This window comes from Brassica rapa, unplaced genomic scaffold (genome assembly GCF_000309985.2).
Source record: "Brassica rapa cultivar Chiifu-401-42 unplaced genomic scaffold, CAAS_Brap_v3.01 Scaffold0476, whole genome shotgun sequence".
Lineage (NCBI taxonomy): Eukaryota > Viridiplantae > Streptophyta > Magnoliopsida > Brassicales > Brassicaceae > Brassica > Brassica rapa.
Window position 1 is genome coordinate 1 of NW_022610417.1, and position 72,089 is coordinate 72,089.

The following is a 72,089-nucleotide window of genomic DNA, read 5'->3' on the forward strand; positions in this document are numbered from 1 at the left end:
TTGTACAAGTCTCCCCACTTGATAAGGATTTAACCACAAAAATCCTATCAAGTGGGTCCTTTCTGGTTTCGCTGATGAGCACCCTTACTTGTCTACTTTAGACCACAGTCGAGGGTCCATCAAGCACCCATTCAAGTGATACTTGAAAATCAATCCAAAGACATTCCTTGTGGTCACTGGCCGAACTCCTCCAGGTTGCGGTCCTAGTATCCAACAAGTCTATGTCTTTCCTTTGAATGCATCTTCTTCAGATTTTATCTTTCTCTGATCATAGTCCAAGACTAGATCATAATCAGTCCTTAGGAACATGCTGCATACTCGAGCCTTAGTAGATTTGGCCAATCCCCACACCACTCGATGTACCAGTCAAGTCCTCACGAACTTGTTCCAATCTTTAGGCTGCTCGTCCTACAACGACGTCCTAACAGGTTGTTATGGTTTCTTTTGTCCTTCATGTACAATAAGGTTCATGACCTCAGCCACAACGTACTGAATCATCCCCTTAACGGCCACAACCTTTTCAGGCTTGGCCACATTGCGATCTTAGTCCCTCCAGACTAAAAACGCCTCAGACTTGACTTATGTCCTTCACTGGGACTTTGTCATAGTTCGATCCTGGTCCTTCCTTGGACTCGATCGTACTCTGGTCCTGTCCACTAAGGGACTCGACCGTTTCACCCCGACCATAGGTCATCTCCGAATAGGTCGTGGCCTGATCCTCGTCCTTTACTGGACTTGATCATTCTCAACCTTAGGTCAAACTCCGACTTGGTTGTACTGGGACCATGGTCTCTCTCTCGGACGTGGTCAACTTCGGTTCTGCCATCTCGGCCAGAGCCAACAGAAACGGACTCTCTAGGACAGTGGTGCTGTCCCTGGTTCCAATTCAATCATAAATATATCCGACCTACCAGAGGGGACACTCTGTAGCGAACGGAACACATCTGGGAACTCGGACACCAATGGGTCCTCCGAAAGATCTTTCAGATCAACAGAATTTGCCGCACTCCATAGTGGTAATTGTGGTCAAAAGTACTTCACAATCCTGTCTAAGCATCCGATCCACACGGAATGCTGACGCCACTACTTTCCTTAAAGCCGGACTCAAACATTGGATCTCGATACCAACGAGATCCCAGACAGATCAACAGAATTGATGTGCTCCATAGTGGTAGTTGTGGTCAAAAATACTTCACAACCCTGTCTAAGGATCCGATTCACTTGGACTGCTTACACCCCTACTTTCCTTAGAGCCGGACTCAAACTCAGACTTTGTTACTGGATCGGGTGAGGTCCAGTCTCCAATTGCACACGAACTTTGTGGCAATCGAGAGTGGCCCGATACTTTCCCAAACAGATTCATACCTAGGATCATCTCGTGATTCTGTAGGCGCGTGGATATTTTTTCTCGATCAGATCTACAGGCAGATTTCTCTCCTGGACCGGGATATTTTTCATGAGCCCTAGTGAATGCATTATTTGCCCACCGGCTGCCCTTACTAGTCTCAAATCATCCCCAGAACTCAGACATAACTCTTTCCGACCAGTCCCGGACTCACAAAACTATGTGTAGCCTCTGTGTCGAAAAGTACGTGTGTTTCCACACCACAAATCCACTTGTGGAAAATATCTCAGTGCATGACCACACCACAAAGAACGTCCCATAACATCCCTCATGGCATTGCCAATAACTTCAATACTTCCACTTCCAGTGGGTACCTAGATGAGTAAGATCTCGGTTTGACCACACACTTGGAAAACGTCCTATAACATTCTCCAAGGCGTCTTACTTTTGCGAATGCTCACACCATTCACAAGAGCAATTTTAATATACCTCAATCCCCATCATACTACGGTACTTAAGATCAAGTTCTTCCATTGATTGGAACGAACATCATGAGTTTCCTTATTCTTTCCTTGGCCGGATTCAGATTGGAATTGATTACTTCCATCTGACTCGATCAATGGAAACATACCTTGACTTATACCGAGTCCTAACTGATCCATCTGATCAGAAGTCCACTCGTGTACTGGTCATGTAGTGTCTCCCTTGAGTCAGATTTTAATATTGCATATGCTTTACTTATTATGAACGGCCATCAAGGTATAACACTTAACTTCAGTAGAATGCTGCACGTTTATTTCAACCTAAGCCACTCTCTGGTCCATGTTACTTCCCTTGTTCAGGTCATCCATAAACAAGTCTTGCATTTCTTCCATCCCTTCAAACCCGTCTATTACTTCTAAATACTAGATCGACCAACCTTTCTGTTTTTAGGTTCTTGCCTTTGGAAAATGTATCTTGGCTAAGCCGGTTCATCTTAGAATTCCCACATTCACAAGCATGATACCTAGCCTACCTCAACTCTTTCTTGGCTCACCCCAACTAAGGTTTCATAGTCATCATAGTCTTGGAAATAACTTCGGTATGGAACACAACATCTTAGAGTGTTGTCCTAAACAGGATCAAGCATGCTCTGATACCAACTTGCAACACCCCGATCCGGCCGACTAGGCCGTGGTCGAAGCCTTATGTCGCTCGGTCCACTTCCTGGCCGAACCTCCTAATTTTGCCCCTTATTTATAATATCGCCTAAATGCGAGGGCTAACTTAGATCTTAGCTAAAGACTTCCCTAGTCATTAATAGCCTAGATCCTTTCAACAGATACGCAACGGATTATTCTCTAGTTAACCATTGGTCTAAAACCAATCTAACACTTGTCTGGTTGAATCACCTTAGCCTTGGCCAGTTTACTCAACTACCAATTAGCTTAAAGGTCAATCCTAAACCGTTCTCCTTGCCGGAGATACTAAACCACCACGACCGGCCCTTTTTTGGCCGATTGGCCGGGACTCTCTCTCTCTCTCTACATTTTTCTCTGAGCATTTTACTCTGGAATTGGATAATGAAATCGACCAGAGAGGCCCCATATTTATAGAAAACAAGGGGGTAAGTCTTGCCCCACGAACAGGCACGACTTGCTAGCGAACGGGCACCATCAGCCAAGGGTTGTGCCCTCTCGGCCACTTGCATCCCATCGCCCTTTCTGATTGGGTTTGGGGTCGGTCATAAGCCCAACCCACGACCCAAGCCTCCTGGACTTAGCCCACGGCCTTGTCCAAAGACCCAACAGCCCATGGCCTCATGGCCGGACCTCACAGCCCGCCACTGACCCGGACCCGGACCATCGGCCTAAACCCGAACAGTCCGTCTAGCTGAGGTGAGCTGACTCTCAGCTGCCTCAGCTGAGTGAGCTAGTAGTCCAGCTAGTGGAGCTGACTTATTAGGGACTGAGCTGAAGTGAACTAAACCAAGCTTCGTTGAGCTGGTCCAGCTACTCGTCTACTTCGTCCAGTTACCGTCTTACTCGTCCTAGCTGTCTCTTAGCTTATATAAGGTTAAGTCTAAGTTTCCTTATGTTCTTAACCTTCTTTCTCGACCATGGAACACTTGCCTTGATGTCCTAAGACTGGCTGGTACGTTTCCTCGAACCATGGCCGTCCCAACAATCCTTTCCAGGATTGGGGCGTGACACCACGTCGGCCAAAATCACCCGAACAGTCCACGGGAAAGGCCAGCGTGCTGATATGTGTACTGATGGACAGCCACAGACGTCCTGTGTGTGCTGACGGACACACACGAACAGCCTTAGACGTCCTGTGTATGCTGACGGACACCCACAGACGTCCTGTGTGTACTTAACAGACACCCCACGTGGGCCAAAATCACCAGAACAGTCCACTGGAAGGGCCAGCGTGCTGAGACCAAGGACCAGCGTACTGATATGTGTACTGATGGATAGCCACGGATGTCCTGTGTGTGCTGACGGACTCACACAGACACACACGGACGTCCTATGTGTGCTGACGGACACACACAGACGTCCTGTGTGTGCTGACAGACACCCACGGACAGCCACAGACGTCTTGTGTATGCTGGCGGACACCCCCAGACATATACGGACACACGCGGACAGCCACAGACGTCCTGTGTGTGCTGACGGACAGCCACAGACGTCTTTGTGTGCTTGCGGACACCCACGGACGTCCTGTGTGTACTGAACAGACAGCCCACGTGGGCCAAAATCACCCAAACAGTCCACGGGAACGGCCAGCGTGCTGAGTCCAAGGACCAACGTGCTGATATGTGTACTGATGGACAGCCACAGACGTCCTCTGTGTGCTGACGGACACAGAGGGACACACACGGACACACATGGACGTCCTGTGTGTGCTGACGGACACACACGGACACACACGGACACACACGGGCACAGTAACGAACATCCTGTGTGTGCTGACAGACAGCCACGGACGACCTGTGTGTGCTGGTAGACACCCACGGATGTCCTGTGTGTACTGAACAGACAGCCCACGTGGGCCAAAATCACCCAAATAGTCCACGGGAAGGGCCAGCGTGCTGAGTCCAAGGACCAACGTGCTGATATGTTTACTGATGGACAGCCACGGACGTCCTCTGTGTGCTGACGGACACAGACGGACACACACGGACACACACAGACATCCACGGACGTCCTGTTTGTGCTGGCGGACACCCATGGACGTCCTGCGTGTACTAAACAGACAGCCCATGAGGGCCAAAATCGCCCGAACAGTCCACGAGAAGGGTCAGCATGCTGAGTCCAAGGACCAACGTGCTGATATGTGTACTGATGGACAGCCACGGACATCCTGTGTGTGCTGACGGACACACACGGACAGCCACGAATGTCCTGTGTGTGCTGACGGACACCCATGGACGTCCTGTGTGTGCTGACGGACACCCACGGACGTCCTGTGTGTACTGAACAGACAGCCCACGTGTAACACCCCGATCCGGCCGACTAGGCCATGGTCGAAGCCTTATGTCGCTCGGTCCACTTCCTGGCCGAACCTCCTAATTTTTGCCCTTATTTATAATATCGCCTAAATGTGAGGGCTAACTTAGATCTTAGCTAAAGACTTCCCTAGTCATTAATAGCCTAGATCCTTTCAACAGATACGCAGCGGATTATTCTCTAGTTAACCATTGGTCTAAAACCAATCTAACAATTGTCTGGTTGAATCACCTTAGCCTTGGCCAGTTTACTCAACTACCAATTAGCTTAAAGGTCAATCCTAAACCGTTCTCCTTGCCGGAGATACTAAACCACCACGACCGGCCCTTTTTCGGCCGATTGGCCGGGACTCTCTCTCTCTCTCTCTCTCTACGTTTTTCTCTGAGCATTTTACTCTGGAATTGGATAATGAAATTGACCAGAGAGGCCCCATATTTATAGAAAACGAGGGGGTAAGTCTTGCCCCACGAACAGGCACGACTTGCTAGCGAACGGGCACCATCCGCCAAGGGTTGTGCCCTCTCGGCCACTTGCATCCCATCGCCCTTTCTGATTGGGTTTGGGGTCGGTCATAAGCCCAACCCACGACCCAAGCCTCCTGGACTTAGCCCACGGCCTTGTCCAAAGACCCAACAGCCCATGGCCTCATGGCCGGACCTCACAGCCCGCCACTGACCCGGACCCGGACCATCGGCCTAAAACCCGAACAGTCCGTCTAGCTGAGGTGAGCTGACTCTCAGCTGCCTCAGCTGAGTGAGCTAGTAGTCCAGCTAGTGGAGCTGACTTATTAGGGACTGAGCTGTAGTGAACTAAACCTAGCTTCGTTGAGCTGGTCCAGCTACTCGTCTACTTCGTCCAGTTACCGTCTTACTCGTCCTAGTTGTCTCTTAGCTTATATAAGGTTAAGTCTAAGTTTCCTTATGTTAACCTTCTTTCTCGACCATGGAACACTTGCCTTGATGCCTAAGACTGGCTGGTACGTTTCCTCGAACCATGGCCGTCCCGACAATCCTTTCCAGGATTGGGGGCGTGACAAGTCTCCCCCACTTGTAATGGATTCGTCCTCGAATCCGGTGATGATTATACCTTGTCCCAAGACAAAATATTCCAACCAAACTTATTCTAGTCTTGATCAAAGAATAGAACAAGCTTGATTCAAAACCACCAAATGACCACTTCGATGATCAAATTCCTTTGACCATCATTGTACAAGTCTCCCCCACTTGATAAGGATTTAACCACAAAAATCCTATCAAGTGGTCCTTTCTGGTTTCGCTGATGGCACCCTTACTTGTCTACTTTGACCACAGTCGAGGGTCCATCAAGCACCCATTCAAGTGATACTTGAAAATCAATCCAAAGACATTCCTTGTGTCACTGGCCGAACTCTCCAGGTTGCGGTCCTAGTATCCAACAAGTCTATGTCTTTCCTTTGAATAGCATCTTCTTCAGATTTTATTCTTTCTCTGATCATAGTCCAAGACTAGATCATAATCAGTCCTTAGGAACATGCTGCATACTCGAGCCTTAGTAGATTTGGCCAATCCCCACACCACTCGATGTACCAGTCAAGTCCTCACGAACTTGTTCCAATCTTTAGGCTGCTCGTCCTACAACGAGTCCTAACAGGTTGTTATGGTTCTTTTGTCCTTCATGTACAATAAGGTTCATGACCTCAGCCACAACGTACTGAATCATCCCCTTAACCGGCCACAACCTTTTCAGGCTTGGCCACATTGCGATCTTAGTCCCTCCAGACTAAAAACGCCTCAGACTTGACTTATGTCCTTCACTGGACTTTGTCATAGTTCGATCCTGGTCCTTCCTTGGACTCGATCGTACTCTGGTCCTGGTCCACTAAGGGACTCCACCGTTTCACCCCGACCATAGGTCCATCTCCGAATAGGTCGTGGCCTGATCCTCGTCCTTTACTGGACTTGATCATTCTCAACCTTAGGTCAAACTCCGACTTGGTTGTACTGGGACCATGGTCCTCTCTCGGACGTGGTCAACTTCGGTTCTGCCATCTCGGCCGGAGCCAACAGAAACGGACTCTAGGACAGTGGTGCTGTCCCTGGTTCCAATTCAATCATAAATATATCCGACCTACCAGAGGAGACACTCTGTAGCGAACGGAACACATCTGGGAACTCGGACACCAATGGGTCCTCCGAAAGATCTTTCAGATCAACAGAATTTGCCGCACTCCATAGTGGTAATTGTGGTCAAAAGTACTTCACAATCCTGTCTAAGCATCCGATCCACACGGAATGCTGACGCCACTACTTTCCTTAAAGCCGGACTCAAACATTGGATCTCGATACCAACGAGATCCCAGACAGATCAACAGAATTGATGTGCTCCATAGTGGTAGTTGTGGTCAAAAATACTTCACAACCATGTCTAAGGATCCGATTCACTTGGACTGCTTACACCCCTACTTTCCTTAGAGCCGGACTCAAACTCAGACTTTGTTACTGGATCGGGTGAGGTCCAGTCTCCAATTGCACACGAACTTTGTGGCAATCGAGAGTGGCCCGATACTTTCCCAAACAGATTCATACCTAGGATCATCTCGTGATTCTGTAGGCGCGTGGATATTTTTCTCGATCAGATCTACAGGCAGATTTCTCTCCTGGACCGATATTTTTCATGAGCCCTAGTGAATGCATTATTTGCCCACCGGCTGCCCTTACTAGTCTCAAATCATCCCCAGAACTCAGACATAACTCTTTCCGACCAGTCCCGGACTCACAAAACTATGTGTAGCCTCTGTGTCGAAAAGTACGTGTGTTTCCACACCACAAATCCACTTGTGGAAAATATCTCAGTGCATGACCACACCACAAAGAACGTCCCATAACATCCCTCATGGCATTGCCAATAACTTCAATACTTCCACTTCCAGTGGGTACCTAGATGAGTAAGATCTCGGTTTGACCACACACTTGGAAAACGTCCTATAACATTCTCCAAGGCGTCTTACTTTTGCGAATGCTCACACCATTCACAAGAGCAATTTTAATATACCTCAATCCCCATCATACTACGGTACTTAAGATCAAGTTCTTCCATTGATTGGAACGAACATCATGAGTTTCCTTATTCTTTCCTTGGACGGATTCAGATTGGAATTGATTACTTCCATCTGACTCGATCAATGGAAACATACCTTGACTTATACCGAGTCCTAACTGATCCATCTGATCAGAAGTCCACTCGTGTACTGGTCATGTAGTGTCTCCCTTGAGTCAGATTTTAATATTGCATATGCTTTACTTATTATGAACGGCCATCAAGGTATAACACTTAACTTCAGTAGAATGCTGCACGTTTATTTCAACCTAAGCCACTCTCTGGTCCATGTTACTTCCCTTGTTCAGGTCATCCATAAACAAGTCTTGCATTTCTTCCATCCCTTCAAACCCGTCTATTACTTCTAAATACTAGATCGACCAACCTTTCTGTTTTTAGGTTCTTGCCTTTGGAAAATGTATCTTGGCTAAGCCGGTTCATCTTAGAATTCCCACATTCACAAGCATGATACCCTAGCCTACCTCAACTCTTTCTTGGCTCACCCCAACTAAGGTTTCATAGTCATCATAGTCTTGGAAATAACTTCGGTATGGAACGCAACATCTTAGAGTGTTGTCCTAAACAGGATCAAGCATGCTCTGATACCAACTTGCAACACCCCGATCCGGCCGACTAGGCCGTGGTCGAAGCCTTATGTCGCTCGGTCCACTTCCTGGCCGAACCTCCTAATTTTTGCCCCTTATTTATAATATCGCCTAAATGCGAGGGCTAACTTAGATCTTAGCTAAAGACTTCCCTAGTCATTAATAGCCTAGATCCTTTCAACAGATACGCAACGGATTATTCTCTAGTTAACCATTGGTCTAAAACCAATCTAACACTTGTCTGGTTGAATCACCTTAGCCTTGGCCAGTTTACTCAACTACCAATTAGCTTAAAGGTCAATCCTAAACCGTTCTCCTTGCCGGAGATACTAAACCACCACGACCGGCCCTTTTTTGGCCGATTGGCCGGGACTCTCTCTCTCTCTCTACATTTTTCTCTGAGCATTTTACTCTGGAATTGGATAATGAAATCGACCAGAGAGGCCCCATATTTATAGAAAACAAGGGGGTAAGTCTTGCCCCACGAACAGGCACGACTTGCTAGCGAACGGGCACCATCAGCCAAGGGTTGTGCCCTCTCGGCCACTTGCATCCCATCGCCCTTTCTGATTGGGTTTGGGGTCGGTCATAAGCCCAACCCACGACCCAAGCCTCCTGGACTTAGCCCACGGCCTTGTCCAAAGACCCAACAGCCCATGGCCTCATGGCCGGACCTCACAGCCCGCCACTGACCCGGACCCGGACCATCGGCCTAAACCCGAACAGTCCGTCTAGCTGAGGTGAGCTGACTCTCAGCTGCCTCAGCTGAGTGAGCTAGTAGTCCAGCTAGTGGAGCTGACTTATTAGGGACTGAGCTGAAGTGAACTAAACCAAGCTTCGTTGAGCTGGTCCAGCTACTCGTCTACTTCGTCCAGTTACCGTCTTACTCGTCCTAGCTGTCTCTTAGCTTATATAAGGTTAAGTCTAAGTTTCCTTATGTTCTTAACCTTCTTTCTCGACCATGGAACACTTGCCTTGATGTCCTAAGACTGGCTGGTACGTTTCCTCGAACCATGGCCGACCCAACAATCCTTTCCAGGATTGGGGGCGTGACACCACGTCGGCCAAAATCACCCGAACAGTCCACGGGAAAGGCCAGCGTGCTGATATGTGTACTGATGGACAGCCACAGACGTCCTGTGTGTGCTGACGGACACACACGGACAGCCTTAGACGTCCTGTGTATGCTGACGGACACCCACAGACGTCCTGTGTGTACTTAACAGACACCCCACGTGGGCCAAAATCACCAGAACAGTCCACTGGAAGGGCCAGCGTGCTGAGACCAAGGACCAGCGTACTGATATGTGTACTGATGGATAGCCACGGATGTCCTGTGTGTGCTGACGGACTCACACAGACACACACGGACGTCCTATGTGTGCTGACGGACACACACAGACGTCCTGTGTGTGCTGACAGACACCCACGGACAGCCACAGACGTCTTGTGTATGCTGGCGGACACCCCCAGACATATACGGACACACGCGGACAGCCACAGACGTCCTGTGTGTGCTGACGGACAGCCACAGACGTCTTGTGTGTGCTGGCGGACACCCACGGACGTCCTGTGTGTACTGAACAGACAGCCCACGTGGGCCAAAATCACTCAAACAGTCCACGGGAACGGCCAGCGTGCTGAGTCCAAGGACCAACGTGCTGATATGTGTACTGATGGACAGCCACAGACGTCCTCTGTGTGCTGACGGACACAGAGGGACACACACGGACACACATGGACAGCCACAAACATCCTGTGTCACTGTGTGTGCTGGCGGACACCCACGGACGTCTTGTGTGTACTGACCAGACAGCCCACGTGGGCCAAAATCACCCGAACAGTACGTGGGAAGGTTCAACGTGCGGAGTCCAAGGACCAACGTGCTGATACGTGTACTGATGGACAGCCACGGACGTCCTGTGTGTGCTGACGGACACACACGGATACACACGGACATCCCCGGATGTCCTGTGTATGCTGACTGATACACACGGACGTCCTGTGTGTGCTGACGGACACCCACGGACGTCCTGTGTGTACTGAACAGACAGCCCACGTGGGCCTAAATCACCCGAACTGTCCAGGGGAAGGGTAAGCGTGCTGAGTCCAAGGACCAACGTGCTGATATGTGTACTGATGGACAGCCACGGACGTCCTGTGTGTGCTAATGGACACACACGGACACACACGGACAGCCACGGACGTCCTGTGTGTGCTGGCGGACACCCACAGACGTCCTGTGTGTACTGAACAGATAGCCCACGTGGGCCAAAATCACCCAAACAGTCCACGGGAAGGCCAGCGTGCAGGGTCCAAGGACCAACGTGCCGATATGTGTACTGATGGACAGCCACGAACGTCCTGTGTGTGCAGACGGACACACACGAACAGCCACGGATGTCTTGTGTATGCTGACGGACACACACAGACGTCCTGTGTGTGCTGACGGACACCCACAGACATCCTGTGTGTGCTGACAGACACACACAGACACACACGGATGTCCTGTGTGTGCTGACAGACAGCCACAAACAGCCACGGACGTCCTTTGTGTGCTGGCGGACACCCACGGACGTCCTGTGTGTACTGAACAGACAGCTCACGTGGGACAAAATCACCCAAATAGTCCACGGGAAGGGCCAGCGTGTTGAGTCCAAGGACCAACGTTCTAATATGTGTACTGAGGGACAGCCACGGACGTCCCGTGTGTGCGGACGGACACACACGGACAGCCACAGACGTCCTGTGTGTGCTGGCGGAGACCCAGGGACGTCCTGTGTGTACTGAATAGACAGCCCACGTGATAGAACCCAGGACCTGGACCAGGACGTGGAGCAGACTCAGCATGGTGACCAGGACGATCAGATCAGTCCAACTGAGGCTCAGCCATTCAACCGTACCAGATCAACGGACAGAGCCGTGTACCGGATCGACCCGCGTGCACCCGGACGTGACCTAAGGATGGATCCACGACCTGATGATCGAATCAGCTAAACCACAGGCGTTCTTCCCCGACCCATTCGCCATTCTAGAGCCAACAGTCAAGCCAGAACCCATGATCATCGAGAAGAATCAGATTTCGGACTTAGCCTATCTTTCCTGGCCCGTTTGGGACGTACCGCACGCCCAGATCAGGCTGATCACAACCTTTCCAACCACTTTGATGATTTCATGATGATCGATGCTTCCAACTACTGCAAAGGAAGGATACTTAAGTTCTCTGAAGATTTGGGTCGAGCTATCTCTTCATCTGTTCATGGATCATCGACGATCAACCATGCGGGCATCCTTACATCCGTCCTACTCCTTACCGTGGACGACCTGATCACCACAGAATGAACCTGGACATCTTTGTGAATCTAGACCAGACAACACAAGAATCCGCACCTTGACCAGTCTTTAGTCAAAGTCTTCATTTCTAGTTTCTATGTCTTGTTTTCATTCATTTATATCTTCTATGTTGTCTTTTCCCACAAATGTCTTTATGTTTCTTTGACTCACAAACCTTATAAGTATGTGATGATCCCCCTTAATAAAATCACATCGATTTTCCTTTGCTTCTTTTGAGTCTTCTCTCATTGTTCTTTGCTTAGAACATTCATACTTCTCTTGGTGAGGTCATCTCCAAGCGAACCACTTCGTTGTGTGTGACCGGTGCGTCAGATCCGGCAACCTTCGAATCTCTGGTAGTATCTTTGGGCTATTCCGCAACCCTTAGTGTCACCCCTCGATCCATCAGTTCTCAATCCTCTCGGATCTGAGTTCATATCAACCTTACCGAAAGAGTGATCCTTATTTTGGTTCTATCAAGTGGTATCAGAGCCACTCTCTCGGTAACTCTTTTTCAGTCCATTTCATTTCATCTTCCATATTCTTCATCTAAATTTCTTAACTATCTATCTTGAACCCGGGCCCCTCATTACCCCCATATATAAAAAAAAAAAGAGAAAGATCTATATAAAAAAGAGAAAATTACTAGAATGTTACACATTTTATGGTTTATTACTAGAATGTTGTATATCTTTGTTTTATTACTAGAATGTTTTCTCTTTCCTAGTAATTTACAATAAGGGGCTTTTGTTATGTTTTATTTTCTGAAACTAATTTTAAAGATCAAAGCCACATCAGTTATTTAAAATCCACATCACATCAGTTATTTTTTGAAACCAAACCGTCTCTATCACTATCACTATCACTATCATACATACGGTTTTGTCAAAAAAAAAAAAGAAAAGAACACGAAGAACTGTGTTGTGTCGAAGAAGGAACCGCAAACCAAAATCCTCTCACCCTTCGAAACCCTCGTCGACATTGTTCTTTACTTCTTCGAACTCTCTCTAACTCTCTGTCGTTGAACTCTCTATAACTCTCTGTCGTTGAACTCTGTCTCGTCGGAGTTTTTAGAAACCGTCGTCTGTACGAAATCGCCTTCACCGCATTCTCATCAACGAGTTCATCTTTTCCGGTAAGATGTCGCGACGTTATATATTGTATTTTGGTTGAGTTTGTGGGTCAGTTATATATTGAGGCTGTGATATGGGTGTGTCGAGGTTTTTGTTGCGACTGAGTTAGGGTTATGTTGACTGTGCTATGGGTTTGTCGAGGATTTTGTTGTGTCTGAGTTAGGGTTATGTTGCGGCTGAGATATGTGATTGTCTAGGCTTTTGTTGTGTCTGAATTAGGGCTTTTTGTTGTGGCTGAGTTATGGTTATGTTATAACTGAGTAATTATTATGTTATGGCTGAGTTATGGTTATGTTATAACTGAGTAATTATTATGTTATGGCTGAGTTATATATATGACCTAATATATTTTAATATTATGATATGGCTGTGTTATTTTTATGTTGTGGCTGATTTATTGTTGTGTTATATGATCAGATGGATGTTAGTCAAGTCGAACCACGTGATTACCCTCCAAGACTTTACCCTTCTAACCTAGAAGGTAAAGATATCAATCATAATTTCCGTGCAGGACATTTCCCCCACATTAAAGAAACAATAGGACTCGATGTGTGGGAAGAACTGGTGAACTCTCCCATTGGAGTAGTTGCTAGGCTACTTTCACGCGAAAGCATTTGGTCTGGTAGGACCGTACACTATCTGCTATGTAGACAGCTGCGAGTGCATAAAAAGGAGATATGGTCTGTTGTGGCTGATGATGTTATCAGGTTTAGCTTGCTCGAGTTTGGTGAGATCACTGGGTTAAACACAGGTCCATTGCCAACAGAAAGTTTTGAACCTGATCAATACAAAGAGTTTTGGGAGGAGTTGAAGGTGCCGCTTGGGATGGGACCCAAGTATGATGAGCTGAAGGCAGCATTAGAGTTCTGTCCTGGTTGGAGTTTTGAAAAGCGTAAGTGGTTGGGGATGTTATTTCTTCAAGCCATGGGACTGTACTGTTTGCATCACAATTCAAGGATACCCTTTCAAAGTGCAATAAGGGTATTCGACGATGAAGCCATGAGGTCGTATCCATGGGGTCGGACTGCATTCGAAGTTCTTGTTGACTCTCTGAAAACACTGTCTCCAGATGGAAAGTCATACACAGTAAGCGGCATGAAGGACGTTTTATTGGTTTGGGCGTATGAGTCCATCGTCTGTTTCGGTGAGAAGTTTGGGAGAGTGGTCAACAATGAAGACGTTCCTCTTTTGCGATGGGGTGGAAGGCGTACACGTTCAAGTTTTGATACTGTCTTGTCTGACGAAATCAAAGATCATGGCGAGGTAATGTTTAACTGCTACTTATACGACTGAGTTAACAGCTACTTAATGGTTGAGTTTATTTTATATTGTTGCCGAGCATGTCTATTTGATGGCTGAGTTTATTTTATATTGTGACCGAATTAATTTATTTGATGGCTTGGTTTTGTGTTATTTGATGGCTGAGTTTATGATAAACTGGTGTTGCAGGTCCGTTTGAGGAGAATGGTTATGAAGGAGTCAATTGAAGAGATGTTTCCTGTATGGTCGGATGAACCTGACGACCCACAACTCGTTAGGTTGGTAGAAGACATACACGCAGGTAGATACGTGAAAGGTTTCTGGGAAGTACAGAGGGATGAGCAGGGGAAGGGGAATGAGAAGAAGAAGAAGAAAACGAAGGGAGTTTCATCAGAAGCTGAGCCATCAACAAAGAAGCAGAAGAAAGAAGCTGCTGAAACGAGAAAGGGTTCTAGCGAGGAGGAAGCTGTATTGGACAAAGCGACTCTGACGAATCTTGTGAGTGCTCTGCAGAATATTTCAGCAAAATTTGACGCTTACGATTTTGACCGGAACCGGCCAGTGATGGACGAGAAGACCCTAGATAACGTGGTGAAAGCTGTAGTGCAGCAGAGTCTGAAAGTTTTGGGGGAAAGGAAAATTCCCGACAACGATGCTAAACTCTCCTCCGCCGGCGTAGAAAAATCTTTATCGGTGACATCATCACCTCGTAGGAGGTCGCCACCGGAAAAGTCGGACAAAAGTCCAGTGGTAGAACCGCAGGCCCAGGAGGAGAAGTCTGTAAAAACTCCAGTGACAGAACCGCGGCAGCAGAAAAAGCCTGTCAAAAGTCCAGAGCCGCCGCAGCAGAAAGAGAAGGCTGTCAAAAGTCCGGTGCCGCCGCAGCGGAAGGAGAAGGCTGTCAAAAGTCCGGTGCCGGCGCAGCAGAAACAGCAGAAGTCAGTCAAAAGTCCAGCGTTAGCTGAGACCCCTGCAAAGAAGAATGCGGAGCTTGAGAAGGATACAGTGGTGAGAAGGATTTTGGGTGATGATTTTAATGAAACTGATTTCATCAGTGTTTCTCCTGCAAAGATTACTAAGGATGCTAAGGATGGTAAGGATGCCAACGTTCCAGCCTATGGACGCGGCTTACGGGGCAAGGCCAAGCGTACTGTTACTGTAAAGGATGAGGCTATCGAGGATAAGAAAAAAGCACAGCGGGCAGAGGCTGCGTTGAAGAGGAAGGAGAAGCAAGAGGCTAAGAAAAAAGAGAACGAGGAGAAGAAACAGAAGAGAAAAGCGGCTGAGTTACAAAAGAAACAAGAGGCTGGGTTACAGAAGAAAAAGAAGGAAGACGAGGCTGAGTTACAGAAAAAAAAGAAGGAAAAAGAGGCTGAGTTACCGAAGAAGAAGAAAGAAGAAGAGGAATGTGTTGTGACGAACGACGAAGTTATTGCGGAAGATAACGCATTGGCGCCGGAGTCTGATGTCGAGCCAGCTGAATTGATTAGATCTTCCGTGGTAAAGGAACTTCGGGAGAAATCAGTTAAGTTATCTCCACAAGGGTTTTCATTGACGAACCTTGATTCAGCACCAGTTTTTCCGTACATTGGAGACAATGGACAGACGACTTGCATGAGGAAGAACATTACGCCTTCATCAGAAATATACGACCCTTGCGCACCTGTTGATCCGGCGCGACTGGAAAAACTGAAGCAACACATTAAGGCAATTCCACCCAAACCACCAGCACCTAAAGATAAACCAGAAGAACCCTCAGCTGATCATGAGAGTGACTTCTACAGCATACTCATGCATGAAAGACCGTGGCCTGACAAAGAATATGGATGGGTGTTTGATAATGTAAGTCTTTATTAAGGCTGAATTATATATTCTATAAAGGCTGACTTATATATTTAATTCATTATATTACGGCTGACTTATTATTTTTCTTTGTCTAGCATATCGCTGCGTATATGAACGTCCTCATACAAAGGTCCATGCGAAATCCCACTCCATTCTGGTCCAAGCGGATTGGTTTCGTAGACCCTTGGTTGTTAGGTTTTTGGGCTTTCAATTACACGCAGTTTAGGATGAACCCTGCTTCGTTCAAGTTCAAAGGCAGTGGTTATGAAAAGTTGGTAAACGGGAGATTACCCGAAGAATTTACAACAAACTTGAAGTGGTATGCAGATGTGGATCACGTGTACGGATGTCTTCAAACCGGCGGTAATCACTGGGTGGCGTTTCACGTGGATCTGATCAAGGAGAAGATAGATTGCTACGATCCAATCTATGGAGAGTCAACACCCGAAAGTGAGCAAAAAATGCTAAATGCTTTTAGACCTCTACTGGAGATGCTTCCCTGGATGTTGAATGAGCTTATTCCTGCCGATCTCCGAAAGCATTCTAGGAAGAGGTTCGCATTCAGACGGAGGAGCAAAAGATACATTCCACAAAACAACATCATAGGTGATTGTGGGGTTTATTCGTTGAAGTTTGTGGAGTGTCTAGCGCTTGGTGTATCTTTTGATGGCATAAACGATAGTAATATTCAAGGGTTACGGGTGAAGATGGCAGCAGATATCCTCGAGGAAGGAGGAAATGTTGGAATGAACAAGTTGTTGTCAAAATGAAACTGTGTTTGTTTGTGAACCTGTGTTTGTTGTTATGTTAACTATTTGACTTTGGATAACTGCTGTAATAACTCAGTCATATCGATTAGTAATACTCAGCCAGTACTTATTGATAACTCAGTCATACCTCAAACATACCCTAGAATCAAAATAATTAATAATTTTTCATTCGAATGTTATATATAAAGTCCAATTATCAAAATAATTAATAATAACTCAATGTGTGAGCATGATCTTTGTTGACTATACGAGTTTGGAATCGATTATAATCTTGAGGTATATGTTGTCTCTTACGAGTACCTAAAACTCTAGGCAGTGATATGAGGTGTGAGCATGATTCAAAACACGTAAACTGTTATTGTGTTATTTATTATGAATTTGTGATATTTATCATATCTTGTGGTTCGTACATCATAAATCATAACCCTAAACAATCTTATTCGGAACCCAAACCCTAAATAACTAAACCCTATACCCTAAACGGCAAACAACAAATCAGCCGTAAAGGTCTTAATAACTCAGCCTGTTAGTGTAAGTTAATATTTACATATGGCGCGAAAATTTTAGATATTTTATCTCGCGACCTTTAATGTTCTATACTTCCCCTATATATAGCCCCCTTCTCTTGCACTTTCTCGCCTTATCTCACTAGAAAACCTAAACAATATCTCTATATCGCCTTACAAAGTTATGATTGTTCCTGGTTATTCAGAAAGGTTAGAGAACAGAGTCAATGAGATACTAAACTCTGAAAATCGTGAAAACCTTCCCGTTCTATACCCTGGCCCGGGTTTCTTGCTTGACAGCGTAATCTGGTTTAAATTTCTAAGCGATCTCTCCCTGGCCATCCCGTCGATTTTAGCAGAAGGATGGGTTCATGATTGGCCGACATGGCGCGCCATTCCCGATCATTTTAAGGAACGCTGGTTTCTTCAACTCGCTGTAAGGACAACATCTTTGAATTGTTTTTGATATTAGACATAATAACAGCACTTACATTTGGAAATTGGTTTTTTGTTGTAGCGCAAACGCACGTGGGCACGAAGATATAATTTTCAAGTTTGGACAAATTTTAATCTGGTGGCCAGAACGGTGTTTCGTTGTCAGATGCGCCTCTTGAAGAGGAGGTGGGCACATGGGGGTGAGAAGCCTGCGTGGATGCTAACTAGAGTTTGGCGTGATCTTGTCCACATGTTTGAAGAATTTGGTCCTGATAATTTTGGTTTTAGTAATTGATTTGTTGTTTTTGTTTGTATTCAGCCGTCAAGTTTTTGTAAAGTTGTTTAACTCAGCCGTTAAGTTTCTATAAAGTTGTTTAACTCAGCCATTAAGTTTCTATTAAGTTGTTTAACTCAGCCGTTTAGTTTCTATAAAGTTGTTTAACTCAGCCGTTAAGGTTTTATAAAGTTGTTTAACTCAGCCGGAATTGTTTGCGTCAAACGTCAGTGTTTCAGTTAAGTAACTCAGCCGTAATACGAATTAAGATACTAATAACTCAGCCTTATATTGTAAAAATACAAAGCCAAAGTTAACGCTATTTTCCATGTATTATTATGGCCGCCATTACTTAATCGAGACCAGTATTAGAGTCCTTTATTCTCTTATTATTATACGTGCGAGAAATTCCATCGTCATTGAGAATATCGAGACTCATTATTATGGCCGTCATTACATTATCGAGACTACTATTATTAGAGACCTTTATTCTCTTATTATTATGTGCATGAGAAATTTCGTTTGCATTTGCATTGAGAATATCGAGACTCATTATTATACGGCTGGCACGCATGTATCGGATTATTTACATAATCGAGGTATTGTTATTTTTAATGTAACTCAGTCAATACATCTACGTTAACTCAGCCAAAATATAGACACTAACACAGCCGTAATACGAATTCAACTTAAGTGTTTGATATAATAATAAAGAACCTTTCGTATTTCTTGATTTGATTGAGTATTCGTCATAATTAAAGTGCATCACGTGTGTGAAAAAATACGGCTCAAACCTAATATCGAGGCATTTAATAGTTTATTAATTTAAATTATTCCTCTTTATTTGAATTTTAAAAAAAAAATGATTTTATATTACTACCACTATTGTTTTAACTTTGTCTTTCACACCAATTTCTCTTTCATTCAAAGAAAATGTCTTCTTCATCATCTGTGTCTGGTAACACTTACTTTCACCGCCGGCATGTGGAAAGAGGAACGCCGAAACAGTGTTGGTGTGGTGAACCCGCTGAATTATGTACATCTGCATCACGGGCTAATCCAGGACGACTGTACTATTGCTGTCGCAAAGGATATATTAAGGTTTGATTTTTAATTTTATTCATTATACTGTCAATGTGATACTAAGAGCTGGGCATGTTGGTGAAATCAGAGACATTTATTCAAATGGGCGGACGAGTGCTTGGTGGAAGAGGTAGAAGATATGAAATCGGTGATGAGTGACATGACCAAAGGCATATCAGATCTGAGAGTAGACGTTGGTCGGTTGGAGAAAGAACTCGGTAAAGCGGAAAAGATGAAGTGTTTGATGTTTCCAGTGGTGGTTTGTGGGTTTGGTATGGCCATATTTTGGCACTATTTCTTTGCGTAGTCATGTGTTGTAATCATAATTTAGACGCAATGTTTTTAGTAACTCAGCTATTAAGTTCAATGCAACTCAGCCAGTACGTTAATTAATTCATAATCAAACAATAACCCAGCCATAATACGAGTATTCGTCAGTCATAACGTTTTAATAACTCAGTTATAACGTTAACTGCAATTCAGCCGTTATGTTAATTAATTCATATCAAACAATAACCCAGCCATAATACGAGTATTCGTCAGTCATAACGTTTTAATAACTCAGTTATAACGTTAACTGCAATTCAGCCGGTACGTTAATTAAGTCACTATCAAACAATAACCCAGCCATAATACGAGTATTCGTCAGTCATAACGTTTTAATAACTCAGTTATAACGTTAACTGCAATTCAGCCGGTACGTTAATTAAGTCACTATCAAACAATAACCCAGCCATAATACGAGTATTCGTCAGTCATAACGTTTTAATAACTCAGTTATAACGTTCACTGCAACTCAGCCGTTACGTTAATTAAGTCATAATCAAACAATAACCCAGCCATTATATGAGTATTAGTCAGCCATAAAAAGAGACATACATAAATTTCTGGTTCGACATACATAAGTTTAGGTTCAAAATCACTCTTCCCTTTCCGGACATACACACATTAGTGGAGTAGTTTTCCCATCTCCAACCACATTGAACACAAATAAGTCTCCTATGGCGCATCTGTTAGCACGACAGAACTTTCTCCAGCCTCTTCTGATGTAATACATGCCGTCTGCTTCGCTAAATCGCAAACTCACAGTCCATGAATTTCCCTCTTTGTTGACAAGTATTATCTCTTGGCATTGTTTGTTCAAAGCAGTACAAGTCGTAGCTCCCTCAGGAAGATACTGCAAACACAGAACGTAAAGACACAGAACAGATCAAACCATATGTTAATAACTAACTAAATACTGCAAACACAGAACGTAAAGACACTGAACAGATCAAACCATATGTTAATAACTAACTAAATATGGTCTATAACTGAAAATCGACTCACAAGTTTGTCTTCTTTTAGATTCGAAGCAGTGACCTCAGCCTGAAAACAATAGTCAAATGAGAAAGAAGGAACATCATCCGCATCGGCTTCTTCCTTGATGATGTGAGGATGTGTATACTGAATCTCACAACAGCTAGGACCAAATGGTGTGACATGAAACACCATATCTCCTTCGTGTTTGAAGATGACAATGTCACCGATTTGAAGGTCATGTGCTGTGGTGAAATCTTTCCAACCTCCGGTGAGTCTCCTGCCTTCTTGTATCACTTCCCAAGTTTGATCTGTAGCGTCCGATCTTAGTTTCCATGTTTTCCGGTTTGTCTTCCCTTCTATGTGTTGTGAGAAGAAGCCAAGTGGTATTGTCTGCAGGTCAGAAAAGCCAAAGATAAGCAAACTCTAAAATAGGAACATATACACATGAGAAATAGAGAGTGTGTGTCTACCACGCCACTGTGGAAATCGGGAAGCAGAGGCTTCAAGAAATGAGGTTTGTGCGAATTAGGCATCTGCAAACAAGAAAAGAATGGGAAGAAAACATCATCGAACCGAAGCTGAATCCACAAATCTGCAAAAGAGAGGCTTCGGTTTTACCTTCGTATCGAAATCGCCTGTCGTCGAGAGCTTTTCCTTTTTTTTCGCGTTGGGACGAAAATGATTTCTTTTTTTTTCCTTGTGTAAAGTAAATAATGCCGGAAAATATAACTCAGCCGTAACATTGTTAATAATTAATAATGCCGAAGAATAAAACTCAGCCGTAACATTGTTAATAATTAATAATGCCGAAGAATAAAACTCAGCCGTAACATAGTTAATAATTAATAATACCGAAAACTAAACCTCAGTCGTAAAATTGTTAATATTTAATGATGTCGAAAAAATAAAAGTTGGCCAAAAGAGTCATACATAATTTAACTCAGTGTCGAGTTATGTCCTGACACGCATGTCCGAGTAATTTACGATATCGAGGTCATTATATGTTTATTTTATTTGGACACGCGTGATCTTTATATTTAATATGATTTCCCTATTATATTTCCAATATTTACAAGTAAAAGATAAAGGAAAAACCAGAGTCGACTTCTAAAACCTAAAGTAAGTCTCTTTCGTCCAAAATCGATTTTGAATTATTTTTTGTATTTTGGCCTTGTTCGATTTTGCATTATTTTTGTGTGCTATGATGTATAAATTAGATGGATCTACAGCGTGGAATTCCAAGGACGTGCGACTGTGGAGCTGCTACCATTGTGTTAACGTCAGGTACAATAAAGAATCCGGGTAGAAGATTTTATCGATGTGGAGCAAATTCGGGTCAAAACCATGTTTTCAAATGGCTTGATGAAGCACATGATGAAGAGTTTGTAGTTGTGGCAAACAAACTCGCGACGATAGAGCAGGATTTGGCCGCTATAAAAGCAGAATTAGATGATATGAAGAAAGACATAACTGAGATCATAAAAATTATTGAATGTCTTAGGATGAAGTCTTAAATGTATTAGTTGCTACTACTACTTCTTTGTTTACTCAGATTCTGTACTCATAAGTCAGTCTATGTTTATGTAACTCGGATTTAACTCAGCCGTTGTTAATTTCTTCCGAAACAACAACTCAGCCGTAACATGTAATAATATCAGTCTTAACGTTTAGGTGAACAATCAAAAAACAGTCATATTTCTAACAATAAAAAAACAATCAAAACTCAGCCATAAGATGAAAATAACTCAGCCATAAGATGAAAATAAGTCAGCCATAAGATGAAAATAACTCAGCCATAAGATGAAAATAAGTCAGCCATAAGATGAAAATAACTCAGCCATAAGAAAATAAGTCAGCCATAAAAACAGAATATATAATTTTTTTGTTCGACATACATAATGGCATAGCAAAAAACATAAAAAAGATAAGATTCTGATGCAGAGACATCTTCACCACTTACTTGTGTCCCTAAACAGGCTTATCGGTTCAAAATCACGAAAGAACAAGGAAATCTCTTTGATCCAGAAACAGCGCTCACACATGTTGTCGTCCTTAGTCACATCAATGTGCCATAGGCAGAGACATTGTCGGTCCACAACATTTGCACATTGGCAAAGGTAGAAGGACGGAACATAAGTAGAAGTGAACATGGCCTTAATTTGACGGAACTCGTCAGTATGCCACAAACCCCATCCCCATTTCGCATCTCGAACAAGTTTCCCGACCCTGTCAACAGTTGCTCTTGGAATTCTCCGAAAATACTGCGCATCACCGTAAAAGATTGCTTCAGTCATAGCGTGTGTATACACTGCACGCTCATATCCTGCATCTGCTGCACGCTTGAGGAGAGAAAGGCCATAATCTTGCTCATCGTATGAGTAGAAAAACTGTACACCCTTTACATAAATTGTGCTTGGATTGTTCTCAGCGTAGCAAGTTTTCAACAACTGAGATGGCATAATGAGACCCCAGGGAAAGGATAACACATCGAAATAATGGTATACCCTACGCATCTCTGCTAACGCCTTCATCGACCTGGACGATGCTCTGAGGCGGTAGAGATCTTGGAAGGAGTTACGGGCCACACGCTCAACCACCATTGCCTGAAGATCTTCAGGCAATTCAAGCAGAGGGAAATATTCCATTTTCTCTGAGAGGACAGTTGTGTAAAAGATAGAGAGTTGAAGATGTGTAATTGTTTGAGAAGTACCTTATTTATCTGCAGTTAACGGTTGTAGTTTCGTATCGCGGCGTTTCTTATTTCTTATTTTGAGCGGGAATTTAATCCATAACTCAGCCGTGTATTACAATAACTCAGCCTTAATTGACTTCGCGACGTTTCGTGTTTCTAGCGGGGAAGTTTTTTTCAACTGCGTTTGAATAAAAGAGCTGACATTAGAAATCACGACAATTATTAGGCGTGTGAGTAACATTATCTCAGCCAATGAAGATTAATTTCTCTTAATTTAATTCGCTACTTTCGTATTCCACTTTATAATCAATAATTACGTAGGGGCTATTACGTAACGTAGGGCAATTAAGTACGGACATTTCGTTTTTCGATGTCTGTGTCTCTCTTGAGTAATGGGAAGCGGGCAAATCAATGAAAATAAAAACCCAGCCGTATTACAACACAAAACCCAGCCGTTGTGCAAATCAATGAAAATAAAACCCAGCCGTATTACAACACAAAACCCAGCCGTATTACAACACAAAACCCAGCCGTATTTCAAAACAACATGAAAAGCAATTGCTTATGTCGGACAAGTTCTCGCATTATGTCCACTTTGACTGCAACGAGAACATATGTGCTCTTTCCTAGGACGTTTGTTTGCAAGTGCAACTTCTAAAGCAGATTTCATCCTATTTTTTTAGGTCTTCCCGGTTGTTGACGAATAAACGGTGGAAAGCACTGTACGTTAGCCACGTTATCTGGAACAGGTAGCGCTGAGTCAACCGGCATGACCGATTCAGCGTATGCGCTAGCTAAATAAGTGCTTTTATAGTAAGGACTGCACAGTGATATTCGAGAAACATTTCTTTCCTCTGCAGCTGCGATTGCGTGTACACATGGTATTTTCTCGACATCGAAACGCCGACATGTGCACTTTCGCTCAACCAAATTAACAACATTCAAAGACTCGCCAGCAGCGCCATATTTAACTTCAGTGTGATGGTCATCAATCCTTTGAACCGTCCAATCCCGGGAGGCACTTACACGTCCCTATTAACAAAACCCAATTAAAACGACTGACTTATTAGATTTAAAGACTGACTTATTTTACTGTTACGACTGACTTACTTGTAATAGTTTCTCCACACCGCGCGTGAGTGTGGTTGACTGCGATCTGGCATCCACTCTTCGTTCAGCAAACCATCTGGTCATCATAACCCGTATCGATTCCAATATTCGAACAATGTTAAGACCTCTAGCATGCGATAATGCTCTGTTCATTGATTCCGCTATGTTCGTAGTCATCAAATTGTACCTCTCGCCCGGGAAATAAACACGTGTCCACAGTCTGACATCAGCTCTTTCGAGGTAGCCGTGGAGATCAGGATTAAGTGCTTCAATCTCCTCGAAAATCATATCAAAGTCAGACATTCTAAAACATCTCGCCGCTTTCTTCACCAGCCGAAATACATCTTTTCCTTTGTACCGTCCCAATATGTTTTTATACAAATGATAGGTGCATATTCCACGAGCAGCTAACGGATACACATTTGTAATTGCTTTCCCTATCGAGTTATGCCTATCTGATATTATCGCAAGACCCTCCTGGTCAGGAATCAACACTTTTAGTTGCGTAAAAAACCAATTCCACGAATCATCATTTTCAGTGTCAACCACTGCGAAGGCTATTGGAAAAATCTGAAAGTTACCATCCTGAGCTAGTGCTGTGAGTAGCGTCCCTTTATATTTACCATTAAGAAACGTACCGTCGACGACAACAACTTTGCGCATGAAAGGAAACCCATTAACGCTCGCACCAAACGCAAGAAACACATACATGAATCTTCCAAGCTCATCGATTTGAAGACGCGTAACTGTATTCGGATTTGCCCTTCTTATCATGTATAAGTAAGAAGGCAAGAGTTCAAAACCACACTCAGGTGTGCCCTCATCGATTTCCCTTGCACATTTAAGCGTCCGGTGTGATTTCCAATATTCCATCTGCTCACATGAAAAAACAATTTACATAACTCAGCCACATCATATCATTAAGACGGTCACAACGTAAACATAACTCAACCATAGTTTTGTAACTCAGCCATTTCTAACATAAAATAACCCAGCCTATACTCTACCATAACTCAGCCGTTTTAACATAATTACCTTTACACCAAACTGCTTAGTGATAGCTATTCCGACACTCTCAGGGCGAACGGCCGGACCAACGTCGCCGAGAAAGTTCTTGTACAACTCTCCTAAAATATCCGGTGTTGCATTTCGAGATCGATTAGAACGCTCAGTTACAGAACATGCATGATCCGAGTCGTAAATACGAATATAAAACTGCGGGGACAATCCTTCGGTAGATGCACGAACTCTCCATGTACATCCATCAACCCAACACTTAACAACGTATGTTGTCAGGTTTGATATTTCTACATCAAAATCAAATTGATGCCTCACTGTAAAAAGTTTCAGTCGTCTCTTCAAATGCTTTTTAGTCAAGTATCGTTGTCCTACCGCAAGGTCTAACGACGACATCTCCAACTTCAAAACCTCCAGATTCCCTTTAGATTCGCTCATCAAGAAGTTCTGATATCTCTTCTTGGAAGGTAGCGTTGGTGAATCTTCGTCTTCTTCGATAGGAGACTCACCGTATGTGCTGAAGTTATCATCTTCAGATGACGCACCGTCCGAGTCATCGAACATATCAAATCGACTTTCAAATTCATCATCTTCTTCGTTTTCTTTGCCTATTTCATCTTCTCCGGCTACGTCGTGTATTTCAACGTTACTAAAGCAGTCATTCTCAATTTCATCTTGTTCATCCTCCAAACTGCAACCATCGTAACTCCCATTCTCTATAGACTCAACTTCTAAAGCTTCTTCTTCTAAAGCTTCTTCTTCTGAAGCGTCTTCTTCTGAAGCATCTTCTTCTGAAGCGTCTTCTTCTGAAGCTTCTTCTTCTGAAGCTTCTTCTTCTGAGCTGTCATCCTTTTTCTCTGTAATCTCCACACAGAGACGTAGTTGTTCGCTTTTCTTTAAGCTTAGAAAACATTGCAATTGTCGAGTGTTGGACACGTAAACTGGTGGACTGTTGTGCGCCATTGTTTTCAATGTTTTATTCGAAAACATGTAGCTAAGCAGAATATGAACCTTCAAATCATTCAAACAGTAATCGTCGATGACAGACTTTGTGAAATCTTCAAGTTTAGTTTTCTCACCTAAATGAAGAACTCTACACCCTCTACTGTCGACGTCGAATACATATCGTTTTTTCATAATCCATTTACCGGAAACAATAATAACGGGATCCATTACCATATGAGAAAGATGAAGAGGATAGATAACTGAGATGGAAGAAGAAAAGAAAGGCTGTGTAATCATTCAAAAATAAGATGAAGAAGACAACTGAAAGGTCTCGTAACTCAGTTGTAAATTGGGCGACCGTTAGTGATGACATGTCAAATCCGAGTTGATGACATGGCAGATGACATGGAACATCGGTTAATCAGCCGACAAACAAATCAGTAACTCAGCCAAAATAAGTCAGCCATCATTTTTACACTTTGTCAGCCGATACATGGAAACATTCTAGTAATTAATCTTTTGACAGTAAGTCAGCCGCAATAAGGATGAACAACCATATGTCAGCCGTATCGTTACGTAAATCAGCCATCAAACGAGAACATTCTAGTAATTAATCTTTCGCTCATACGTCAGCCGCAAAGCAGCTGAGTTTACTGTTTATCCATGCTTTAACGGCTGACTAATACAAACCCAGTCGTAACAGCATCCCATAATTCAGCCGTGGCTTCAATAACCCAGCCCATCCATGTTCCTTTACTCAGCTGAAAAAAAGTTTCTCAGCCGTTTCTTAACCAAGACTCAGCCAAATTTTCCAGAAATCAAACCGCCGATGTATAAGTCAGCCGTCATTTGTATCATTAAGTCAGCCGTGGTCACATAACTCAGCCGGATTTCTGTAAATCAGTTGTATCGGCAAGCTGACTTATAGTTTTAAGTCAGCCACTTTCACTTAAGTCAGTCGTATGTATTAAGTCAGCCGTAACGTAAAGATAAATCGGCCGTAACTACGTATCTATCACTTAACAGCTGACTTAATGAAAATACGGACGCGAATTCCTCCGTGGCGCCGGTTTTTTGCCTACGTGGCAGCGAAAAGTAATGGCATTCTCGTAAATACGTTTTTTCTCATAACGTAAAAAAAGGGTACGCTTGGTATCGAAAATATTCTAGTAATAAAAAAAAGATCTGTATCATTCTAGTCAATACACCTAAAATATGTAACATTCTAGTAAACTTCCCTATAAAAAAAAGTATAAAAAAAAGGATATTCCAAAGTTTGATTTGTTTGTGGTATGGTGGTGGAAGAGAAAGCCTGCTGGCCGAAGAGAAATCCGGTCTTTGAGGTGGTTAAGGCGGGTTCCCCTCTAAATCTCTTATCTTTCTCTCTTGATCTTTGGTTCACTTGGATTTGCTCATTGGGTGATCTAGTTTGCTCTGTTAGAACTTTGGGAGGAACTCTCTTATGTGATTACCAACAAAAATTGAGTGAAACACGTGTGTGGGTGAGGATAAACACCTGAGTGTGTGAGGTTTTTAATCTAACTTTACCTTGTTTAAGTTTTCAGGTAACCATGGATAGTGAAGAAGAAAGAAACCGACCCGGAAATTCATATGCCGGATTATCTAACTTGCAAATGCGTGCTCTCAATGATTCTATGTCTAACTTGTTGAATACAGGTTTGGAGGCGATCCATCAGAGGCTTGATGAACTTCAGGGCCGTCCAACTCAGTCACGAACCAGAACCAGACGTGAACATCCAAGGAGGAACAGCTGGTCCGACCTAGAAATCCGAGAAGAGTCTTATGATAATGATCGATCCATCAACCGTCCAAGGAGAGTTCCTAGGCATCAAAACCGAGGTGATGTCAATCCTTTTGGTAGAAATGAAAGAACCAATGATGGCTTGAGTGGTTTGAAATTGAAAATTCCCAAGTTTTGATGGCAAAAATGATCCGGATGCTTTTCTTGAATGGGAAAGAAAAATTGAACTTGTTTTTGATTGTCAAATTTTTTCTGATATTAAAAAGGTTAGACTTGCTGCTGCTGAGTTTACTGGCTATGCTATTAACTGGTATGATCAAGTTGTGACTAGCAGGAGGAGAGCAGGTGAGGCGCTAGTTGATACATGGGATGAGCTTTCCATGCTGATGCGCAGACGCTTTGTTCCCGACCATTACCACCGAGATCTACACCATAAACTCAGGCGTTTGCTTCAAGGTTCTAATTCAGTTGAGGACCTATAACCAGGAGATGGAGACCTTGATGATCAAAGCTGATGTAGAAGAGCCCTTAGACGCCACCATGGCCAGATTTCTTACCGGGCTCAACCGGGACATACAAGACCGCATGGAGCTGGAAGACTATGACAGCATGGAGCAGATGCTACACAAGGCTGTGCTGATCGAGCAACAAGTCAAGAGAAAGGGTCTCACTAAACCGACCTTTGCTTCTAAACCGACCTTTGCTTCCAAGCCAAACTATCAAGACAAGGGTAAGTCTTCTTCCACAACAAATACAGCTTTTAAGACTAATATCCCTGCTCGTGTTGATAGAGAAAAGAAAGAAGAGGCTACAAAACGAACCAGATACATCCAATGCTTTAGGTGTCATGGCCTTGGCCACTATGCCAACCGATGTCCAAACCAAAAGGTGATGGTGCTCTTGGAGAATGGAGAAGTCGAATCTGAAGAAGACAGGGAGGATCTCGGACCAGTGTATGATGATGATGATGGGGAAGAAGCACTTGACTTCCCGGTTCATTGTCCCCTTCTTGTTACTAGGAGGGTCTTGGACGACACCACTGATCCCATCTTTGATGAGGAGGTTGATGGAGTGATCGATGAGTTTTGCTCGACCTTTGTGGAGAGTTATGATCCGATCTATGATGAGAATGTTCTTGATGAGCCGAGCCATGGTTCACTACTGGTTACTAGGTGTGCCTTGAGTGTCCAACCAAAATCCAATGACAAAGAACAAAGGGAGAATCTCTTTCACTCTAGATATCTCATTTCTGATAAAGTTTGTTCTTTAATCATTGATGGAGGTAGTTGCACTAATGTGGCTAGTGACACCCTTGTAAAGAAACTTGGGCTTGTTACTCGGCCTCTTTCTCGTCCTTTCAGGTTGGAGTGGCTCAATGAGGCCGGAGAACAGTATGTGAAGGAGCAAGTCACGGTTCCACTCTCCATTGGCCGATATGAGGATGAGGTTGTGTGCAATGTGCTTCCCATGGATGCTTGCCATGTTCTCTTGGGCCGGCCTTGGCAATTTGACAAGAAGGCAGTGCATGATGGTTTCACAAACCGGCATTCATTTGATCATAAGGGAAAGAAGATCACCTTAGTGCCTTTGTCGCCTTCGGAAGTCCATCAAGACCAGGTCCAACTTAAGAAGAACCGAGACCAAGACTCTAAAGCTGATAAACCTGAGACCAGTACCAGAAACTCCAACTTCTTTGTCAAAGAAAGTCAGGTAAGGAAGTCTCTTTGCTCTCAAAAGCCATTTCTCTTACTGATTTATAAAGAGTCTCTCTTGGCCTCATCTTCTTCTGACCTTGCACCGGAGATTCCGAGTGAGTTTTTAGGTATCTTGCATGATTATTCTGATGTGTCTCCAGAAGAAAATCCCAAAGGATTGCCACCGGTGAGAGGCATTGAGCATCAGATCGATCTCATCCCGGGCGCCTCTCTTCCGAACCGACCAGCGTACCGCACCAATCCGGTCGAGACCAAGGAGCTGGAGAAACAGATCAATGACTTGCTTGAGAGGTGATACATCAGAGAGAGTCTCAGTCCCTGTGCCGTGCCTGATCTACTTGTACCAAAGAAGGATGGCTCCTGGAGGATGTGTCTGGACTGCCGGGCCATAAACAACATCACGGTAAAGTATCGACATCCTATCCCTCGTCTTGATGATATACTTGATGAACTCCATGGTTCTAAGTACTTTTCTAAGATAGATTTGAGAAGTGGCTATCATCAGATTAGGATGAAAGAAGGTGATGAATGGAAAACGGCCTTTAAAACAAAACTAGGTTTGTATGAGTGGCTTGTCATGCCCTTTGGTCTCACTAATGCACCTAGTACTTTCATGCGCCTAATGAATCATGTCTTGAGGTCTTTTATTGGTCATTTTGTTGTGGTTTACTTTGATGACATTTTTATTTACAGCAAAAGCCTTGATGAGCACAAACAGCATTTGAAATCTGTTCTTGAAGTCCTTTGAAAGGAACGTTTGTTTGCTAACCATGGAAAGTGTTCTTTTGGCACAGATCATGTGGTCTTTCTAGGTTTTGTTGTAGGTGCAGATGGCTTGAGAGTGGACGAACAGAAGGTCCAAGCAATCCGGGACTGGCCCTTTCCGACCACCATTGGTGAAGTAAGAAGCTTCCATGGCCTTGCCGGCTTCTGTAGGCGATTTGTTCAAAACTTCAGTACCTTGACCAGCTCAGGAAAAAGCATTCGAAATCCTTAAAGGGAAGTTGACTTACTCCCCTTTACTTGTATTTCCAGATTTTTCTAAAGCTTTTGAAATCGAATGTGATGCTTCTGGTGTTGGTATTGGTGCTGTGTTTATGCAGGATGGAAAACCAGTGGCTTATTTCAGTGAGAAGCTTGGAGGAGCCTGTAAGACCCGATCCTGGATTCCCCAATCCAACCAGACCGCGGCCTCACCAAACAATGAAACCAGTTTCATTTACATATTCAAGTTCAAGTGTTAAATAATTCTAAGTCTTTTTCAGAGTATTGAGGTTCCAACATTCACACTTAAACAATCCAACATCGACTAGGGCAAATAGATATTTCATAGATAATAACCAAGGTTCATACATCATTCATCATCCTAATAAATAGATCACACACTAGAATCGCATAAGTTCACAAGTTGCACAATAGGCTACAATAATTACACAATTTTCAGAATCAACCCAATGGCCGCGGTCCTCATGGTGCTTTTCCCTTACCACGGTCCATTTCTGGTCCTGGATCCAACACAAACAAACACACAATCACAAGGTTAGATTACAAAACAAGAATCAGTTCACATTGCATGGTCGGATCCAATCTAGTCAAGAACAATCATCAAAAATGTCAAATCTGACCCCTTTAAAAAGAGATCCAAATACCAAATAAAATTCATGATAAATCATGACAATTCAGAAGAAAAATATTCCCATAATCAGATTCAAAAGAACCGACTCAGATCATAGTGATCTCGGCCATGAACAGCCCACACAAGAACAAGGGGCTTTCATGGGGATTTGATCAGGCCAAGGCCTTAAGATCGATAGATCCTTCCCTGTAATATCATAAAACAAACCATAGTACAATATATATGAAGAAAACAGAGTAGAAGAAGTCAGAGTAAGGAGTGGCTAATCGATTCAAACCGGCCAGACTCACACGGCCATCATCCGCGGCCTTGTCCGGTTACTCTTGGCCACACCTCTCACCTTAGGAGTTCGGTCTCCAGGGGCGACTTCCTTCTCTTTCTCCTTTGCCTTCTCCTTGTCTTTCTGCCTCAAATCCATCCTCTTGATCACACGCCCAAACACACCAGGAACACTCAAGAACAATATCTTGGATCAAATCGGCCAATCCAAGGTTTGTGTCTCTCTTTCTCTCTTGAATTTTCTCTGTGTTTCTCTCTGTGTGAAAGTGAGTAAAAATCGACCAGAATGGCAGAAATGAGAGAGAGAGGACGACTTAAACTGTCCCCAACCGCCTGGGCGAACAGTTACCAAAAATCACATCCCTTCTTCCCAAAACCGTCCCATAACCGCCCATTGGCGGTTTCTCCCCTTTTCTTCCTTTGACAAATCGATCACTGAGCCTCAGCTCACACTCTGGAAGCTTGCCCACTCCCTGTCCCAAGCCTAAGACCAATTTGGTCTAACCGTCCTGCACCCGGACCATCGGCTCGATCAGTAACCGTCCCGGACTCGTCCACACTGATCCGAACCAGAACGCACCGTTCACCGGATTGAGCTGACCTCCAGCTGTTCCCAGCTGAGTGAGCTAGTCCACTTGTCTGTTTATGGATTTAATCCCTTGACTCCACTTGATCTTTTACCTTTGCCTTTGAGTGAACGAGTTAGTACAGATGGCAAGAGGAAGGTGGACACGATCAAGAAGCTGCATGAACAGGTCCGTGCCAACATTTAAGCCAAGACCGAGGGCTACAAACGACTTGCAGACAAGAAAAGGAAAGAAGTGATCTTCCAGGAAGGTGATATTGTTTGGGTCCACATGAGGAAGGAACGATTCCCGGAACAAAGGAAGTCCAAACTCATGCCCCGGGTCGATGGTCCATTCCAGATTATCAGGAAACTCCATGACAATGCTTACCAGCTTGATCTTCAGGGTAAGTATGATATCTCTTCAAGTTTTAATGTTTCTGATTTATCTCCTTTTTGCGCAGATGATCCGGATTTGTGGTCAAATCCTTTTGAAGAAGGAGGGAATGATAGAACCATGACCTGGACCAGGACGTGGAGCAGACTCAGCATGGTGACCAGGACGATCAGATCAGTCCAACTGAGGTTCAGCCATTCAGCCGTACCAGATCAACGGACAGAGCCGTGTACCGGATCGACCCGCGTGCACCTGGACGTGACCTAAGGATGGATCCACGACCTGATGACCGAATCAGCCAAACCACAGGCATTCTTCCCCGACCCATTTGCCATTCTAGAGCCAACAGTCAAGCCAGAACCCATGATCATCGAGAAGAATCAGATTCCGGACTTAGCCTATCTTTCCTGGCCCGTTTGGGACGTACTGCACGCCCGGATCAGGCTGATCACGACCTTTCCAACCACTTTGATGATTTCATAATGATCGATGCTTACAACTACTCCAAAGGAAGGATACTTAAGCTCTCTGAAGATTTGGGTCGAGCTATCTCTTCATCCGTTCAAAGATCATCGACGATCAACCATGCGGTCAGCCTTACATCCGTCCTTCTCCTTACCGCGGATGACCTGATCACCACAGAATGAACTTGGACATCTTTGTGAATCTGGACCAGTCAACACAAGAATCCGCACCTTGACCAGTCTTTAGTCAAAGTCTTCATTTATAGTTTCAATGTCTTGTTTTCATTCATTTCTATCTTCTATGTTGTCTTTTCCCACAAATGTCTTTATGTTTCTTTGACTCACAAACCTTATAAGTATGTGATGATCCCCCTTAATAAAATCACATCAATTTTCCTTTGCTTCTTTTGAGTCTTCTCTCATTATTCTTTGCTTAGAACATTCATACTTCTCTTGGTGAGGTCATCTCCAAGCGAACCACTTCGTTGTGTTGGACCGGTGCGTCACATCCGGCAACCTTCGAATCTCTGGTAGTATCTTTGGGCTATTCCGCAACCCTTAGTGTCACCCCTCGATCCATCAGTTCTCAATCCTCTCGGATCTGAGTTCATATCAACCTTACCGAAAGAGTGATCCTTATTTTGGTTCTACACCACGAGGGCCAAAATGACCCGAACAGTCCACAGGAAGGGTCAGCGTGCGGAGTCAAAGGACCAACGTGCTGATATGTGTACTTATGGACAGCCACGGACGTCCTGTGTGTGCTGACGGACACACACAGACACACACGAACACACACGGATGTCCTGTGTGTGCTGGCGGACACCCACGGATGTCCTGTGTGTACTGAACAGATAGCCCACGTGGGCCAAAATCACCCAAACAGTCCACGGGAAGGGCCAGGTGCAGAGTCCAAGGACCAACGTGCTGATATGTGTACTGATGGACAGCCACGAACGTCCTGTGTGTGCAGACGGACACACACGGACAGCCACGGACGTCCTTTGTATGCTGACGGGCACACACGGACGTGCTGTGTGTGCTGACGGACACCCACGAACATCCTGTGTGTGCTGACAGACACACATGGACACACACGGACGTCCTGTGTGTGCTGACGGACAGCCACAAACAGCCACGACGTCCTGTGTGTGCTGGCGGACACCCACGGACGTCCTGTGTGTACTGAACAGACAGCCCACGTGGGACAAAATCACCCAAACAGTCCACGGGAAGGGCCAGCGTGCAGAGTCCAAGGACCAACGTTCAGATATGTGTACTGAGGGACAGCCACGGACGTCCTGTGTGTGCTGACGGACACACACGGACAGCCACGGACGTCCTGTGTGTGCTGGCGGAGACCCACAGACGTCCTGTGTGTACTGAACAGACCCCACGTGGGCCTAAATCACCTAACAGTCCACGGGAAGGGTAAGCGTGCTGAGTCCAAGGACCAACGTGCTGATATGTGTACTGATGGACAGCCACGGACGTCCTGTGTGTGCTGACGGACGCACACGGACACACAAGGACACCCACGGACGTCCTGTCTGTGCTGGCGGACGCCCACGGACATCCTGTGTGTACTGAACAGATAGCCCACGTGGGCCAAAATCACCCAAACAGTCCACGGGAAGGGCCAGCGTGCAGAGTCCAAGGACCAATGTCCTGATATGTGTACTGATGGACAGCCACGAATGTCCTGTGTGTGCTGACGAACACACACGGACAGCCACAGACGTCCTGTGTATGCTGACGGACACACACGGACGTCATGTGTTTGCTGACGGACACCCACGGACGTCCTGCGTGCGCTGACAGACACACACGGACGTCCTGTGTGTGCTGACGGACAGCCACAAACAGCCACGGATGTCCTGTGTGTGCTGGCGGACACCCACGGATGTCCTGTGTGTACTGAACAGATAGCCCACGTGGGCCAAAATCACCCAAACAGTCCATGGGAAGGGCCAGCGTGTAGAGTCCAAGGACCAACGTGCTGATATGTGCACTAATGGACAGCCACGAACGTCCTGTGTGTGCAGACGGACACACACGGACAGCCACGGACGTCTTGTGTATGCTGACGGACACACACGGATGTCCTGTGTGTGCTGACGGACACCCACGGACATCATGTGTGTGCTGACAGACACACACGGACACACGCGGACGTCCTGTGTGTGCTGACAGACAGCCACAAACAGCCACGGACGTCCTGTGTGTGCGGGCGGACACCCACGGACGTCCATTGTGTACTGAACAGACTGCCCACGTGGGACAAAATCACCCAAACAGTCCACAGGAAGGGCCAGCGTGCTGAGTCGAAGGACCAACGTTCTGATATGTGTACTGAGGGACAGCCACTGACGTCCCGTATGTGCTGACGGACACACACGGACAGCAACGGACGTCCTGTGTGTGCTGGCGGGACCCAAGGACGTCCTGTCTGTACTGAACAGACAGCCCTTGTAACACCCCGATCCGGCCGACTAGGCCGTGGTCGAAGCCTTACGTCGCTCGGTCCACTTCCTGGCAAAACCTCTTAATTTTTGCCCTTTATTTATAATATCGCCTAAAGGCGAGGGCTAACTTAAACCTTAGCTAAAGATTTCCCTAGTCATTAATAGCATAGATCCTTTCAACAGATACGCAGCAGATTATTCTCTAATTAACCATTGGTCTAAAACCAATCTAGCACTTGTCTGGTCGAATCACCTTAGCCTTGGCCACTGGCCAGTCAATCCTAAACCCAAACCAAGCCATACGATTCTGAGGTTCCATTCCCCTAAACCATTCTATCTAGATCTACATAAGTAAATGCTAGATCATACCTTTGCCACATCTATGGAGCTTATTAGCTCATCGGTCCTCCATTGACTTGAATTGCTCTTGCTTAATAGCTGGAACACGATCACTCAATGATCTTACTTAAGGTCCTTATCTTGACTCCTGCATCAAACAACTCCCCTAGGTACTTAGTCATTCAACCAACCATCCCCACATACATAAGTTACCTTTTAGAAGTCTTCGAAAGGATAAGGATATGTATTTGGCCTATCTCGGCTCAAGCACAATCCGAAATCCTTTTGCCTTATAGGGAATAGTACAAAGTCCATCTTCTGGACTGAAAAAGCTCATGAGATCCTAAGTCAATCAACCAACCATCCTCACATGACTTGGAACTGATGAGTCATCATCTGGCCTGACCGGCCTTGGGACTTAACCCAGACAACATATATGACTTGTTCATACCAACCGATGCATTAATTAATCAGGTTAGTACCGACACCTTGAACCATCATTCAGAGGTCAGGTCGTCCATACTCAACCATGATCAGATCTTACACGGCCTTCCTTGAAAATCACACTTAGGCTCAGTATCTATGGTCTACGACACATAGTACTAGCCCACACACTTCGTCATACACTTAGCCAATCTCGAAGCTATCAACACCAAGGTTGATATCTAGAAGCATCAAATCAATACTCTTACTCCAGCAACGTGAATATCCATACTAGTGTTCGGCCATCGAACCATCGTCATGAAAACATGATCCGACCACTAGACTTGATAAGCCTCGTCCACTTAGCATGTACTGATATAACCGGCCTTCCATTGCCATCATGTGGGTCTACGCCCTACATAAGGCATATGGCGCCTATCCTACTCACCAACCCAAAGTTGATTGTAAGATATCACACTTAGCCTTTTGCGGCTAGAACCATCCAACCGTAGCAGCTGGATCGTCCATAGTCTCGTCTAACCGTTTGGTTAAGATCTAGGTGCGATCGGCCAGTTATAAGTCCGGCCCAAAGGCTCACGGACCTTCTTACCTGATCCGACCCAAAGCCTGGATCCATACCACAGAGTAAGGCCCAAGACCAAAACGGATCAGACCTTGCGACACAACACTCCGGTTAAACTAACCGTCTGTCCGTTCGACTATGCAGCCGCGGACTGTCCACTGGTTTGGCCTAAGCCTTGAACCAATGGTACCGTTTGGAACTCACACCTTTTGGGAACTAGTACCCTTTGGACACACGTGCCTCTTGGCAACTCATGACCCTTGGCAACTCGCACCCATTCAGATGTTCCAACCATTCGACCTAACCGTCCGTAGGGACTGTCTGGTCCGTGCGTGTGTCCGGCCTATGGCCAAAGGACCACGCCTTAACCTACACAAGTCATGAACCATTGTGACTGTTCAGGTTAGGGTTGCAGCCGGTCAGAACAGAACAGAACCGCCCCTATCCAATCGGATCACCCGAGGCCAGTCAGATCATGCGCGCGCCTAACTCATCGGTTATGGACCGCGACCGCATTACTCAACCAGAACCACGGTTATAACCAATCCCAACACATCAACAAGGCCACGCCAATGTACAGGAGGAGTAGAAGAAGAAATAGATGAAAAGAATAAGAAGAATAGGACACAATCCAAACGCCCATGGCTAGACCGGTTCAGACTGTCCGTTGGTCTTAGCCGATGAGTCGGTGGTTACCCCACTGACCCTATCTGACTGAACCACGGGGTTGGAGTCCTTCTCCAGACATTTCTCTATGCCTTGGGTATCCATAACCACACGGCCTCCTCTCTCCTAAACCGTTCTCCTTGCCGAAGATACTAAACCACCACAACCGAGCCTTTTTCGGCTTGGATCCTCGGTTCTCATTGGGGGATCCTTTTGTTTAGGACGTGTGTCCTTTGTCTCAGACAGAATGAGACTGAATAATACTGAATGCCTTGATCCCTGGTCGTGCATTCTATATATAGGCAACCAAAGGTCATGTGTGAAGGGACACATCCCTTCGAAGCATCCTTTTGGGACAGATCTTGGCCATCGATTACAATAAACGGTCCAGATCGTACCTGTTCGGAAATGGAAGGTTCCAGACCTTATAGGCACGTACAACCCAAGCCCACGGACTGTCCACAAGAGCCCAACGACTCATGGACCATTGGCCGGACCTCATGGCCCGCCATTGACCCAGACCCGGACCATCGGCCCGAAACCGAACAGTCCGTCGAGCTGAGATGAGCTGACTCCCATCTGCCTCAGCTGAGTGAGCTAGTAGTGCAGCTGGTTGAGCTGACTTAACTTGGAACGAGCTAGGCTGAGCTTGACCGAGCTATGTCTAGCTGATCGAGCTTCCCGTAAGCATCGCCCAGCTTATGTACAGCTTGTTCTAGCTGTCTTGTTTCTCTTATAAGGTTAAGTCTCAGCATCCTGACGTCCTTAACCTTCTATCTTGGCCATGGAACGCTTGCCTTAAGGTCCAAAGACCGGCTGGTTCGTTTCCTCTAACCATGGCCGTCCCGACGGTCCTTATCCAGGATCGCGGATGTTACAGCCCACGAGGGCCAAATCACCCGAACAGTCCACAGGAAGGGTCAGCGTGTGGAGTCAAAGGACCAATGTGCTGATATGTGTACTCATGGACAGCCACGGACGTCATGTGTGTGCTGACGGACACACACGGACACACACGCACAGCCACAATGTCCTGTGTGTGTGCTGACTGACACACACGGACGTCCTGTGTGTGCTGACGGACACCCATGGACGTCCTGTCTGTACTGAACAGACAGCCCACGTGGGCCTAAATCACCCGAACAGTCCACGGGAAGGGTAAGCGTGCTGAGTCCAAGGACCAACGTGCTGATATGTGTACTGATGGACAGCCACGGACGTCCTGTGTGTGCTGACGACACACACGGACACACAGGACAGCTACGGACGTCCTGTGTGTGCTGGCGGACACCCACGGACATCTGTGTGTACTGAACAGATAGCCCACGTGGGCCAAAATCAACCAAACAGTCCACGGGAAGGGCCAGCGTGCAGAGTCCAAGGACCAATGTGCTGATATGTGTACTGATGGACAGCCACGAACGTCCTGTTTGTGCTGACGGACACACACGGACAGCCACAGACGTCCTGTGTATGCTGACGGACACACACAGACGTCCTGTGTGTGCTGACGGAAACCCACGGACGTCCTGTGTGTGCTGACAGACACACACGGACACATACGGACGTCATGTGTGTGCTGACGGATAGCCACAAACAGCCACGGACGTCCTGTGTGTGCTAGCGGACACCCACGGACGTCCTGTGTGTACTGAACAGATAGCCCACTTGGGCCAAAATCACCCAAACAGTCCACGGGAAGGGCCAGCGTGCAGAGTCCAAGGACCAACGTGCTGATATGTGTACTGATGGACAGCCACAGACGTCATGTGTGTGCTGACCGACACACACGGACACAAACGCACAGCCACGAACGTCCTGTGTGTGCTGACGGACACACACAGACGTCCTGTGTGTGCTGACGGACACCCACAGACGTCCTGTGTGTACTGAACAGACAGCCCACGTGGGCCAAAATCACCCGAACAGATGTGTGTGCTGACACGACACACACAACACGGACACAAACGCCAGCCACGAACGTCCTGTGTGTGCTGACGGACACACACAGACGTCCTGTGTGTGCTGACGGACACCCACAGACGTCCTGTTGTGTACTGAACAGACAGCCCACGTGGGCCAAAATCACCCGAACAGTTCACTGGAAAGGTAAGCGTGCTGTGTCCAAGGACCAACGTGCTGATATGTTTACTGATTGACAGCCACGGACGTCCTTTGTGTGCTGACGGACACACACAGACACACATGGACACACACGGATGTCCTGTGTGTGCTGGCGGACACCCACGGACGTCCTGTGTGTACTGAACAGATAGCCCACGTGGGCCAAAATCACCCAAACAGTCCACGGGAAGGGCCAGCGTGCAGATATGTGTACTTATGGACACCCACGGATGTCCTGTGTGTGCTGACGGACACACACGGACACACATGCACAGCCACGAACGTCCTATGTGTGCTCACTGACACACACAGACGTCCTGTGTGTGCTGACGGACACCCACGGACGTCCTATGTGTACTGAACAGACAGCCCACGTGGGCCTAAATCACCCGAACAGTCCACGGGAAAGGTAAGCGTGCTGAGTCCAAGGACCAACGTGCTGATATGTTTACTGATTGACAGCCACGGACGTCCTTTGTGTGCTGATGGACACACACAGACACACATGGACACACACGGATGTCCTGTGTGTGCTGGCGGACACCCACGGACGTCCTGTGTGTACTGAACAGATAGCCCACGTGGGCCAAAATCACCCAAACAGTCCACGGGAAGGGCCAGCGTGCAGAGTCCAAGGACCAACGTGCTGATATGTGTACTGATGGACAGCCACGAACGTCCTGTGTGTGCAGACGGACACACACGGACAGCCACAGACGTCCTGTGTATGCTGACGGACACACACGGACGTGCTGTGTGTGCTGACGGACACCCACGAACATCCTGTGTGTGCTGACAGACACACACGGACACACACGGACGTCCTGTGTGTGCTGACGGACAGCCACAAACAGCCACTGACGTCCTGTGTGTGCTGGCGGACACCCACGGACGTCCTGTGTGTACTGAACAGACGGCCCACGTGGGACAAAATCACCCAAACAGTCCACGGGAAGGGCCAGCGTGCTGAGTCCAAGGACCAACGTTCTGATATGTGTACTGAGGGACAGCCACGGACGTCTCGTGTGTGCTGACGGACACACACGGACAGCCATGGACGTCCTGTGTGTGATGGCGGAGACCCACAGACGTCATGTGTGTACTGAACAGACAGCCCACGTGGGCCTAAATCACCTAACAGTCCACGGGAAGGGTAAGCGTGCTGAGTCCAAGGACCAACGTGCTGATATGTGTACTGATGGACAGCCACGGACGTCCTGTGTGTGCTGACGGACACACAAGGACAGCCACGGATGTCCTGTCTGTGCTGGCGGACACCCACGGACATCCTGTGTGTACTGAACAGATAGCCCATGTGGGCCAAAATCACCCAAACAGTCCACGGGAAGGGCCAGCGTGCAGAGTCCAAGGACCAATGTGCTGATATGTGTACTGATGGACAGCCACGAACGTCCTGTGTGTGCTGGACGACACAACACGGACAGCCACAGACGTCCTGTGTATGCTGACGGACACACACGGACGTCCTGTGTGTGCTGACAGACACCCACGGACGTCCTGTGTGTGCTGACATACACACACAGACACACACGGACGTCCTGTGTGTGCTGACGGACAGCCACAAACGGCAACGGACGTCATGTGTGTGCTGGCGGACACCCACGGATGTCCTGTGTGTACTGAACAGATAGCCCACGTGGGCCAAAATCACCCAAACAGTCCATGGGAAGGGCCAGCGTGTAGAGTCCAAGGACCAACGTGCTGATATGTGCACTAATGGACAGCCACGAACGTCCTGTGTGTGCAGACGGACACACACGGACAGCCACGGACGTCTTGTGTATGCTGACGGACACACACGGATGTCCCTGTGTGTGCTGACGGACACCCACGGACATCATGTTGGTGCTGACAGACACACAAACGGACACACCGCGGACGGTCCTGTGTGTGCTGACAAGACAGCCACAAACAGCCACGGACGTCCTGTGTGTGCGGGCGGACACCCACGGACGTCCATTGTGTACTGAACAGACTGCCCACGTGGGATAAAATCACCCAAACAGTCCACAGGAAGGGCCAGCGTGCAGAGTCGAAGGACCAACGTTCTGATATGTGTACTGACGGACAGCCACAGACGTCCCGTATGTGCTGACGGACACACATGGACAGCAACGGACGTCCTGTGTGTGCTGGCGGAGACCCACGGACATCCTGTGTGTACTGAACAGACAGCCCTTGTAACACCCCGATCCGGCCGACTAGGCCGTGGTCGAAGCCTTACGTCGCTCGGTCCACTTCCTCCCCTGGCCGAACCCTCTTAATTTTTGCCCTTTTATTTATATATATCGGCCTAATGGGGGGGCTAACTTAAACCTTAGCTAAAGATTTTCCCTAGTCATTAATAGCATAGATCCTTTCAACAGATACGCAGCGGATTATTCTCTAATTAACCATTGGTCTAAAACCAATCTAGCACTTGTTCTGGTCGAATCACCTTAGCCTGTGGCCAGTCAATCCTAACCCAAACCAAGCCATACGATTCTGAGGTTCCATTCCCCTAAACCATTCTTTCTAGATCTACATAAGTAAATGCTAGATCATACCTTTGCCACATCTATGGAGCTTATTAGCTCATCGGTCCTCCATTGACTTGAATTGCTCTTGCTTAACAGCTGGAACACGATCACTCAATGATCTTACTTAAGGTCCTTATCTTGACTCCTGCATCAAACAACTCCCTTAGGTACTTAGTCATTCAACCAACCATCCCCACAGACATAAGTAACCTTTTAGAAGTCTTCGAAAGGATAAGGATACGTATTTGGCCTATCTCGGCTCAAGCACAATCCGAAATCCAATACTCTTACTCCAGCAACGTGAATATCCATACTAGTGTTCGGGCCATCGAACCATCGTCATGAAACATGATCCGACCACTAGACTTGATAAGCCATCGTCCCACTTAGCATGTACTGATATAACCGGCCTTCCATTGCCATCATGTGGGTCTACGCCCTACATAAGGCATATGGCGCCTATCCTACTCACCAACCCAAAGTTGATTGTAAGATATCTAGAACCATCCAACCATAGCTGGATCGTCCATAGTCTCGTCTAACCGTTTTGTTAATATCTAGGTGCGATCGGCCCGTTATAAGTCTGGCCCAAGGCTCACGGACCTTCTTACCTGATCCGACCCAAAGCCTGGATCCATACCACAGAGTAAGGCCCAAGACCAAAACGGATTGCCTTGCAACCAATCAGACCTTGCGACACAACACTCCGTTAAACTAACCGTCTGTCCGTTCGATCTGCAGCCGCGGACTGTCCACTTGGTTTGGCCTAAGCCTTGAACCAATGGTACCGTTTGGAACTCAACCCTTTGGGAACTAGTACCCTTTGGACACACGTGCCCTTGCCAACTCATGACCCTTGGCAACTCGCCACCCATTCAGATGTTCCAACCATTCGACCTAACCGTCCGTAGGGACTGTCTGGTCCGTGCGTGTGTCCGGCCTATGGCCAAGGACCACGCCTTAACCTACACAAGTCATGAACCATTGTGACTGTTCAGGTTAGGGTTGCAGCCGGTCAGAACAGAACAGAACCGCCCTATCCAATCGGATCACCCGGGCCAGTCAGATCATGCGCGCGCCTAATATCGGTTATGGACCGCGACCGCATTACTCAACCAGAACCACGGTTCTAACCAATCCCAAACACATCAACAAGGCCACGCCCATGTACAGGAGGAGTAGAAGAAGAAATAGATGAAAAGAATAGAAGCATAGGACACAATCCAAACGCCCATGGCTAGACCGGTTCAGACTGTCCGTTGGTCTTAGCCGATGAGTCGGTGGTTACCCCACGGACCCTATCTGACTGAACACGGGTTGGAGTCCTTCTCCAGACATTTCTCTATGCTTGGGTATCCATAACCACACGGCCTCCTCTCTCCTATAACCGTGTTCTCCTTGCCGAAGATACTAAACTTTTTCGGCTTGGATCCTCGGTTCTCATTGGGGGATCCTTTTGTTTAGGACGTGTGTCCTTTGTCTCAGACAGAATGAGACTGAATAATACTGAATGCCTTGATCCCTGGTCGTGCATTCTATATATAGGCAACCAAAGGTCATGTGTGAAGGGACACATCCCTTCGAAGCATCCTTTTGGGACAGATCTTGGCCATCGATTACAATAAACGGTCCAGATCGTACCTGTTCGGAAATGGAAGGTTCCAGACCTTATAGGCACGTACAACCCAAGCCCACGGACTGTCCACAAGAGCTCAACGACTCATGGACCACATGGCCGGACCTCATGGCCCGCCATTGACCCAGACCCGGACCATCGGCCCGAAACCCGAACAGTCCGTCGAGCTGAGATGAGTTGACTCCCATCTGCCTCAGCTGAGTGAGCTAGTAGTCACGCTGGTTGAGCTGACTTAACTTGGAACGAGCTAGGCTGAGCTTGACCGAGCTATGTCTAGCTGATCGAGCTTCCCGTAAGCATCGCCCAGCTTATGTACAGCTTGTTCTATCTGACTTGTGTCTCTTATAAGGTTAAGTCTCAGCATCCTGACGTCCTTAACCTTCTATCTTGGCCATGGAATGCTTGCCTTAAGGTCCAAAGACCGGCTGGTTCGTTTCCTCTAACCATGGCCGTCCCGACGGTCCTTATCCAGGATCGCGGATGTTACACCCCACGAGGGCCAAAATCACCCGAACAGTCCAAAGGAAGGGTCCGCGTGTGGAGTCAAAGGACCAATGTGCTGATATGTGTACTTATGGACAGCCACGGACGTCATGTGTGTGCTGACGGACACACACGGACACACACGCACAGCCACGAACGTCCTGTGTGTGCTGACTGACACACACGGACGTCCTGTGTGTGCTGACGGACACCCACAGACGTCCTGTGTGTACTGAATAGACAGCCCACGTGGGCCTAAATCACCCGAACAGTCCACGGGAAGGGTAAGCGTGCTGAGTCCGAGGACCAACGTGCTGATATGTGTACTGCTGAACAGCCATGGACGTCCTGTGTGTGCTGACGGACCCACACGGACACACAAGGACAGCTACGGACGTCCTGTGTGTGCTGGCGGACACCCACGGACATCATGTGTGTACTGAACAGATAGCCCACGTGGGCCAAAATCACCCAAACAGTCCACGGGAAGGGCCAGCGTGCAGAGTCCAAGGACCAATGTGCTGATATGTGTACTGATGGACAGCCACGAACGTCCTGTGTGTGCTGACGGACACACACGGACAGCCACAGACGTCCTGTGTATGCTGACGGACACACACGGACGTCCTGTGTGTGCTGACGGACACCCACGGACGTCCTGTGTGTGCTGACAGACACACACGGACACACACGGACGTCCTGTGTGTGCTGACGGACAGTCACAAACAGCCACGGACATCCTGTGTGTGCTGGCGGACACCCACGGACGTCCTGTGTGTACTCAACAGATAGCCCACGTGGGCCAAAATCACCCAAAGAGTCCACGGGAAGGGCCAGCGTGCAGAGGCCAAGGACCAACGTGCTGATATGTGTACTGATGGACAGCCACAGACGTCATGTGTGTGCTGACAGACACACACGCACAACCACGAACGTCCTGTGTGTGCTGACGGACACACACGGACGTCCTGTGTGTGCTGATGGACACCCACAAACGTCCTGTGTGTACTGAACAGACAGCCCACGTGGGCCAAAATCACCCAAACAGTCCACGGGAAGGGCCAGCGTGCTGAGTCCAAGGACCAACGTGCTGATATGTGTACTGATGGACAGCCACAGACGTCATGTGAGTGCTGACGGACACACACGTACAGCCATGGATGTCCTGTGTATGCTTACGGACACACACGAATGTCCTATGTGTGCTGACCGATACCCACGAACGTCCTGTGTGTGCTGACAGACACACACGGACGTCCTGTGTGTGCTGACGGACAGCCACAAACAGCCACGGACGTCTTGTGTGTGCTGGCGGACACCCACGGACGTCCTGTGTGTACTGAACAGACAGCCAACGTGGGACAAAATCACCCAAACAGTCCAAGGGAAGGGCCAGCGTGCTGAGTCCAAGGACCAACGTGCTGATATGTGTACTGAGGGACAGCCACGGACGTCATGTGTGTGCTGACGGACACACACGGACAGCCACGAACGTCCTGTGTGTGCTGGCGGAGACCCACAGACGTCCTGTGTGTACTGAACAGACAGCCCGCGAGGGCCAAAATCAGCCGAACAATCCACAGGAAGGGTCAGCGTGCGGAGTCAAAGGACCAACGTGCTGATATGTGTACTGATGGACAGCCACGGACGTCATGTGTGTGCTGACGGACACACACGGACACACACGCACAGCCACGAACGTCCTGTGTGTGATGACTGACACACACGGACGTCCGGTGTGTGCTGACGGACACCCACGGACGTGCTGTGTATACTGAACAGACAGCCCACGTGGGCCTAAATCACCCGAACAGTCCACGGGAAGGGTAAGCGTGCTGAGTCCAAGGACCAACGTGCTGATATGTGTACTGAGGGACAGCCACGGACGTCCTGTGTGTGCTGACGGACACAGATGGACACACACGGAAAGCCACAGACGTCATGTGTGTGTTGGCGGACACCCACGGACGTCCTGTGTGTACTGAACAGACAGCCCACGAGGGCCAAAATTACCCGAACAGTCCTGTGTGTGCTGGCGGACACCCACAGACGTCCTTTGTGTACTGAACAGATAGCCCACGTGGGCCAAAATCACCCAAACAGTCCACGGGAAGGGCCAGCGTGCAGAGTCCAAGGACCAACGTGCTGATATGTGTACTGATGGACAGCCACGAACATCCTGTGTGTGCAGACGGACACACACGGACAGCCACAGATGTCCTGTGTATGCTGACGGACACACACGGACGTCCTGTGTGTGCTGATGGAAACCCACGGACGTCCTGTGTGTGCTGACAGACACACATGGACACACACAGACGTCCTATGTGTGCTGACGGACAGCCACAAACAGCCACGGACGTCCTGTGTGTGCTGGCGGACACCCACGGACGTCCTGTGTGTACTGAACAGACAGCCAACGTGGGACAAAATCACCCAAACAGTCCAAGGGAAGGGCCAGCGTGCTGAGTCCAAGGACCAACGTGCTGATATGTGTACTGAGGGACAGCCACGGACGTCCTGTGTGTGCTGGCGGAGACCCACAGACGTCCTGTGTGTACTGAACAGACAGCCCACAAGGGCCAAAATCAGCCGAACAGTCCACAGGAAGGGTCAGCGTGCGGAGTCAAAGGAATCGGCTATGGCATTTGTAAACCGTAAGGATGTGACCTGGACTTGGTTTTAAGGCAAGTAGTGCACCTGGCGCATATGCTCTCCACATCCCTCTTCATGTTTGGCCAAAAGAAATGTTCAGTTAGGACACTCAAGGTTTTGTATCGACCTAAGTGTCCCATGAGGCCGCCACCATGGGCCTCCCGAACCAGCAGTTCCCTCATGGCTCCTTTGGGAATGCACAACCTCTTTCCCTTGAACAGGAACCCCTCATGCTGGTAGTATGGCCCGAAAGCCCCATTCTCAGTGTTCCTGAAAACTTCATTAAAATCAAGATCAGTGGCATAAGATTCTTTAATATTTTCGAAACCCATGATCTTGGCCTCCATGGTCACAATGAGAGTGTGTCTCCGGGACAGTGCATCGGCCACCACATTGTCTTTGCCCTTCTTGTACTTGATCACATAGGGAAAGGTCTCCACGAACTCGAGCCATCTGGCGTGCCTCTTCTTGAGTGTGGTCTGTCCCCTCAAGTGCTTAAGTGTCTCATGATCTGTATGAATAACAAATTCCTTAGACAACAGGTAATGCTGCCATGTTTCGAGGGACCTTACTAGAGCGTATAGCTCTTTGTCATAGGTTGGGTAGTTGAGGGCAGCTCCACTCAATTTCTCACTAAAGAATGCCACTGGTCGGCCCCCTTGAGTAAGGACAGCTCCAATGCCTGTACCTGATGCATCACACTCAATCTCAAAATTTTTATTAAAATCAGGGAGTGTAAGAACGGGAGCTTGAGTTAAACTATATTTAAGCTTGTTGAAAGACTCCTCTTGGGCAGGGCCCCAAACAAAGGATACATTCTTCCTGATCACAGAGGTCATGGGAGCAGCAATGGTGCTGAAGTCCTTGACAAACCGCCTATAGAAGCTAGCTAGGCCATGGAAACTTCGGACTTGCCCAATAGTGGTCGGCGTGGGCCAGTCTTGGATGGCCTTGATCTTCTCCTCATCGACCCTGTGAGCTCACAACAAAGCCTAAAAATATTAACTGGTCAGTGCAAAATACACACTTCTTGAGATTGGCAAAGAGTCCTTCCTGCCTGAGCGCCTTCAAAACCTGTTCTACATGACTAATGTGATCGGATAAGCACTGACTATAGATCAATATGTCATCAAAGTAGACAACCACAAATTTACCAATGTAGGGCCTTAGAACCTCGTTCATAAGCCTCATGAAGGTGCTAGGGGCGTTGGTAAGACCAAAGGGCATCACCAGCCACTCATACAAGCCTTGCTTGGTCTTGAAAGCAGTCTTCCACTCGCCACCCTCCTTCATCCGAACTTGGTGATAGCCACTCCTAAGATCAATCTTGGAAAACACTGTGGAACCACTCAGTTCATCTAACATATCATCAAGTCTAGGAATGGGGTACCGATATTTTATGGTGATGTTGTTGATGGCTCGGCAATCAACACACATACGCCATGTTCCATCCTTCTTAGGCACCAAGAGGACGGGAACTGCACATGGGCTGAGCCTCTCTCGAATGTACCCCTTGTCCATGAGGTCTTGGACCTGTCTCTCCAGCTCCTTAGCCTCCTCCGGATTGACTCGGTACGCGGCTCGGTTTGGAAGTGGGGCGCCTGGCATAAAGTCTATCTGATGTTTGATGCCTCGGAGGGGTGGTAAACCGGCTGGTATCTCCTCAGGGAACACGTCCTTGTACTGGTCCATTAGTACTTGCATCTCAGCTGGACAATCTGGTCCCTCAAAGCCTGCAAAACAACCTTCCTTGAAAACCATTAGTAGCACCTGTGTGTCTTGCTGCAATGATTTAATCAATTTACTAGAAGAGATGTAAAGGTTAGTTTTACTAAACAGCCCAGACTGATCCATGGCCCTCTGCATCTCGTACACCTCTTGTGGACTGAGAGGAGCCAGGTTGTGCTTCTTGTTGTTGTGGGTAAAGCTGTAGATGTTAGTCCTCCCATGGTGAATGGTCTCCTTGTCAAACTGCCAAGGCCTCCCTAACAGTAGATGGCCGGCTTGCATAGGAACCACATCACACTTCACCTGGTCCTGGTACTTACCAATACAAATGGAAACAACAACTTGCTCCGAGATTTTAAGCTCCGTCTCATCATTGAGCCACTTGAGCTTGTATGGCCTGGGGTGTGGCAACTTTGCTAGTCCTAACTTTTCAACAAGGTACCTGCTGGCCACATTAGTGCAAGAGCCACCATCAATAATTAGACTACATACCTTGCCCTCCACGCTACATCTAGTATGGAAGATGTTCTCTCGTTGGACGGTTTCTGGATCAAAGAGAGCACTGAGAGCTCGTCTGACCACCAGCAGCTCACCAGTTTCAGCATAGTCCACTATCTCATCACCTGAGTCAGCCATCTCTACATCGGCCTCGTCTTGGGACTCATACTCGCCGTCTGCCTTAAGGATCATGACACGCTTGTTCGGACAGTCCCTGGCGTAGTGCCCCTTCCCCTGACATTTGAAACAAGTAATATCACGAGTTCTTTGAGCTTGGGTTTGTCCCTTACCTGGTTCGGATGAACCTGGTTTGGACTGGTCGGATTGGCTCTTCTTGAACCGGTTTTCCACTTCATTGGATTTGTTCTTCTCAACCCCTTTGGATCCGGATGGAGCCCATGGCGTCTTGCTCCTGGCACTAGAGGCGTTCTTCCTTTTAATGTGCTGCTCGGCCTGGATGGCATAGTGGAGGAGATCATTGAAGTTTATGTAGGTCTGCCTCTCCACCTTGCGAGCGATGCGGTCTTGAAGTCCTTCCAAGAACTGAGCCATCATAACCTCTTCTGTCTCGCGCATCCTGAGCTTGTTCTTGAGAGCCTCAAACTCCTCAAAGTACTCCTCTACGGACCTAGTACCCTGAGACAACTTGCGAAAACGCTTTAGTAAGTCCCGCTGATAGTATGAGGGAATATACCTTGCACGGAGCTTAGCTCGCATCTCTTCCCAAGTCTCAATCCTATAGACTCTGCCAACCTCGGCTACTTCCCTGTCCCACCAGGTTAGGGCATTGTCCGTCAGTTGGGCTGCGGCTAAGGCGATCTTCTTGGCCTCGGTATAGCGGTAGTACTCAAAGATGTACTCCATGCGCCTCTCCCATTCAATGTAGGCGTCCTGATCAACCTTTCCAGCGAAGGTTGGAGGAGTAAGTTTGAGATCCTTGCCTCCTTGCCAAGCTACATCATCGTCTCGGAATCTCCTTCGGACCGGGCTCCCATCGCCTTGGACCCGATACTCCTGTCGGTTCCCACGTACGGCCCGTTCACGCCGCGGCTCTTCCGGTTCGGTACGGTCAGTGTCCGAGTTGTCCTCACTGGATTGGGACTGTTGCTCTTCCGGAATGGGTTGGTTTCTCCTCCTTGGCCGTGGAACATTAGCTCGATCCCTTCCTGCTATCTGAGCCAGCTGCTCAGTCACAGTAGCCAGTGCGGCTTGGAGTTCAGCATGGTTAGCCATCAGCTGAGCATTAATCTCGGCTTGTGTTGGTGCTCCATTTAGGTCTCCCATGTTTTCCTGCGACAAGAGAGGAAAGAAAAGGTGATTTGCAAAGAATCAAAGAAGAAGAAAAGATATTTAACTAAAGTATGCAATGAATGTAAAACTTCTTTTTTTTTTGTTAAAATCGAAAATTTAAAAATGGGAAAGTACAATCTTTTTTTTTTTTTAATATGGAAAAACTTGAAGTGCAAGCCAAGAAAATTAAATGCAATTAAATGGAAATCCGATCAAAAAGGAAAGTAAAAATCGATGGATGCCAAAAACAAGTTACTTGAATGAAAGATGCACAAAACATGGATCAAAAGATATGCAAGAAAACCAGAGCAATTTTTTTTTTTTTTGAAAGACAAGAGGATGAACCAAGCAAATAACAAAAGTAAAAAGGGATAGGATACAACCGAAGGTGTAGGACCTTTGAGCTCTGATACCAAAATGATACAGGCCGGGATTCAGACTACACGGATGGACAGTCGGAGGTTCAAGAACTCAGACGGGACAGAACGGACGGACGGCTATGGAGCGGCTAGACGGACGCGATGGAGTGGGAGATGGCCGATCTGGTTCCTGAAACAGAAGAGTGCTATTTTTATGAGTTTTTATGAATCAAAATGATGAACAGAAAGAAAACTAAATGATAAATGAAGAACATAAGCAAATATGACTTTTTATGGGTTTTTATAATGAATGGAAAATCTAGAACTATATGAAGCAAGATAGAACAAAATAAGAGAAGGATAGAGATATGGGGGATGGATCCTTGTTGCTGGATGTGTATCTCTCTCAACAAGAACAGTGGATGGAGGTGGATAGCTATGGGATTTGACTTGCTGGATGTGTATCACTCTCAAGGCAAATCGATGGATGGAATGGAGGTGAAGAATCGCCACAAGCTTGGTGTTTGAAGCTTGATAAGACTCGGCTGCTCTCTCATGTTTCTCACAGGAAAAAGACTTAGGGTTTTTAGGTTTGCAAAGGCAAAATTATTTCATAAAAGACAGGCAAAAATCGCCAACTTCATGGGGTTATATAGGGTTTACCCCTTATGGAACTCAAAGATAAAGGCCTTAAACAAGCTGGCCGAAAATGAGGCTGAAACAATAGCCCAAAGTCTTAACCAAATAAATTAAAATAAACCAGACATCTGGTTGTCGGTTTGAGAAGGCCTAGACCAAGGCTAATAGCATGCTTGCATGTTGCCTCATTAAAACCTTACCAAGAAAACCCAATGGGACAAAACCTGGTGAGGAAAAAGAGTACAACACATGCTACTCCCCTTGGTGGTTGGCTAGATCTCAGAACCGGGAAGAGTTGGAGTGGATGAAATGGAAACTGAGTCTGGACCAGGCTCGGATGTGTAAATGAGAAGTTCGGCTTGGTTGAGTCTGAACTGGATCGGGTCGGCCGCGTCCTGAACCTCCGTTGGGCCGGCTTGATCTTGAATCTTCAACTGGACCATCTTCTCAATCAGCAGCTGGTCCTGGTCAGTCTGTCCATCTTGATCAAGGATTTGTCGGACAGCTTTGGTGAAACCTTCTCGCAAGGCCCTGGTTCCACTCCGGGTAGTCGGACCGCGCCTAACTATGGGAACCTCTACTTGGTTGGCCTCATCAGGAAGGGCCAGCGTGCTGAGTCCAAGGACCAGCGTGCTGATATGTATACTGATGGACAGCCACGGACGTCCTGTGTGTGCTGACGGACACACACGGACCGCCACGGACGTCCTGTGTGTGCTGGTGGAAACCCACGGACGTCCTGTGTGTACTGAACAGATAGTCCACGTGGGCCAAAATCACCCAAACAGTCCACGGGAAGGGTTAGCGTGCAGAGTCCAAGGACCAACGTGCTGATATGTGTACTGATGGGCAGCCACAGACGTCTTGTGTGTGCTGACGGACACACACGTACAGCCACGGACGTCCTGTGTATGCTTATGGACAGACACGAACGTCCTATGTGTGCTGACCGATACCCACGAACGTCCTGTGTGTGCTGACAGACACACACGGACACACACGGACGTCCTGTGTGTGCTGACGGACAGCCACAAACAGCCACAGACGTCCTGTGTGTGCTGGCGGACACCCACGGACGTCCTGTGTGTACTGAACAGACAGCCAACGTGGGATAAAATCACCCTAACAGTCCAAGGAAAGGGCCAGCGTGCTGAGTCCAAGGACCAACGTGCTGATATGTGTACTGAGGGACAGCCACAGACGTCCTGTGTGTGCTGACGGACACAGATGGACACACACAGACAGCCATGGACATCCTGTGTGTGTTAGCGGACACCCACTGACGTCATGTGTGTACGGAACAGACAGCCCACAAGGGCCAAAATTACCCGAACAGTCCACAGGAAGGGTCAGCGTGCGGAGTCAAAGGACCAACGTGCTGATATGTGTACTGATAGACAGCCACAGACGTCATGTGTGAGCTGACAGACACACACGGACACACACGCACAGCCACGAACGTCCTGTGTATGCTGACGGACACACACGGACGTCCTGTGTGTGCTGACGGACACCCACAGACGTCCTGTGTGTACTGAACAGACAGCCCACGTGGGCCACCCAAACAGTCCACGGGAAGGGCCAGCGTGCTGTGTCCAAGGACCAGCGTGCTGATATGTATACTGATGGACAGCTACGAACGTCCTGTGTGTGCTGACGGACACACTTGGACCGCCACGGACGTCCTGTGTGTGCTGGCGGACACCCACGGACGTCGTGTGTGTACTGAACAGATAGCCCACGTTGGCCAAAATCACCCAAACAGTCCACGGGAAGGGCCAGCATGCAGAGTCCAAGGACCAACGTGCTGATATGTGTACTGATGGACAGCCACAGACGTCCTGTGTGTGCTGACGGACACACACGTACAGCCACGGACGTCCTGTGTATGCTTACGGACACACACGAACGTCCTGTGTGTGCTGACCGACACCCACGAACGTCCTGTGTGTGCTGACAGACACACACGGATGTCCTGTGTGTGCTGACAGACAGCCACAAACAGCCTCGGACGTCCTGTGTGTGCTGGCGGACACCCACGGACATCCTGTGTGTACTGAACAGACAGCCCACTTGGGATAAAATCACTCAAACAGTCCACGGGAAGGGCCAGCGTGCTGAGTCCATGGACCAACGTGCTGATATGTGTACTGAGGGACGGCCACAGACGTCCTGTGTGTGCTGATGGACAAAGACGGACACACGCGGACAGCCACGGACGTCCTGTGTGTGCTGGCGGAGACCCACAGACGTCCTGTGTGTAATGAACAGACAGCCCACGAGGGCCAAAATCAGCCGAACAGTCCACAGGAAGGGTCAGCGTGCGGAGTCAAAGGACCAACGTGCTGATATGTGTACTGATCGACAGCCACGGACGTCATGTGTGTGCTGACGGACACACCCGGACACACACGCACAGCCACAAACGTCCTGTGTGTGCTGATGGACACACACGGACGTCCTGTGTGTGCTGACGGACACCCACGGATGTCCTGTGTATACTGAACAGACAGCCCACGTGGGCCTAAATCACCCGAACAGTCCACATGAAGGGTAAGTGTGCTGAGTCCAAGGACCAACGTGCTTATATGTGTACTGATGGACAGCCACGGATGTCCTGTGTGTGCTGACGGACACAAACTGACACACAAGGACAGCCACGGACGTCCTGTGTGTGCTGGCGTGTCACGCCCCCAATCCTGAATAGGATTGTTGGGACGGCCATGGTTCGAGGAAACATGCAAGCCAGTCTTAGGACATCAAGGCAAGCGTTCTATGGTCGAGAAAGAAGGTTAAGGACATAAGGAAACTTAGACTTAACCTTATACAAGCTAAGAGACAGCTAGGACGAATAAGACGGTAGCTGGACGAGTAGCTCGGCCAGCTCAATGAAGCTAGGTTCAGTTCACACCAGCTCAGTCCCTACTAAGTCAGCCCCACTAGCTGGACTACTAGCTCACTCAGCTGAGGCAGCTGAGAGTCAGCTCATCTCAGCTAGACGGACTGTCCGGGCTTTAGGCCGATGGTCCGGGTCAGTGGCGGGCTGTGAGGTCCGGCCATGAGGCCATGGGCTGTTGGGTCTTTGGACAAGGCCGTGGTCTAAGTCCAGGAAAGGGACAACCCTGGGCCGATGGTGCCCATTCGCTAGCAAGTCGTGCCTGTTCGTGGGGCAAGACTTACCCCCTCGTTTTCTATAAATATGGGGGCTCTCTGGTCGATTTCATTATCCAATTCCAGAGTAAAATACTCAGAGAAAAACGTAGAGAGAAAGAAAGACAGAAAGAGAGAGTTCCGGCCAAGAGAAAGGGCGATTGTGGTGGTGTTGTGTTCCGGCGACTCTGATCGTTTGAGAACTAACTCGGGTCAAGAATGGGAGATCAAGACAAGGAGAAGAGCATGGAGAACCCAGACGTGGTTCACAAGGTATGTGATGGGCCGTGGCTCCATCAGACCGAACAGACGGTCCATGCGACCGCACCGCGGCTCTGCTCGGTTCCTAAGTCCCATCCGGCTCTCCTTGTCTGTTCAATTCGTTTCTCTTCTCTTCTCTCTGGTTAAACACGAAAGGTTGTGTTTGTTGAGTCCAAGGGACACGTCCCTAGGCTTTGGCCGAACATAACCAAACCGCTAGCCTAGACACGGGTCAGTTAGTCGGATGATCCGATCGCACCAAGACTGGGCGGTTAGGACGAACGGATGGGAATGACCCAAAGGGCACGAGTTGTCAAGAGTCATGAGTGTCCAAGAGGCACGAATGGCCAAAGGGTGCATATTCCAAACGGTGTCTTTCGGGACAGGTTAGGACCGATCCTTATGGATCAGCCTATGGCTTGTCTAGTTAAGACAAGGTCACGGTTTGTCTAAGCCAAGGTAGAGTCGCAAGGTCTGACCAGTTGCTAAGCCTTCCGGATTAGGCTTGAGGCTTACTCGGCCGATTGGATCCAGGCCTAAAGCCGGATCAGGTAAGGGAGTCAGTTGGGCCATTGAGCCGGACTCCATTGGTCACACCTAGATTCTATCCGGTTAGACGGATTGGTCTTTGGGGATGATCCGGATCTGTTCGTGTGTTCTGTTTATCTAATCTGGACTATCTATCTGATTCTAAGTCAAGGGGTGGTTGGTTGAATGACTTAGGATACGGTAGGTAGGTTCATACGTTTTATGATTATGTTGACTGAGGTTTATCTAAGTTCTAGGAACCAAGCCAAGCATTGTGGAATCAATCCGTTCTATTCTCGGTTATGATTAATGCTTATCTGGTTGTGGTTTCAGGAACTAAGGATGGTTCTGGTCAAGCCAAGGAGCCGTGAAGGCTCGGTCAGTGAGAGGCTGTGTAACGTGTGGTTAGATGATGCTAGGGATGAACTAGTGATTGTCTATGAGACTGTTAAGAAGTTGTGTATTGAATCTCATGTTTCTAAGTAATACAAAGTTTATACATTGTTATTCCGCTGTGCAATCTGTTCCTTTGTTTATGAACCTCATATTCGAATATGACTTAGTGAATAAAAGACTTAAAATGGATCAAACAATCAAAGAAATTAATAAGTAAGCCTGCGGACTCCATCAGGTCGAGAGGCCAGGGTTCCGGTCTTACAAGTTGGTATCAGAGCCTGCTTGATTCTAGGATAGTTGGGTTATGCAGTCCACACACACACACGCAGCCAGCTGATTAGGTCTCACGGTGAGGTTTGATTGCTTAGTCTAGGGATTGTTTTGTTCTGTTTATGTTAGTGTGTTTCGTACTAACATTGTCTGAATCCTTAGGCTGGAAAAAGCAAGTCGGGAAAGTCCCGAAGGAGTAAGAAAACAGCCGGTCAGTCTAGTCAAGTGGCCATGGACGGGACCAATCTGTCCGGATTGCAAACCGATCCGGCTGCGGCTGACACTAGAGACGTGTTGCCAACTGATCAGGCTAACCTTACGGGGACGCAACAGGATGGTCAGGAACATCGGGAGAGTGATGAGGAAGTGGAATCCTCGAACGCTAACCGTGATCGTGACCAGCATGAGAGAGTGGCCGATGGAACGGCTAATGTGCCCGCAACACTGTCCAAAGAGGACTTGTTAGAGGCCATGAAGGTAATGGGGACTCAGGTGGCGGCTATGGCTCAACTGTTCACGCCACTAGTGAACTCCTCGGTTGGCCAGGCTACGCCTGTGGCTACGACCACCCCCAACACTAATGGTCCAGTTGTGGAAACGGTTCAGGTGATCGAGATCGATCCACCGGAAAAGTCTGAAAAGAAGGTTGACTATCTGACTCTGCTTCAACATTTATCCAGGTTGGGTACGAAGCATTTCTCCGGTAGCACCGACCCTATTGTGGCAGACGAGTGGAGGAGTAGGCTGGTCCGAAACTTTCAATCAACTCGCTGTCCAGAGGATTACAGACGAGATATTGCGGTTCACTTCCTGGAAGGGGACGCGCATAATTGGTGGCTTGCAGTGGACAAGCGCACCAATGGGAGTTTGGAAAGTTTTCCGGACTTTGAAGTTGAGTTCAACCACAAATACTTCCCTGCTGAGGCTTGGGATCGTCTTGAAGCTCAGTTTCTAGATTTGGCCCAAGGCCGCAGGACCGTACGAGAGTACGAAGAAGAGTTCAACCGGCTCAGACGGTTTGTTGGAAGAGAGCTGGAGGACGAGGCAGTCCAGGTCCGTAGGTTCATCCGAGGCCTAAGGCCAGAACTGAAGACCCATAGCTCGATCCGCACTTTCAACACCATCGGAGAACTGGTGGAACGGGTGGCTTTGCTAGAGACTAACTTGGCTGAAGAAGCTAAGCTTAAGGCTAAGTCACAGTCTGGCCCGTCGGGTAAGACAAATGATAAAAAGAGGAAGTGGTACCAGGTGGACGGAGGTAAGACCTCTGGTGGCCGACCTACATGTCCCAAGTGTGGAAAGAATCATCCCGGTGAGTGCTGGAAGGCCATGGGGGCTTGTGTGCGATGTGGCAGCATGGATCACACGATCCAAAACTGCACTCGACCAAACCGATTCACAGACCTGTCCAGTGGCAGCGGCTCCGTGACTTGCTTCCTATGTGGCAAAACTGGACACTACAAGTCGGACTGTCCTAAGCTACAAGGAGGACAAGGGAAGGGCCGTGGAGACACAGGCAAGTCGACCCAGAGTAGGCCGACCACAACACCAAGGGTGTATGAGCTGTCCCGGGACGACGGTGCTTCTGGATCGTATGATTCGATTTCTGGTAATTCCTAAATTTTTCTTTTTACATTCAAGTAGAAAATGCTTGGTATGGAACCTAGAATGTCTAGGGGATTCTGATGGGGGTCTCTGATAGGAACCCTCATGATTGGTGGTGTGGAAACCCACGTACTTTTCGACACAGGGGCTACACATAGTTTTGTGAGTCCGGGACTGGTCGGAAAGGGTCTGTTCTGTCTGGACGCTGGAGATAATTTTGGGATAGTGAGGGCGGCCGGAGGGCAAGCCATGAACTCACTAGGTCTCATGTCAAATATCCCAGTGTCAATACATGGAAAGGTATTCCCTGTGGATTTGGTCTGTGTCCACCTAAAGAATCACGAAGTGATCCTAGGTATGGACTGGTTGGGAAAGTATCGGGCCACTCTCGATTGCCATAGAGGTCGTGTGCAATTGGAGACTGGGCTTCGACCGATCCAGTAGCAATGTTTGTGTCCGGCTCAAGAGAAAGTAGTGGTTTCAGCAGTTCGAGCGATTCGGATGTTCGAACAGGGTTGTCAGTCCTTTTTGGCTACAATTACAACTACAGAGTCGGGCAGTTCTGTCTGTCTGAAAGACCTTTCAGAGGATTTGTTGGTGTCGAAGTTCCCAGATGTGTTCCAGGTACCTCAGGGTGTCCCCCCTGATAGGTCGGATCCATTTACGATTGAACTAGAGCCAGGGACAGCTCCGCTGTCCAAGAGTCCGTACCGAATGGCTCCGGCCGAGATGGCCGAGCTAAAGAAGCAATTGGAAGAATTGCTTGACAAGGGGTTCATATGGCCAAGTAGCTCCCCTTGGGGTGCACCAGTCCTCTTTGTGAAAAAGAAGGATGGTAGCATGCGTCTGTGCATCGACTATCGAGGGTTGAACAGGGTCACTGTGAAGAACAAGTACCCATTGCCCAGGATAGACGAGCTGTTGGATCAACTCAAAGGAGCCAAGTGGTTTTCCAAGATTGATTTGGCTTCAGGGTATCATTAGATCCCTATAGAGCCAAATGATATTAGGAAGACAGCATTTAGGACCAGGTACGGTCATTACGAGTTCGTAGTGATGCCGTTCGGTCTGACCAATGCACCTGCCGCTTTCATGAAAATGACGAACAGCGTGTTCCGGGATTTCTTGGATGAATTCATGATCATCTTCATTGATGATATCCTAATTTATTCCAAGGATGAGGAATCTCATAGGAAACACTTGAGAGCCGTGCTGGAACGATTACGAGAACACAAACTCTATGCTAAACTCAGTAAATGCTGTTTTTGGCAGAAGAGTATTGGGTTCCTCGGCCATATTGTTTCCAATCAGGGCATCTCGGTGGATCCAGAGAAGAGCAGGGCAATCAAGGATTGGCCCCGACCCCGCAGTGCCACGGAAGTCAGAAGCTTCTTAGGGCTGGCAGGTTACTATAGGAAGTTTGTGAAAGGATTCGCAAGCTTGGCTCAGTCTATGACGCGGTTGACCGGGAAGGACGTTAAGTTCACATGGGCTGAAGAGTGTGAGGAATGTTTCTCCGCACTTAATAGCATGCTGACTAGCGCACCCGTCCTTGTGCTTCCGGAGGCCGATCAACCATATGTGGTCTATACGGACGCGTCCATCACTGGACTTGGTTGCGTATTGACCCAGCATGGGAAGGTCATTGCCTATGCGGCCAGGCAGTTGAGGAAACATGAGGGAAACTACCCCACCCATGATCTCGAAATGGCTGCGGTAGTATTCGCCTTAAAGATTTGGCGATCATACTTGTATGGCGCCAAAGTTCAGATACTTACGGACCATAAGAGTCTTAAGTATATATTCACCCAGCCTGAGTTAAACTTAAGGCAGAGGAGGTGGATGGAATTCGTAGCTGACTACGATTTAGACATCACCTACTATCCGTGAAAGGCTAATCTGGTAGCAGACGCTTTGAGCCGGAAGAGGGCTGATGTATCGGCCGAACGGGAGGCGGATGACCTGGACGGTATGGTCCATGCTCTGCGGCTGAACGTGCTGACTACGGAAACCGAAGCTTTGGATTGGAGGCGGTTAACCAAGCCGACCTGCTTACTCGAATCCGGTTGGCTCAAGGTCAGGACGAGAACCTGAATAAGGTTGCTCAGAATGATAGGACGGAGTACCAGACTGCAAAGGATGGTACCATCCTAGTAAACGGACGGATCAGTGTTCCTAATGATAGAATTCTAAAGGAAGAGATTATGAGGGAAGCTCATAAGGCCAAATTCTCGGTTCATCCTGGTGCGACCAAGATGTACCAGAACCTTAAGAAATTCTATCATTGGATCCGTATGAAGGCTGATGTCGCGGAGTGGGTGGCCAAGTGTTCCACTTGCCAACTCATCAAAGCAGAACATCAGGTGCCTAGTGGGTTATTGCAAAGTTTGCCTATTCCGGAATGGAAATGGGATCACATCACAATCGACTTTGTGACCGGGTTCCCTACCACAAGGAATAAGAAAGATGCGGTTTGGGTTATAGTTGATCGACTAACCAAATCAGCACACTTCCTGGCTATCAAGAAGTCGGATGGGGTAGATCAGATTGTACGTAAGTACATTGATGAGATCGTCCGACTACATGGTGTGCCGGCAAGCATAGTTTCAGATAGGGATTCAAGGTTTACATCTTACTTCTGGAAAGCTTTCCAAAAAGCTTTAGGAACAAGAGTGAACATGAGTACAGCCTATCACCCACAGACTGATGGACAGTCGGAACGTACGATCCAGACATTGGAAGATATGTTGCGAGCATGTGTTTTAGACTGGGGTGATTCCTGGGAAAAACATCTACCTCTGGTAGAATTTGCTTACAACAATAGTTTCCATAGTAGTATTGGCATGTCGCCATACGAAGCTCTGTATGGGCGTCCATGCAGGACACCCTTATGCTGGACCCAAGTTGGGGAACGCAGCATGATTGGTCCAGAGATTGTCGAAGAGACAACCGAAAAGATCAAGTTCTTGAGGGACAAGATGAGACAGGCACAAGATCCCCAAAAGAATTATGCTGGATCGAAGAAGGAAAGATCTCGAGTTCCAAGTAGGTGACTTGGTGTATCTCAAAATGATTACCTTCAAAGGACGAGTCCGAATTTCCAGGAGACGGAAGTTAGACCCGAGATACTTGGGGCCGTTCAAAGTCATTGAAAGAGTTGGGATGGTGGCTTACAAGTTGGACTTGCCGGCCAAGATGGACGCATTTCATAATGTGTTCCACGTCTCCCAACTTCGGAAATGTTTGACGGACCAAGACATCGCTCTTCCTGCCATTCCAGACAATCTTGGTAAGAACCTAACCTTGGAAACGAGGCCAGTTCGAATCATAGATAGGATGGAAAAAGCAACAAGGAAGAAGACGGTCCAGATGGTCAAGGTCGTCTGGGACTGTAATGGTCAGGATATAATCACTTGGGAAACCGAAGCTAGAATGAAAGCAGAGTACCCAGAGTGGTTGGATCAGTTTGTTTCCGAGGAAGCATTCGATTCGGATTCGAGGACGAATCCATCCCAAGGGGGGGGAGACTTGTCACCCCCCTAATCCTGGAAAGGATTGTCGGGACGGCCATGGTTCGAGGAAACATGCAAGCCAGTCTTAGGACATCAAGGCAAGCGTTCCATGGTCGAGAAAGAAGGTTAAGGACATAAGGAAACTTAGACTTAGCCTTGTACAAGCTAAGAGACACCTAGGCCGAGTAAGACGGTAACTGGACGAAGTGGACGAGTAGCTCGGCCAGCTCACTGAAGCTGGGTTTAGTTCACTCCAGCTCAGTCCCTACTATGTCAGATCCACTAGCTGGACTACTAGCTCACCCAGCTGAGGCAGCTGAGAGTCAGCTCACCTCAGCTAGACGGACTGTTCGGGATTTAGGCCGATGGTCCGGGTCCGGGTCAATGGCGGGCTGTGAGGTCCGGCCATGAGGCCATGGGATGTTGGGTCATTGGGCAAGGCCGTGGGCTAAGTCCAGAAGGCTTGGGGCGTGGGTTGGGCTTATGACCGACCCCAAACCCAATCAGAAAGGGCGAAGGGATGCAAGTGGCCGAAAGGGGACAACCCTTGGCCGATGGTGCCCATTCGCTAGCAAGTCATGCCTGTTCGTGGGGCAAGACTTACCCCCTCGTTTTCTATAAATATGGGGGCTCTCTGGTCGATTTCATTATCCAATTCCAGAGTAAAATACTCATGGAAAAACGTAGAGAGAGAGAGAGAGAGTTCTGGCCAAGAGATCGGCCGGAAAAGGGCCGGTCGTGGTGGTTTTGTATCTCCGGCAAGGAGAACGGTTTAGGAGAGAGGAGGCCGTGTGTTATGAATACCCAAGGCGTAGAGAAGGGTCTGGGGAAGGACTCGAAAGCCGTGGTTCAGTCTGATAGGACAGTCTGACTCATCGGCTAAGACAATCGGACAGTCTGAACCGGTCTAGCCATGGGCGTTTGGATTGTGTCCTATTCTTCTTATTCTTTTCATCCAATTCTTCTTCTACGCCTTCTGTATATTGGCGTGGCCTTGTTGATGTGTTGGGATTGGTTATAACCGTGGTTCTGGTTGAGTAATGAAGTCGCGGTCCATAACCGTCGAGTTAGGCGCACGCATGGTCTAAACCGGCCTCAGGTGATCCGATTGGATAGGGGCGGTTCTGTTCTGAACGGTTGCAACCCTTCCTTGAACAGTCACAGTTGTTCATGACTTGTGTAGGTTAAGGCGTGGTCCTTTGGCCATAGGCCGGACACACGCACGGACCAGACAGTCCATACGGACGGTTAGGTCGAACGGTTGGAGTATCTGAATGGGTGCGAGATGCCAAGGGTCATGAGTTGCCAAGAGGCACGAGTGTCCAAAGGGTACTAGTTCCCAAAGGGTGTGAGTTCCAAACGGTGCCTTTGGTTCAATACTTAGGCCGAACCAAGTGGACAGTCCGCGGCTGCATAGTCGAACGGACGGACGGTTAGTTTAACCGGAGTGTTGTGTTGTAAGGTCTGATTGGTTGCAAGGCAATCCGGTTTGGTCTTGGGCCTTACTCTCTGGTATGGATCCAGGCTTTGGGTCGGATCAGGTAAGAAGGTCCGTGAGCCTCTGGGACAGACTTATAACTGGTCGATCGCACCTAGATCTTAACAAGACGGTTAGATGGGACTATGGACGATCCGGCTATGGTTGGATGGCTTTAGCCGCAAAGGCTAAGTGGGATATCTTACAATAAACCTTGGGTTGGTGAGTAGGATAGGCGCCATATGCATTATGTAGGGCGTAGACCAACATGATGGCAATGGAAGGCCGGTTATATCAGTACCTGCTAAGTAGACGATGGCTTATCAAGTCTGGTGGTCGGATCATGTTTCATGACGATGGTCGATGGCTGAGCACTAGTATGGATAGTCACGTTGCTGGAGTAAGAGTATTGATGTGATGCTTCTAGATATCAACCTTGGTGTTGATAGCTTCGAGATTGGCTAAGAGTCATGACGAAGTGTATGGCTAGTACTATGTGTCGTAGACCATAGATACTGAGCCTAACTGTGATTGTTCAAGGAAGGCCGTGTAAGATCTGATCATGGTTGAGTATGGACGACCTGACCTCTGAATGATGGTTCAAGGTGTCGGAACTAATCTGATTAAGGAATGCATCGTTTGGTATGAACAAATCATATATGTTGTTTGGGTTAAGTCCCAAAGCCGGTCAGGCCAGATGATGACTCATCAGTTCCAAGTCATGTGAGGATGGTTGGTTGATTGACTTTGGATCTAATGAGATTTGTCAGTCCAGAATATGGATTGGGTACTATTGCCTATATGGCAAGGGGATGTTTGAGTGTGCATGAACCGAGAAAGGCCAGATGCAAACCCTTATCCTTTCAAAGACTTCTCAAAGGTTACTTATGTCTGTGGGGATGGTTGGTTGAATGACTAAGTACCTAGGGGAGTTGTTTGATGCAGGAATCAAGATAAGGACCTTAAGTAAGATCATTGAGTGATCGTGATCCAGCTGTCAAGCAAGAGCAATTCGAGTCAATGGAGGACCGATGAGCTAATAAGCTCCGTAGATGTGGCAAAGGTATGATCTAGCATTTACTTATGTAGATCAAGATAGAATGGTTTACGGGAATGGAACCTCAGAATTGTATGGCTTGGTTTGGGTTTAGGATTGACCTTTAAGCTAATTGGTAGTTGAGTAAACTGACCAAGGCTAAGGTGATTCGACCAGACAAGTGTTAGATTGGTTTTAGACCAATGGTTAACTACAAAATAATCCGCTGCGTATCTGTTGAAAGGATCTAGGCTATTAATGACTAGGGATGTAGCATCCCCGATCCTAGGTAGGATCGTTGGGACGAGCCATGGTGCGAGGAGACGCACCAGATAGGTCATTTGGCCTAAGGACAAGCGTATCATGGCTCAAATAAGAAGGTTAAGGGTATCAGGAAGCTGAGCCTTAACCAGGATGGATGGAAGAAAGCTTAGGAGACTTGGCCGAGTAATCTAGCAGCTGGATAAGGTCGGGTACAAGCTCAAACAGCTGGGGACAGTGTGAAACCAGGTAATACGGTCCTTGGTAGCTCAATGGAGCTGATAGGTTACCTCACTCAGCTGAGGCCAGCTAGTGGCCAGCTCAACTCAGCTCGGTGAAGTGTTATGGTCCGGGCCGGCTTGGCCGGGTCATGGGCGGTTATGGGCTGGAGGTGATAGACCGCGGTCCACGGATCAGTACATGGAGCCGAACAAGCCTGGAGATCAGAACGTTCTGAACATTTCAACCGAGGTTCATGTTTTTCACCGTACCGGACAGACTGACCGTGCAGTGTACTGGACCGTCCCGCATACGTCCGGAAAGGAGCTTTGGCTGGAACCATGGCCAGATGACCGATCTGACCATACTGGGGCTTGTCTTTCCCGTCCAACTTCACATTTGAAGACATATGGTCGAGCTAGAATCCACTTTGGACGAGCTGGACGAGGTGACACTTACTTGGGCGAGCTAGACGAGCTGATTGAGCTAAGTGACACTATTTTGGAGCTGGATGAGCTGAGTGAGCTAAATTACACTAGCTTGGAACTGAATGAGCCAATTAACACTGAAGATGGAGCTGGTTCAGCTGCTGGGCGAAATGGGCCTTTTCAGCCCAAAGAAAAGTTCATATAAAGTTCATTATGGGATTGTTTCTTTCCATATTCGACCAGCCCTTTCCTCAGTCCATTTCAAGCACATTCTCATCTGAATACCAAGAGGGAGTCAGCAACGAAGTCTTGGTCGTGCATGGGAAAAAGAATTCAACAAAATCATTAATTTCGGTCTTTAGTCAAAGTCTTCATTTCTAGTTTCTATGTCTTGTTTTTAGCACATTCTTCTTTGGATTTCTACAACTTGTAATCCTATAAATAAGGCCTTAGAGCCACTAAATAAGACAGATTGTTTTCCCCTTTTGTTGACTTAAAACTCTTTGTTCTTTGTAGAACTTGTTCTTAGTTTCTTGGGGAGGTTATCTCCAAGTTTCGATCCTTCTTTTGTTGGACCGGTGCGTCACATCCGGCAACGATCGAAGTCTGGTAGTATCTTTGGGCTATTCCGCAACCCTTAGTGTCACCCCTCGATCCATCAGTTCTCAATCCTCTCGGATCTTAGTTCATATCAACCTTTCCGAAAGAGTGATCCTTATTTTGGTTCTATCAAGTGGTATCAGAGCCACTTTGGCTGGTTTGTTTTCATTTCATCTTTTCATCTTCTCATCTCTCCACGATTTTCTTTTCTTATTTCTTGTTGGATCCGGGCTGTTCCTTTACTCCCTTGTGATCGCCAGTTATTAAAAAAAAAAAAAAAAAATCGATCAAAAAAAAAAAAAAGGAGTGAAAGTTTTGGCTTGAATCACTTCTGAAGAGAAATCCAGGGGGAGTGGTGGAAGAGAAACCCTGCTTGCTGAAGAGAAACCCAGCCTTAGGACAGTTAAGGCGGATCCACACAAAAATCTCTTCATTGTTCTTTCTCTTTTCATTTTCCCACAAAGTTTGTTTTGGGTTTTGACTGCTGATTTTTTTACTGCCTTTCATCCTTTGAACCAGTGAAAGAACTCTGAGTGACCATCTAAAAATCGTGAGCTAAACACTTGAGAGTGTGAGGATTTTTATTTGCTAACTTTGTTAAGTGTTTTCAGGATGTTTGGACTTCTCAATAAATCAAAACTACAACAAGACGTCTACTTTCCTTTTAAAACTGTTTTTGAAAAGGAGCAATTGATTTTTGATAAGAAACAGTTTGCTTCTAATGGGTTTGACTTTGTGCAGAAACAAAAGAAGAGACAAAACAGGTGCGATGATGAGAAGTGGGTCAAAAGTGGTGATCGTCCCTTCACCAAAGCCAAGAGAAGCAACCGTGATGTGTCTGATCAGAACGAGCTTCAGACTTATGCCAGCTTGGAAAATATGTTGCATAAGGCGATTCATGTTGTCCGACAACTCAAAAAGAAGGGAAACAACAACACTTCTTCTGCACCAAAACAGCAAAGTAATTTTTCTTCTCTTTCAAATTCTGATTTGAAAACTAATGTGTTGTCTTCTGATAAAAGCAAAGCTGTGAAACCCACAAGCAAAGCTCATTCTACCAGGTGCTTCAAATGCCATAGGATTGGTCATTATGCTAACAAGTGCCAAAACCAGAAACCATTGGTGACTTTGGAGAATTAGAACGTTGAAACCGAGCCAGAAAAGGAAGATCCATTGCCAATTTTCGATGACTTCACATATGATCCAATGGAGGGGCTAGATGAAAAAAAAATTCTTGGTCATCAAGCAAACCAAGAAAGATCTTCTTCCATTCAAAAACCGGACCAAACTCAAGGTGAGCAATGTTCAGATTATGATTCCTTTGCTTATAACCCTTTTCCTTTTAATGTTCCAGATTTGAGGACAAATCTTTTTGAAGAGGGAGGGAATGATGTGCCCTGGATCGTAGACTCGGGCCAGGATGGTGCACAACTCGACCCAACCAAGGTTTCCCCATCGGATGAAGCAACCATGGTCGAGCCAGAAGCTAAATTTGGACGAGCTGGGCGAAGTGACACTTATTTGGGCGATCTGGTCGAGCTGAATCAAAGTGACACTTACATATCTGAGCTGGATGAGCTGAGTGAGCTAAGCGACACTAGCTTGGAGCTGAATGAGCTAAGTGACACTGAAGATGGAGCTGGTTTAGTTGCTGGGCGAAATGGGCCTTTTTCAGCCCAAAGAATAATTCATAACAAATTCAATTTGGGTCGGTTTTACACCAAATTCGACCAGGCCTTTGCTGATGGTCTCCTGCCCATTTGCATCAAGAAATATCAACAAAAGGAGTCAAAGTCGTGATCATCCAAGAGCCATTCAACACACTTATTTCTAGTCAAAAGTCTTAGTCTTTGATTATGTTTTCTAAGTTTCTAGTTTTCTACAAAACTCTTAAGTCTTTTTTTGACTCATTGTACTATAAATAAGTAAACTCTGCCATGAATAAAATGAGTCTATGTTTTTGAGTTTATTTCGTTTCTTCTCTGAGTGAGAGAGAGAGTTCTTTAGCTAGTTCATCGGTTTGAACCGGCTTGTTGATTTGGTGGTCAGCCAATCATCTTTGTGTGTCGTTTGGTGGTTAACCAACACACTACATTTGTTCTTAGGTGGTTAGCCTTAGATCGTGGGTATATCAAGAGCCATTCCGCATCTCTTTACGATCCTTTCAATCCATCTCAGTTCCAGAAGTGCCGTTTGCCTTCTCGGATCATATCCAACACCCAGCTAAAGTGATCCTCCCTATCCTAGGGTTCTTCAGTTGGTATCAGAGCCACTCTCTCGGTAACTCTATTATCATTCCATCTTCTTATCTCTCCATCTTCTTCAAACACTTCTTCTTCTACCTTTCTTAAATCCGGGCCCCTCATTACCATCCATATATATATATAAAAAAAAAGATTTACAATTTGATTCAAAAAAAAAAAAAAAAAAAAAAGTTCAAAGTTTGTTTTGTGGATTGGTGGTGGAAGAGAAAGCCTGCTGGCTGAGGAGAAATCCAGCCTTTGAGGTGGTTAAAACGGATTTCAAAAATCAAAAATCTCTTATCTTTCTATCTTGAGAAAATTCCCTTGTTTGCTTGGATTTGCCCATTGGGATTCTTTGATTTGTTCTCTTAGAACATTGAGTAAAACTTGTGTGTGATCACCTAAATCTGAGAGAAACACTTGTGTGGGTGAGGATCAAACACTTGAGAGTGTGAGGTTTTTATCTACTAACTTTTGTGTTGAGATTTTTCAGGTTTATGATTTTTGGTTTGCAAAGGAAAAGTAACAAGGAGAAGCCTCAACGAAATTCTAACTCTCAAACTCCTTTTAAATATCCTTTGAATTATTTTGATGAGTTTGTTAGTGTGCAGGAACAGCCAGCTGTAAGGAGAAAAACAACCAGAGATGTGGCTGATCCAAAAAGGCAACCCTTTCAAATTGATGTCCAACAAATTTGTGATAACCTTGTGAAGGGAGTGGACAAAGCCCTTAAGGACTTCAGCAAGAGCCAAAAGAAGAGCACATCTACACGTGCCCCAGTAGCTGAGCCATCCTTGTTCATCAGTAAGAAAGCCCAAGGTGAATCTGAAAACCATTTTGAAGAACTTAAAGATTTTTCAGATTCTCTACCCATTTTTGATGAATCTGATGAAGAGCTAATTGAAAGCTTGATGTTTTGTGAAAAAAATTGTGATCTTCCTTCTCTTGAAACTGAGTTTAATCTTGATAATGAACAAGCTATTGTAGAACTAACTGTTTTGCAACCGGAGCTTCCGAGTAGTCTTGTTTTGTCTCCACAGGTTTTTGAGGAAGAGCCACTGGATTTTCCACATCAGTGCCCATGTCCTGACACTAGGATATGTTTGGATGATGATCTAGGTCCTATCTTTGATGAGGAGGACGAACCTGGTCCAGTCTTTGATGAAGAAGCAACAAGCATCACATCCATTGCTATGGAGAATTATCTATGCTTTGATCCCGGCACAACTCCTGCCCCTTTACCTCCGGATCTTCAAGAGCACTGTGAGGAACCTTCTTCTCTTAATTCTCTGCCTGACATGTTTGTGAAAGTCAGTACTGATGATGTAATTCGTTTTGGTCTTGACAAGATGAAAGATTTTTTTGTTTCAAAATCTGTTTTTGATAACATGATTAATTCTTTAAAAATCTTTGAACCTGATAAATGTCTTGATCAATCACGTTTTCAAAGTGTCAATGGCATCACTTCTGGAATTATTTTGAGCTTTGATCAGTTCTTGGAACATAACAAAGGTTTTCATCTTCTTGGAAGGCCATTTGATCTTGATTTGCAACAAACTGATTTTTGTGCTGAAAAATCTCTTGATTTGTTTGTTTGCAAAGGAAATGGCTTTGATCTGAGTTCTTCTAGACATGTACTGATCACTGATGAATTGTTTGCATCCTCTTATGCCTTGGACGAAATTTTGATTCAGAAGTTGCTGGAACAGAAATCACTTAAAACTGAAAATGATTTTCGTGATCTTGAATTTTGTGGTTCTGTTTTGCAGCCTGATCTCTTAAGTTTTGAAACTGATAAGACTTGGTATTTTCTGAGATCATTTCGTGATAATGGTGTTGTCTTGAGTTCTGATGATATTTTGGTTTACAACACATTCTTTGAAAAATGCCTTGAACTTTTGATAAATGATTCTCAAACTGAACTTAAGCTTGTGTGTTCAGATGTTGGGAAGGATATGCCCATCTTGAAAATGAATACTGTTGTTGCATACCTTGATAAAATTCTTGTCTGTAATATCTACTTTGATGAGCACCTTGACAGGCTGAAAAATGTGCAATTTGTTCTTGGAAAAGATATCTTGATTTGTGATTTGAACAAATATTTATCTTGCACATTTGATCCTGGTCTTTTAGTGTTTATTTTGAGTATACAGGAAAGACAGGTTCAGCCTCTAAGAATTGAAAGCATTTACCGTGCCCAACAGTCTGAGTTTTGGAGAAGCTTTGTTGAAACCGGCTACCTTGATACCAGCGACAGAGGTTCAGTCCAAGGAGGATATGTCAACATTCAGAAGGCCTTTTGTCATGAATCCAATTTTCCCAGAAAGCCAACTCTAACGGTATTCACTGAGGCTTGGAATCGCATGAAAATCTTCACGGATGAAGAAGTTATGAATTTTCCAAACTGGAGGTTCTTCAGTCCATCTATCCGCGAGTACCAGATTTCTTAAAGAGATTCATGCCCCAGAAAGAATCGGCCTGAGCCAAAACCGATCCTCCATGAACCAAAGGTGTTTCCTCAGTCATTCTCCTGTCTAAACCAAAAGCACTGTAAGGATCATGAGTTGATTGCCTCTACTCTTCATGAAAATATTTTGAGACCGAGAATTTCAAAGAGAAAACATATTCTTACGTGGTTGAAAAACGTTTTGCTCAAACCTTTTCATGAATTGTGTTCATTGAGAACCGAGAATTTCAAAGAGAAAACATATTCTTACGTGGTTGAAAAACGTTTTGCTCAAACCTTTTCATGAATTGTGTTCATTGAGCTGTGCTTTGAAAGAGATTTTGTTTAGGAAAAGGCATGAACCAAAATTGCTTAGGCCAAAGAATTCTTTTGATTTCGTTCATGATGATAATTTTTCAAATTTGGCGTTGTCTCTTTATTTCCATAACAGTTTCTGACCTTGGCCTGATTTTGAGATTGATAAATCAATTTTTGGCAACCAGCTTACTTGCTTAATGCTTGCCCACGTCCTTGATGATTATCCTAAGTGCTTGGAACCTGTTTTTGGTGTCTTAAGGATAGAGAAACCCTTTGATTATTCCTTTACCAGATTTGATGTGGTTTCTCTAGTTGCTTTGAATAAACAGGATAAGCATGATCAGTTTCTAAGGAGAGCAAGCACCAATGGACGCCAAAGTACTTGGAATTCCTTGATGAAAATGACTTCAAATCTCCAAGGAAGTTTCTGTCCATATTTTTCATTCCCTGAATTTTCCATGAATTTTAATTCCTTTGTATCTGATTCATCTCTTTTTGATATAGGTACTTTGGATTTGAGGACAAATCCTTTTGAAGAAGGAGGGAATGATAGACCGCGGTCCACGGATCAGTACATGGAGCCGAACAAGCCTGGAGATCAGAACGTTCTGAACAATCCTTTCAACCGAGGTTCATGTTTTTCACCATACCGGACAGACTGACCGTGCAGTGTACTGGACCGTCCCGCATACGTCCGGAAAGGAGCCTTGGCTGGAACCATGGCCAGATGACCGATCTGACCATACTGGGGCTTGTCTTTCCCGTCCAACTTCACATTTCAAGACATATGGTCGAGCTAGAATCCACTTTGGACGAGCTGGACGAGGTGACACTTACTTGGGCGAGCTAGATGAGCTGATTGAGCTAAGTGACACTATTTGGAGCTGGATGAGCTGAGTGAGCTAAATGACACTAGCTTGGAACTGAATGAGCCAATTAACACTGAAGATGGAGCTGGTTCAGCTGCTGGGCGAAATGGGCCTTTTCAGCCCAAAGAAAAGTTCATATAAAGTTCATTATGGGATTGTTTCTTTCCAAATTCGACCAGCCCTTTCCTCAGTCCATTGCAAGCACATTCTCATCAAGAATACCAAGAGGGAGTCAGCAAGGAAGTCTTGGTCGTGCATGGGAAAAAGAATTCAACAAAAATCATTAATTTCGGTCTTTAGTCAAAGTCTTCATTTCTAGTTTCTATGTCTTGGTTTTAGCACATTCTTCTTTGGATTTCTACAACTTGTAATCCTATAAATAAGGCCTTAGAGCCACGAAATAAGACAGATTGTTTTCCCCTTTTGTTGAGTTAAAACTCTTTGTTCTTTGTAGAACTTGTTCTTAGTTTCTTGGTGAGGTTATCTCCAAGTTTCGATCCTTCTTTTGTTGGACCGGTGCGTCACATCCGGCAACGATCGAAGTCTGGTAGTATCTTTGGGCTATTCCGCAACCCTTAGTGTCACCCCTCGATCCATCAGTTCTCAATCCTCTCGGATCTTAGTTCATATCAACCTTACCGAAAGAGTGATCCTTATTTTGGTTCTATCAGGAGGGGTCTTGGCCTGAACCACCCACGGTCCGTGGGATCTTGGCCTTGGGCAAGGGACTCTGGACAAGGTTATGGGCCTGAATTTCGAACAGCCCAATGGAAAGGAAGAGCAGTTGGGCGGTTACTCCCGAAAAGGTGCAAAGGGGCAGTTTTGTGCCCTTTCTCTTTAACTGCTTGGTCGATTTCTCCAGGGCAGTTGGGGCTGGCTTTCTTTATAAATAGAGAATCCCTGGCACAGAAAATGGCACGAAATTCCTTAGGCAAAGCTCTGCCAAACTCATAACAGAAAGAAAGAAAGAGAGAAACCGGCGGTTAGAGAAGAGAACCGT

The 72,089-nt window shown here is 46.7% G+C and overlaps 4 protein-coding genes and 1 long non-coding RNA gene across 7 annotated transcripts; 3 read left to right on the plus strand and 2 right to left on the minus strand.

Annotated features, from left to right (window-relative positions):
• The first annotated feature begins 12,170 nt into the window (after positions 1-12,170).
• On the plus strand, positions 12,171-16,163 carry LOC103873847. Of its 2 annotated transcripts, XM_033283296.1 has the most exons (3): positions 12,171-12,987; positions 13,403-14,248; positions 14,435-16,163. In XM_033283296.1, exons 2-3 carry the CDS (start codon positions 13,403-13,405, stop codon positions 16,100-16,102), a joined length of 2,514 nt encoding a protein of 837 aa, XP_033139187.1. In that variant the 5' UTR covers positions 12,171-12,987; the 3' UTR covers positions 16,103-16,163. The 2 variants fall into 2 exon arrangements, with proteins under 2 accessions (XP_033139187.1, XP_033139186.1); XM_033283295.1 differs by having other exon boundaries at positions 12,171-14,248.
• LOC117130431 lies at positions 16,147-22,270 on the plus strand. The gene has a single exon (XM_033283300.1). It carries the CDS (start codon positions 16,201-16,203, stop codon positions 16,858-16,860), a length of 660 nt encoding a protein of 219 aa, XP_033139191.1. The 5' UTR covers positions 16,147-16,200; the 3' UTR covers positions 16,861-22,270.
• Positions 18,932-21,149, minus strand: LOC103873850 (B3 domain-containing protein REM10). The gene is made up of 4 exons (XM_033283299.1): positions 21,079-21,149; positions 20,931-20,993; positions 20,488-20,850; positions 18,932-20,335 (listed from the first exon to the last, which is right to left on the minus strand). Exons 2-4 carry the CDS (start codon positions 20,991-20,993, stop codon positions 20,078-20,080), a joined length of 684 nt encoding a protein of 227 aa, XP_033139190.1. The 5' UTR covers positions 21,079-21,149; the 3' UTR covers positions 18,932-20,077.
• LOC117130430 lies at positions 19,982-26,938 on the minus strand. Of its 2 annotated transcripts, none has more exons than XR_004453823.1 (2): positions 24,263-26,938; positions 19,982-24,184 (listed from the first exon to the last, which is right to left on the minus strand). XR_004453823.1 is itself a non-coding variant. In XM_033283297.1 (2 exons), the coding sequence occupies exons 1-2, from the start codon at positions 25,133-25,135 to the stop codon at positions 23,819-23,821; spliced, it is 1,239 nt and encodes a 412-aa protein (XP_033139188.1). In that variant the 5' UTR covers positions 25,136-26,065; the 3' UTR covers positions 19,982-23,818. The 2 variants fall into 2 exon arrangements, 1 of the variants encoding a protein (XP_033139188.1); XM_033283297.1 differs by having other exon boundaries at positions 24,263-26,065.
• A 36,976-nt stretch (positions 26,939-63,914) lies between these two features.
• On the plus strand, positions 63,915-67,736 carry LOC117130432. Its single transcript, XR_004453824.1, has 2 exons — positions 63,915-65,346; positions 67,471-67,736. It is a non-coding gene; the product is annotated as an uncharacterized LOC117130432 (long non-coding RNA).
• The last annotated feature ends 4,353 nt before the right edge of the window (positions 67,737-72,089 follow it).

Bases quoted from the DNA above. Each gene is read 5' to 3' on its own strand.
- LOC103873847 (XM_033283295.1), top strand. From the start codon at position 13,403: ATGGATGTTAGTCAAGTCGAACCACGTGATTACCCTCCAAGACTTTAC. The intron at 14,249-14,434 runs GTAATGTTTAAC...CTGGTGTTGCAG, and splicing joins AAATCAAAGATCATGGCGAG to GTCCGTTTGAGGAGAATGGT.
- LOC117130431 (XM_033283300.1), top strand. From the start codon at position 16,201: ATGAACGTCCTCATACAAAGGTCCATGCGAAATCCCACTCCATTCTGG.
- LOC103873850 (XM_033283299.1), bottom strand. From the start codon at position 20,993: ATGCCTAATTCGCACAAACCTCATTTCTTGAAGCCTCTGCTTCCCGAT. The intron at 20,851-20,930 runs GTAGACACACAC...TCTGACCTGCAG, and splicing joins CCGATTTCCACAGTGGCGTG to ACAATACCACTTGGCTTCTT. The intron at 20,336-20,487 runs GTGAGTCGATTT...CTGTGTTTGCAG, and splicing joins ATCTAAAAGAAGACAAACTT to TATCTTCCTGAGGGAGCTAC.
- LOC117130430 (XM_033283297.1), bottom strand. From the start codon at position 25,135: ATGGAATATTGGAAATCACACCGGACGCTTAAATGTGCAAGGGAAATC. The intron at 24,185-24,262 runs GTAAGTCAGTCG...TTTTGTTAATAG, and splicing joins GTGTGGAGAAACTATTACAA to GGACGTGTAAGTGCCTCCCG.